The 71,353-nt window shown below is 35.9% G+C and overlaps 7 protein-coding genes across 8 annotated transcripts; 3 read left to right on the top strand and 4 right to left on the bottom strand.

The window, feature by feature from the left end:
* Positions 1–8,012: 8,012 nt before the first annotated feature.
* On the top strand, positions 8,013–15,471 carry LOC110938092 (long chain acyl-CoA synthetase 8). Its single transcript, XM_022180564.2, has 12 exons — positions 8,013–8,163; positions 9,062–9,631; positions 10,113–10,193; positions 10,283–10,543; positions 10,634–10,765; positions 11,277–11,450; positions 11,544–11,773; positions 13,221–13,338; positions 13,434–13,565; positions 13,640–13,774; positions 13,857–14,063; positions 15,093–15,471. The coding sequence occupies exons 2-12, from the start codon at positions 9,104–9,106 to the stop codon at positions 15,255–15,257; spliced, it is 2,163 nt and encodes a 720-aa protein (XP_022036256.1). The 5' UTR covers positions 8,013–8,163; positions 9,062–9,103; the 3' UTR covers positions 15,258–15,471.
* A 2,484-nt stretch (positions 15,472–17,955) lies between these two features.
* LOC110938093 lies at positions 17,956–22,480 on the top strand. 2 transcript variants are annotated; one of them, XM_022180565.2, is made up of 5 exons: positions 17,959–18,350; positions 19,741–19,941; positions 20,028–20,347; positions 20,884–20,962; positions 22,017–22,480. In XM_022180565.2, exons 1-5 carry the CDS (start codon positions 18,027–18,029, stop codon positions 22,191–22,193), a joined length of 1,101 nt encoding a protein of 366 aa, XP_022036257.1. In that variant the 5' UTR covers positions 17,959–18,026; the 3' UTR covers positions 22,194–22,480. The 2 variants fall into 2 exon arrangements, with proteins under 2 accessions (XP_022036258.1, XP_022036257.1); XM_022180566.2 differs by lacking the exon at positions 19,741–19,941 and having other exon boundaries at positions 17,956–18,350.
* A 5,227-nt stretch (positions 22,481–27,707) lies between these two features.
* Positions 27,708–32,670, top strand: LOC110938094. The gene is made up of 7 exons (XM_022180567.2): positions 27,708–28,160; positions 29,465–29,665; positions 29,737–29,782; positions 29,860–30,136; positions 30,696–30,774; positions 30,873–31,070; positions 32,285–32,670. Exons 1-6 carry the CDS (start codon positions 27,837–27,839, stop codon positions 31,047–31,049), a joined length of 1,104 nt encoding a protein of 367 aa, XP_022036259.1. The 5' UTR covers positions 27,708–27,836; the 3' UTR covers positions 31,050–31,070; positions 32,285–32,670.
* Positions 32,671–35,105: 2,435 nt separating this feature from the next.
* On the bottom strand, positions 35,106–41,800 carry LOC110938095 (protein ACTIVITY OF BC1 COMPLEX KINASE 7, chloroplastic). The gene is made up of 18 exons (XM_022180568.2): positions 41,518–41,800; positions 40,078–40,765; positions 39,854–39,997; positions 39,645–39,770; positions 39,474–39,561; positions 39,289–39,382; positions 39,112–39,205; positions 38,959–39,013; positions 38,782–38,873; positions 38,523–38,693; positions 38,356–38,412; positions 38,167–38,250; positions 37,521–37,605; positions 37,373–37,434; positions 36,298–36,372; positions 36,091–36,195; positions 35,494–35,635; positions 35,106–35,332 (listed from the first exon to the last, which is right to left on the bottom strand). The coding sequence occupies exons 2-18, from the start codon at positions 40,747–40,749 to the stop codon at positions 35,259–35,261; spliced, it is 2,220 nt and encodes a 739-aa protein (XP_022036260.1). The 5' UTR covers positions 40,750–40,765; positions 41,518–41,800; the 3' UTR covers positions 35,106–35,258.
* A 6,393-nt stretch (positions 41,801–48,193) lies between these two features.
* Positions 48,194–50,430, bottom strand: LOC110938097 (fasciclin-like arabinogalactan protein 2). Its single transcript, XM_022180569.2, has 2 exons — positions 49,828–50,430; positions 48,194–49,139 (listed from the first exon to the last, which is right to left on the bottom strand). Exons 1-2 carry the CDS (start codon positions 50,326–50,328, stop codon positions 48,486–48,488), a joined length of 1,155 nt encoding a protein of 384 aa, XP_022036261.1. The 5' UTR covers positions 50,329–50,430; the 3' UTR covers positions 48,194–48,485.
* A 7,359-nt stretch (positions 50,431–57,789) lies between these two features.
* On the bottom strand, positions 57,790–59,837 carry LOC110934209 (deoxyhypusine synthase). Its single transcript, XM_035988820.1, has 3 exons — positions 59,723–59,837; positions 58,609–58,714; positions 57,790–58,434 (listed from the first exon to the last, which is right to left on the bottom strand). Exons 1-3 carry the CDS (start codon positions 59,723–59,725, stop codon positions 58,154–58,156), a joined length of 390 nt encoding a protein of 129 aa, XP_035844713.1. The 5' UTR covers positions 59,726–59,837; the 3' UTR covers positions 57,790–58,153.
* Positions 59,838–61,614: 1,777 nt separating this feature from the next.
* LOC110938098 (multifunctional methyltransferase subunit TRM112 homolog A) lies at positions 61,615–62,257 on the bottom strand. The gene has a single exon (XM_022180570.2). It carries the CDS (start codon positions 62,112–62,114, stop codon positions 61,743–61,745), a length of 372 nt encoding a protein of 123 aa, XP_022036262.1. The 5' UTR covers positions 62,115–62,257; the 3' UTR covers positions 61,615–61,742.
* Positions 62,258–71,353: the final 9,096 nt, after the last annotated feature.

Here is a 71,353-nt window from a genome sequence, read left to right on the forward strand (position 1 = left end):
TTTAGTGACGTTTAGTATGTTAAACCCATTTGTACAATAAACTTACCCAAATCTTTATAAGTAATTGTATATTTTGTTTTATTAATAATATATAAAGCGATTATATAAATGTCCACCCTTTCCGCTTTCTCTATTTCTCATTAGGGTGTAAGGGGTGCTCCCCTCGTGGGGAGTAGTCATTTCTCAACCACGGTCAATCACAGTATGTCATGTCAACTGATCCCCTCTCTACTGCCCATTTTGCACTCAAACATAAAGGGTGCTCCCCTCGTGGGGAGTAGTCCATTTCTTTTTTTTTTTCTAAAAATTATGCATTAATAATTAAAACACATTTTAAACAAACCAAAATTACATTAAATTAAAAAAAATGACATTACATTAAATTAAACTAAATAAAATTAAACTAAATTAGAGAAAGACATTACACTAAAAACATACCCGAGTGGGGTTGAAATGGTGCACTCCGACCGCTCGAAAAACCTTGCCTCGTTTGCAAGACGCGTCCCCTCGAGTTCGAACCCGATCCTCGACTAGCCCAACCTTTTTTTGGCATCACCCTTGTTTGTTTATACATGGTCTGTGAATGTTTTTGAGTTGTGAGAAAATGAAATGTGAAAGTGGTATTAAATAAAGAAAACATTTTTTTAAAGTAAACGACTATATAGCCGTTAGACATTTACAACAGTCGAAAAAAGCATGCATTTTTCATCGATGACTACTCCTCGATTCAACAACTTCACCGCGTGTGTATAGGGGACGGCGGCGGTGTTCCTGAGCGGTGAAAGGGTCACCATGCACCGTCCCCGAGTGCACCCCGTTCACCCTTATATCAATAAATCACTACACATAGATACGTATTATACACTTTTCTATATTTATCTATTTAAAATTGATTTTGTATTAAAAACTGTATACGAGTACATACATTATTGTATTAAGGTTTACCTGGTAAACAAACCAAATGTCAAGCCTATAAAATGTTAGGGGTTAGTATTGGACCCGGGACAAGATCAGTTTCGATTGAGACTCTTAAGACACGTAATTTGAAAATATCAAATCTTTCGTAACATATCTGACTAAATATTGTTTTTTAAGTATAACGATGATGATTGTTTGCATGAATTTCTGTTTAGATTTTATTAATGGTTTTCACTTCAATATAATGTTTTCTTTTCTTTTGTGTTTTTTGTGACAGCGAAAGTTAAGTTTAAACATTTTTTTAAAACGATTACAAAATTTTTATACTCTGAAGTTTCAAGACTTTATTTCTTTGATTTTTTTCTGTCAAATGTTATATGGAGTGTCTTTACCGTAATTAACAAAAACGATATTGATCGAAATTAGATTCCTGTCGAATCAAATAGAGGATTTCAGTAGTTATTACTTCAAATTATATATTTATTATCGTTAATAAGTAAAGCAAATCAAACTCGTCCCGTTATTTTATCCCCACTGATCAAATGTATACTCAAAATGCTATATAAGAAATAACTTAATTATTATTGATAATATTAATCATAAATGAAAATATAAATTTTGGATTATATAAAATTTTATTTAAATACTCATTTAATTATTTATCTGTTTATAATTTAAATATTTTGATGAAAAATGGAAACAAAGACAAAATCCTTGTGATCTTTAAAAAAAAGTTTACGAAATTGACACAAAGATAAATCAGAATAATATATAACAATTATTTATATTTGTGTATTATTAGATATGTTATATATTAATAATAGTAGAAATAAATCTAATATACTAATTTAGCACTAATTTAATATATAAATAAATTAAATTAAATGAGAAAATGCCAAATCCTTTCTACGATTCAAATTTCACTGATGAATTCATAGACTTGGTTAGTAATGATTGAACATCATAATTATTGAAAAAAAAAAGTTGTGGACAAAACAAAAGGAGCAAGTGGAATTGTTGAGACACGTTGGGACCTACGAGACATACTTAAAAAGTAAGGGGAGTGAGGGCGGTCCGTTATGGCCGTCCCTTCACGCATTATATGATCACGAACACCGCCGCCACTCTCCTGATCACGCGTTATACTTGTAACGCGTTGAAACAATCACGCGTTGAAAGTTTACAAAATTCGAACATTGGGCTTGTTTTGGACCGTTGAATAACGGTAAACTTCAATAAAAAAAAACCCTTTAAACCCTTTATCTATTTATATCTCCATTTTAAATCATTTTATACACACCAAAACATAAACCCATTTCACACAATCTACATCTTTCTCAAATGGAGTTCCCTACAGATTCGACGTTTCCGATGTCTAGCGATAGCGATACCGAGTCGTCTTCCGACAATGAGACGCTAAAATATTTTGTGTCGGTGTATAACGAACTTGATACCGAGTCGTCCCGCCTAAAGAAGAAAATGGTAGACCGTGATCGTATACGTGCCAACGAAGTGTTAATGAACGATTATTTTGTGGAAAATCCACTCTACAATGCCGAAACATTTAGAGATCGGTTTCGTTTACCCAAAGAATTATTTTTAAAGATTATTGGAGACATCGAAGCAAGCAAGGAATGGTTTCAAGAACGTTAGATGCGAGGGGCAAACCAAGTTTCACGCCGATACAAAAATGCACGTCCGCCATTCGCCAACTAGCGACAGGTAATCCTCCCGATCAATATGATGAATACCTAGCTATGGCGGCCAGAACTTCACGTGAATGTTTGCATTTTTTTTTTGCAACGCGGTCATTAAGTTGTATGGTAAAGAGTTTTTACGTAAACCGACGAGCCACGACATCTCACGTATTTACGCCGCACATGAGGATCGATGGCATTTTCCCGGGATGCTCGGTAGCATCGATTGTACACATATCGAGTGGAAAAATTGTCCAAGAGAGTTGCGATGGGCGTATGTTAGGGGTGACATCAAAAGACCAACCATCATACTAGGAGCGGTGGCATCGAATGATTTATGGATTTGACATTCGTATTTCGGTGTTCCAGGTTCAAACAATGACATCAATGTGTTGCACACGTCGTCGTTGTTTCAAACCGTAACAGATGGTATCGCACCTTCCTCACCTTTCTATGTTAACGGACGACATTACAAACGAGGCTTTTTTCTTGTGGATGGTATCTACCCGTCATGGTCTGTTTTTGTGAAAGCTCCCTCATTTCCTGTCGAGGCTAAAGAAATCGTGTTCAAAAAATTGTAAGAATCAGCAAGAAAAGATGTTGAGAGGGCATTTGGTGTTTTAAAGGGTAGATGGGGTATACTACACCGACCGGTTCGTGCGATGAACAAGAAAGCAATACATAGCATAGTGTATGCAAGACGGACGTGCAATATCCCCGGATTGGGTGCCAGATCCTACTACATAAGTTCAAGTTCCACAAAATAGCCAACAAGAATTGCGTAATGAAGAAACTCACTTTCGGTTGAGATACGATTTAATCGAACTAGTAGGTTCTCTAGGTTTGGAGTTTCATGAGTCGGACGAGGAGTAGGTTTTTTTTTTAAATTGTAGTCTAAAATATTTCTAGTATGTTAAATTGAAGTAGTATGTTTTAATTTTAATGAAATTTATAATTTTAGTGTTTTATTGTTAATTTCTAATTTAAAATAAAAAATTAAAAAAATCTGTGAGTGATGGAATTCTATCACTAGTGATGACCACCGCCACTACAATTCTATCACTAGTGATAGAATAGTGGCTGATGACATGGCAGGAGTTGATTGGATATTGTGAGTGGTAGAATTCTATCACTAGTGACCACCCCCACTCCCCTAAAGGAGCATGATAACTATGATATCTAGGGTGTTTAAAAAAATTTGAATTCAAAACTGAATATGAAATATAAGAAAATCTGTATTAGAAATATCTGAATTTTGGATATCTGAAAACCGGATAATCTGAATTTTTGGATTCGGATATGAATTTCAAAATTTTAGGATAATCCTATTATCCGATACCCGAAAACTATTTTTTTATAAATACATATAGTATATGAGTATTATTTCATATATAAATAACTAACTTTTTTGTGCATTAGCATTTGTAACTTGTGCTTGGGGGATTTTTCAAAAAAAAAACTTGATTTTTTAGTTTTAACCCAAAAGGTTTTACCTTTTACAATTTTAACCCTACAAAATTTGTTTTTTTTTTTAACTTTGACTCAAAACTTTTCATTATTTGCAATTTAGCTTCACAACTTTTGTTAATTATACTTTTCGTCTTTGGTTTAACGTTTTTATGTTTCGTTACGTATAGTTCTAAATTTTTCGAGTTAATACAATGCAACGTACGAGTGTGGTTCAACTTTTTTATGTTTTGTTTCAAATTTTGCAAGTTAACAGGGCGCAACGTGCATGTGTGATTCAACGTTTTTATCTCTATTTTTCATGTTTGATAGGTTCGTCGCAACACACAGGTCCTAGGTCGAGTCAGTGTTGGTGGTCGATCACGGTTGTATGACATTAGTACCATTTGACACTGTTTTACGCCCCACCGCAACGCGGGGTGTGCTTTGGGGGTTCTCCAAAGAAAAAATGGTTATGCATATGGTTGTTGTAACCTTGTCTTTAGGGGTTTTCCAAAAATAATTGATTTTTTTATTTTTCACCCAAAAGTATTTCATAAATTACTTTTAAATCAAAACTATTTGTTTTTTTTTTCTTACTTTTAACTCAAAACTTTTTATCTTTTGCAATCTACCCTCACAACTTTTTTTACTTTCAACTTTGATCCTTTATAGTTTTCATTTCCCGCAAATTTTCCGCTTTATGTTTGGTTCTAAATTTTGTGACTTAACACATCGCAATGTGTGTCTTTGGTTTAACGTTTTTTCGTTTCGTTCTAAATTTTGCGAGTTAACACGACGCAACGTGCGTGTATGGGTGAACGTTTTTTACATCGTCTATTTTTTTCCGTTTGACAGGTTTAACATAACGTGCGGGTCCTAAGTCGACTTAGTTATAACTAAAGAATCCCCGCCGCAAATGCGGCGGGTCTCAATTCTAGTTATATTTATTTTGAAATACATTAAAAAGTAGTAAAAATAGTAAATAATCGGATTCTGATATGGATTTACGAATATTTTTAGTTTTCAATGTTGGAAATTAATTTTTTTAAAGTAAAGCCGTTGGACATTTACAACAGTCGAAAAAAGCATGCATTTTCTATCGGGAGTAGGGTGACTACTCCCCGATTCAACAACTTCACCACGTGTGTGTACGGCACGGTGACGGTGTTCCCAAGCGGTAAAAGGGTCACCGCACCATCCCCGGGTGCACCCCGTTCACTCTTCTATCAATAAATCACTACCCATAGATATGTATTATACACTTTCTATATTTAACTATTTAAAATTGATTTTGTATTAAAAACTTTATACTAGTACATGCATTATTATGCATTATTGTATTATAAGGTTTACCTAGTAAACAAACCAAATGTCAAACCTATACAAGGTTAGAGGTTAGTAGTATTAAGACACTTAATTTGAAAATATCAAATCTTTTGTAACATATTTGACTAAATATTATTTTTTATTTTTTAAGTATGCCTTCCTTGTCTGTTTAGATACAAAAAACAAACATATATAATTTCTGTTTCTGTTTAGATACAAAAACAAACATATATAATTTCTAGTCAACTTGCTTTCAAACATTGATTTATTTAATTTGTATGCGATCACGTTTGACAATTTTTTCTGGAATGGCTGACGAAGTTGTCGTGTCTTCCGCTTCGAGTTCCTCCAGCTTCTTCAAGAAAAAAAACTAGGCTACTATCGGTTGAAAATCGTCTTCGAAATCATTTGGCGGTAGGTAAATACCTAACTTTTTGTACGAATGATTAGCCATGAGAATGAATGTGAATATAAATTTTTTTTTTTTTTTGAAAAGTGAATATAAATTTTTTAGAGATAGAAAATGATAATAGATGGAAATGAAATGGGTAGGAGATGGTTATTTAAAGAGATTAAAATTTAATTTTTTTTTTTTAAGTAACGGTCATATGATTGTTGACAACGGTCAACATCTCCAAAAGTGAGCGGGTTCCGGAGCTGGCCAACACTAGCCGCCCAGCCTACTCGTAGAGGTGGCGGCGGCGTGCTGGCTCAGGTTCATACTCGGGGAGCCTTACCCGCTAGGGACCCCGTCCTAAAAATTTTGTTGTTTGGAATATAGCATTTAATTCATTAAGCTTGGAAGTTTCCATTTTGAATGTTTATTTATACTTTATTAAGTTGTACTGCGTACGTTTTCATTTTGAATTTTTTTGGATGTTTGATTATTAATATTTTATTTTGAACTTTTCTATAATGTGGCATCGTGTCTATTTTAAGTGTCTATTTTAAATTTGTATTTGAGTGTTATAAGTTATGATTTTAGCCTTTTGACATATTGATTTCTCTTTAAAATTTTGCAAATTAGTGTTTTTATGTTATTTAATTAGTTTGTGGTAGTTTTAAAATAAAAGTAAAATAATTTATTATCTAGGGTAAATTTAAATTAAATCAAATTTATTCGAAGTCATATATAAAATTTAAATTGAATACAGATTCAGAAAGAAAAAAAAAAGATCCGATTTAATAAACTAAAAAATTGAATATATAAACTTTATTTTTAAGTAAAACTTTAATTACAAACCCATTATTTTCGTAATTTTCCATATTCCTAAATATATTTCTTACGCTACGAATATTTTTTTATTAAATATAAAAAGAAAGTTCCACCACCCAATGCAATGAGTGAGTTACACGATAGGCTATAAAGTGCGTGCCCTGAGGTACTAGTGCCATTTGGGCCATGCATGTCCTATCACAATATTTTAATTTAAATAAATATATTTTCAAAAATTAAAAATAAATTTAATTCTAGAAGTTTTCAAGTTTATTATTTTTTAAATGAAACTAATCTAACCTTAAATGCATCTGTAATTCTGTATGTCTAATAACATTTAAACCATTCACGTTTTAAATATAAACCAAGAAATCTTATCACCGCATTACGAGAGACAAGAAAAAAATTAGGCAACGTTATTGACTTTTTTTTTCTTAATTGTAAATAACTTTATCTATTATATTAAAAAGATAATGTTAAATTAAACACTTTATCATCTTTAATTCAGATATAAAACACACTTTTCTACTTTATTCAGTGGCAGTGGCAGTGGCGGATCTAGGGGTTTTTTAGGGTTTCCAGGAATCCCTTTGTTTGAAAAAAAATTAGTGGAAGCCTTAGAAAAATGAAAAAAATTAGTGAAAGCCTTATACGATTTAGAAAAAAATAGTGAGAAGAATCAGTGAAAATTTTCCAAAAGAAACCCGATAGAAAAATCTTAAATCCGCCACTTTATTGTCTTTAATTCAAATATAATTACCTAAACGGTTAATTCATTTTATTCTGAATACAACAAGACACAAAGTGTTCGACTATACATATGTGTTTATCACATACATGATAGAACGATGTATCAACTCTTTATTTCTTCGGTTTTCACCGTCAGAATTTTTCATTCTCACGAATTTACCCTATGACACACTTAACAATCGTTTTGTCAGTCAATATCATCATCATCATACCCAGTAAATACTACAAATAGCAAAGCTAAGGTAGAGTCTGAGGAGGGTAGATGTAGACAACCTTACCTCTACCCCGTATGAATAGAGAGGCTGCTTCCAGTGAGACCCCCAGCTCAATTGTACTTTTGTATCAAGACTTGGACCTAAGGCACATAACACTCAAACCATCGGGACAGAGGCTGATTAGTGCATGTACCCACGTGTCTTTCAGCTATGAACGCTACCACATGATGCATGATTAACCATCAGCCGTTTTTAACGTTATTTTTACGAAATTAGTAAAATAACGTTAAAGTTTATACCATTTACTTTTGCCCCCGAACACTCACACATATAACATTATATGTGCACACTCCAAGCAGGGCAACTGTGTTAATCATTATAACAGTTAGTTATATAAAACGTAGTTAAAATTGATAAAAATAAAAGTAATAATAAAATAACTAAAAACAAGTTTCTCGAAAGGATCATACACATACTGTCCGTACTGATGATATTAAAACTTCTATTTATACACTAATCCGTTTCCCAGGCTATACTCCATGGTTTTCTCTGCCACAAAAAGAAACAACAACAATTTCATCCATTTCCAAAGGTCTGTAATCTGTTCTTCAATTCCTTTAATGCACACAACTAATCTGTTAATTAATCTCACTGATTTCATTCTTAATCATCAGAACTTTTGTTGATCTTCTGTAACGATCCGTTTGTGTAATATGATTCGTTAATCTAATTTTCTAGGGTTTATATTGATCACCGACTGAATTTATCGTTTTCAACGTGTTGCGTAAGGTTTACGTATGCAGTTGATTGATTATTCAGCTTATGTTTGATTTTGATCGGAGTAGTGAATGTTGCCGTTTGATTTTTGTGAAATTGATTGGTTGTTTAGGTCGGAGATGAACGTTTTGGCTTCTGGAATTCTAGATTTGTGATTGTGATGGTATTTGTATGTGATCACCGACCTAAATGTTCTCTAAATGCTTGTTTTGTGTTTAGTTCTTATATGAGTTGATTATGCACTTATTGAGGTAGCGAAATTTTCCTTTAATGGATGCATATAGGATTTGCTTGGATCATTGTGTGAATTTCATGATTGTTGTACTATATTTGGTTTTCATATGTGATAATATTAGTTGATTAGTAGTTATTTCTGTTAATTGAGTGCATCTAGGTAGTTAAAGGCTCAGGGCGCACTCAAGGCGCGGAAGGTGAGTCTGTCGCCTAGGCGTAAGGCGCACGCCTGAGACAAGCAAGGCGCATGTCTGGTCCAAGCCATTTTAGCTGTTTTAGACTTGTTTTTGGCTGGTTCAGGCTGTTTTATTTATCTGGTTAGTGCCTTGCGTTACGGTGCGCCTTGCCTGGGCCCCTAGGCGTCGCAACTTTGGCGTCTTTGACTACATAGGAGTCTCTATTGTATTTACTTTTCGATTTTAACAATATAAGTTGATTGGATCGTAATCTGAAATCTAGAACTATTGGTTTGTTTGTAGTCTTTCAGAGTAACACGGTATTGAAGATTTGGATTACATAGAATGGCTGACACAGAGGGAAGTGAGCAGATGGATGTTGGGGGATCCTTGTCCACCTTCATGAAAGACAAATCTTATGGTGCTGCAATTGCAGTTCTTTTCGCAGTTGCTGTACCACTGGTTCTTTCTTCAATGTTCGTAGGGAAGAAGAAGGTGAAACAAAGAGGCGTTCCAGTTGAAGTTGGCGGTGAACCAGGTTTTGGCATGCGTAATGTCAGATCAAAGAAATTAGTCGATGTCCCCTGGGAAGGGGCGACAACCATGGCTGCACTATTTGAACAATCATGTAAGAAACATTCACAACATCGGTTTCTTGGCACAAGAAAGTTGATCGAGAGAAGCTTTATTGATGGTAGTGGTGGGAGAAAATTTGAGAAACTACACCTCGGTGAGTATGAATGGGAGACATTTGGACAAGTATTTGAGCGCGTTTGCAACTTTGCATCTGGACTTATTCAGCTTGGTCATGATCCCGATACTCGTATAGCTATTTTTTCTGATACACGAGCAGAATGGTTAATTGCATTTGAGGTAGATGATGTATTATTGTTATAATATATAAGACTATATATAGGATTCATTTCCTATGAGAACTCCTCCGAGTTGTGAGAACCGCGAGAACTCTTACTTCCCGTGTGAGTTTTTCAACCAAATTTTGCACAAATGTAGATTAACATCTAACTAAGACGTATGTAAAAAAATCAAAAAAAAGTTGAGGCGGCATTCATTCGACATGCAAGTTTGATTTACACCGGTGTAAATGGCTGCTGACGTCATCAGCTTCAGAACGTTACGGCGGTGTAAATTTGTTTTACACCGACGTCAGAAGTCGTATACGATATGTATTTTTTTGGGGGGAAAAGTTGCATAAAAAATATTTTCGTCAAAAAAAAAAAAAAAAAACTTAGGATAAAAAAGTTCTCAAGTTCTCACAACTCAAGCTAGTTCTCATTTTAACCCTTCCCTATATATATATATATATAAATACCAATTACAAGTCTGTTGCTTTCAGGGATGCTTCCGTCAGAATATCACTGTAGTGACCATATATGCATCTTTGGGTGATGATGCCTTGATTCACTCTCTTAACGAGGTGGGAACACCGAACACGCATCAGTATTTTATGTTTTTGGTTTTATTGTACCTTGTATACGTAATTCTGATGGAATGATTTTTCTACAGACGAAAGTATCGACCCTGATCTGTGATTCCAAGCTACTGAAAAAAGTGGCTTCAGTTAGTTCGAGCTTGGAAACTGTGACAAATGTCATTTACTTTGAAAGTGATAACACGGAAGCTTTAAGTAAGATAGGTGATTGGCAAATTTCTTCTTTTTCTGAAGTTGAGAAAATGGGACGGAATAGTCCGGTTAAAGCTAGACTACCTATTAAGAAAGACATTGCAGTCATCATGTATACAAGTGGCAGCACAGGCCTACCAAAGGTTTAATAACATGGCGTTGTTTTCTCTTTATTCAATAAAAGGGTTTTGATAATTCACTCTCTTATATTCTGTTTTGTTGACTTTTTCTAGGGGGTGATGATGACTCATGGGAATGTAGTAGCAACTGCTGCTGCTGTTATGACTGTTATCCCAGGAATTGGGACTAATGATGTCTACATGGCGTATTTACCATTGGCTCATATATTTGAATTGGCTGCTGAGGTAACAACATCATGCATAAATGCTTTGAATTTATATATACAATGTAAGATGACAACCTTCTGGGGTAGCCCAGTTGGCCAGCCTCACCCACCCTCTCCCTAGAGGTCCCGGGTTCGAATCTTGGTGTCTGCATCCCACGGCCAAGCTCTTCGCTCTCGGTTGGGTAGTCACCCCCAGGCAGCTATGGGGCTAAGCTAGCTTGTGGAGTGTGATCACTCCAGCGGTTGGGAGGACCGTGGAATATCATCCCCCCCCCCCCCCCCCCTACAATGTAAGATGACACTGTCATGCCGGTGGTTTTTGAAAATGCAGCAAAAAATGATTTGTTGCCGTTTGAACGGGTCACTTGGCGTCGAGTGATGATAATATGTAACTTGGTCTATAAGATTGATAATAAAGTGAAAGTTTAGTTTCTACAATTAGGAAAAACTGGAAGACAAATTTTGTTTTGTGTGTTTTGCTGTATTATGAAAACTACGTTCTTATGACTTTAATGCAATGTGTTGTGTAGACTGTGATGATAACTGCAGGTAGTTCAATTGGTTATGGGTCGGCATTGACTTTAACAGACACTTCTAATAAGATAAAAAAAGGAACCATGGGTGACGCTACGGCTTTAAAACCAACTTTAATGGCATCGGTTCCAGCTATTTTAGATCGTGTTCGAGACGGAGTTGTAAAAAAGGTATGTCTTAAACTTGTGAAACATGTACATGTAAATTGTATTTCCATTTCCCCACTTTTCTTAGTGTTTTATATCATTCCAATGTATTATTAGGTTGAGGAAAAAGGAGGTTTGACCACTAAACTTTTTAATATTGCCTACCAAAGACGGTTGTTAGCAGTTAATGGAAGTTGGCTAGGGGCATGGGGGTTAGAAAAGCTATTGTGGGATGCCATTGTTTTTAAGAAAATACAGTCTGTGCTCGGGGGAAAAATGCGCTTTATGCTATGTGGTGGTGCCCCTTTAGCTGCTGATACACAACGATTTATTAATGTCTGCATCGGGTAAACATTTTCTTTATCTAAATTGACAATATTTAGAATTAGTGTCTAATAGGAATGGAATAACTTTTAATTTGAGTTTTTATATTTTAGAGTAAAATGCCATTTTCGTCCCTGAGGTTTGGCCAGATTTGCGACTTTCGTCTAAAGGCTTGTTTTTCCGCATCTGGCTCCAAAAGGTTTGAAATCTTGACATTTTTATCCGGCTTGTGAACTCCATCTATTTTTCCCCGTTAAGTCAGGGGTATTTTCGTCTTTTTTGTTAACTTAAAGGGCAATTCGGTCTTTTTCACTTTATGTACAAGCATTTAGCATAATGTACAAGTATTCAAAAGACCGAATTGCCTATTAAGTTAACAACAAAGACGAAAATACCCCTACCTTAAATGGATGGAGTTAAAGAGCCGGATGAAAAAGGCAAGATTTCAAACCTTTTGGATCCAAATGAGAAAAAATAAACCTTTGGATGGAATTCACAAAACTGGCCAAACCTTAGGGACAAAAATGACCTTTTACTCTATATTTTATATGAAGACTAGGGGTGCAAACGAGCCGAGCTACTCGTGAGCTACTCGAGCTCGAACGGGCCGAGCTTAAACGAGCTCGAGCCCGGGCCTAAAAACAAGCTCATTTAGTAAACGAGCCCGAGCTTCGCTTATCGAGCTCGAGTCGCAAGCCTAAACGAGCTTTCTGTTTATATATTTTTGAGTAAACTTCCGGTTTGCTCCCTATGGTCTGGTCGTTTTAACGGTTTTCCCCAGTCCTTTAAAAATAGGCATTTTACTCCCTGATCTATGAAGTTTATCTCTATTTCACTCCCTCCCCTAACGCCATCCAATTCAACTGTTAAATCCTGAGCACATGCCCCTCACATGAGGGGCATTTTAGTCTTTTCCCATCCCAGATCTGAACCAGGATTTAACAGTTGAATTGGATGGCGTTAGGGGCGTGGAGTGAAATAGAGATAAGCTTCATAGATCAGGGATTAAAACGACTATTTTTAAAGGATTGGGGCAAAACCGTTAAAACGACCAAATCACAGGGAGCAAAACAGAAGTTTACTCTATATTTTTTATTAATATATTAAACATATATTTATATAACAATAATTACCATTTATATAAATATAAAAAAATAACTAAATTATATGTACAATAATAATTATAATTAATATAACTTAATTAATAAATACTAAACGAGTCGAGCTTGAAAAATTACCTTCGAGCCGAGCTCGAGCTTTCATTTGTTAAACAAGCTCGAGCCTGGTCGAGCTCGGGCTCGGCTCGTTTGCACACTATAGTTCTATCTGTAGTTTATAAATTATCTAATAATAAAGTTTGTTGGATTCTTTATGAATAAATTATACAATAAAAACATAACAACCGCCGATTAAAACCTCAATTAGGATTATAATTGTAGCTAGTTTGGAAAAAAAAAAACTACTTTTCAGGGCTCCAATTGGTCAAGGATATGGGCTGACCGAAACCTGTGCTGGAGCTGCTTTCTCTGAGGCAGATGATAATTCTGTTGGGCGTGTTGGTCCACCTCTTCCTTGTGTCTATATTAAGGTACTATATAGTAACAATAAAAAGCAAATGAATATATTTTATACAATCATGGGTTCTTTTTTATTTTAGTTTTTAAATTTTAAATTGTATTGCAGCTTGTTTCATGGGATGAAGGCGGGTATCTAACATCTGACAAACCAATGCCACGTGGCGAAGTTGTAGTTGGTGGGTATAGTGTAACTGCCGGTTACTTCAACAATGAGGAAAAAACAAAAGAGGTTTTCAAGGTTTGTATTTCATGATTTTCTTACATTACTCATGTCGACTCTAGGTTTTATTCATATCGACATTTTGATTGCAGGTTGACGAAAGTGGTATGCGTTGGTTTTACACCGGGGACATCGGTAGGTTTCACCCCGATGGATGCCTTGAAATAATTGATAGGAAAAAAGATATTGTAAAACTCCAACACGGAGAGTACATTTCCTTGGGAAAGGTATGTTTTAAACTAATTATCTGGTTATTATTTCTCTTTGTTATTATTTATTTATATTTATTTAGGGGTAAAATAATTACAGGTTGAGGCTGCACTTGCATCAAGCAAGTATGTCGAAAATGTAATGTTACACGCAGACCCCTTCCACAGCTACTGTGTTGCCTTAGTAGTCCCTCCACATCAAGTTCTTGAGCAGTGGGCGCAAAATGCGGGTATCAGTTATAAAGATTTTGCTGATCTGTGTGATAAAAAGGAATCTGTCTCTGAGGTTCTGCAATCTCTTAACAAGGTTTGTTAAAAGTTACAGTTTTAACCCTAAACTTTTTTTTTACATGTTCATACTACCCCCCTCGTTTATTTTTTTTAATCGCACGAACATGGGCGAAGGATAGTTGGGGCGGGAGGGGGCGGCCGACCCCCCGAACTTTTCGCTCAGTAGTGAAGAGTATGTAGTTCCCGTATAGAAATTTTTGGGTATATACGTTTTCGACCCCCTGTTTTATAGAAATTTTTTGGTATATACGTTTCCGACCCCCCGGTTGGAAATCTCAAACTTCGCCACTGCGCACGAATGGTAGGTACCGCCAACAACTATTATCATTTCCCCTTTTTGAAATGTGTTAATTTGGTAATCCGACACGTGAGCTCGGCTCGTTTAGCCTAACAAAATTCCAAGCTCGAGCCTTTCGAGTTCTATATCCATAGCTCAAGCTTGGCTCGTTTATTATCTAGTAATTGTTTTATTTATATATGCATGTATAATTGTTTTTTATTTATATTTATGATTAAATTTTTATAAATACATCATATTTAGTTATCTTTATTCTAATTTTATATATTTATAAAAAATAATATACTCATTTAGCTCTCGAGCCGAGCTGGAGCTTGGTATATGAGGCTCCAGCTTGTTTATTGAACCGGCTTATGTTTAGGCTCAAGTTCTTTTAAGAGTTAATTACATAGTTAGTCCTTGTGGTTTGCACAAAATAACATACTTAGGTACTAATAGTTTAAAATCATCTACTAGGGTATTAACTTTTCATTTTGTAACGTTTGGAGGTATTAACTTCTAGGGTATTAACATAGTTAGTCCCTGTGGTTTGCATAAAATAGCATACTTAGGTACTAATAGTTTAACAAACAATTAACGTTAATACATCCAAACGTTACAAAATGAAAAGTTAATACCATAGAAGAACTCATGAGTTTCTCAGCTTGTTTCCACCCCTAAAAGAACTCATCCACATAATTTTCATGGAAAATATTCTCGGCTTCTTCTTTTATGTGATTGATGTCCATAAACAAATTCGTATTGCAGGTAGCAAAAGATGCAAAGTTGGACAAGTTTGAAATTCCTGCAAAGATTAAGCTGATGCCAGAACCATGGACTCCTGAATCAGGATTAGTAACTGCTGCTCTGAAGTTGAAGAGGGAACAACTGAAGGCCAAATTTAAGGATGATTTGCAAATGCTATATGGTTAAAACCGAACAATAGATCGTACCGCCAAGATTATGTGTTTGCTTGCTAGCTTTTTCTCACTTATAATTCGTTTTTCTGATAGTCGTCTTGACAGCCTTTTGTTTTTATTAGGCGATTATTTAATCTACGTTCTCTTCGAGTATTCCAAAACTTGTGCTATTCGTAAAAGTATAGGCGGAGAACATGATGAAAATTCACTTTTTCAATACTTTCTCACTCTATGTGTTGCATACTATCGTTCATTATTGTGCATGCAGCTTGACAAGTCTTACCGATTGACATAATCTCAAAATTTGGTTGAATAATGAAGTAGTTAAATTAAAGCTTAGGGTGATCGGGGCACTCGCGGGGAGCGGGTGCGGTGACCCAAGTCCCCGCTCGGGAACACCGGCGCCATCAAGGCGGGGACTGAATTCGGGGAGGGGGGTCGGGGAGAGTTCACCGCGAGAGAGAGAGGGGGTGATTGGTTGTTAATATGGGTCCATTCTTTTTCCACCAATCATATTTTTTTCTTATTTTTTAATAAAAAAATAATTGTGTGAGTGGAGTGATGCCATCAAATTGAGGTGTGAGAGGAGTTTAAGAGGGGAGTTGACGTGGCATAACCTGATTGGGTGTGTAAGAGAGGGGACTCCCCTCTTAGGGGAGCGCCCCTCTCACCCTTACAAATGTGACACAAAACACTTGAAATATCTAATAACATGAACAATCAGTACTTCTAACAACGTTGGATTTGAATGTACGACAAATTCTAACGATTTATATATACAACAAATTCAAATACACAGAAAATGGAAAAACAATAATAATTTACTAGTTTTATCCGATGTGAACCAAACCAACCGGTACCGGTTATCAATAAGTGTTTCAAAATAAACATACCCCATGCCCCGTGTAATCTCAAAAAGTGTTTCAAAATAATACATTCTGCCATGACTCGAAAACTCGACATGAACCTAACACAAAATTCGTGAATTTGGGTTTAGTCTAAATAGATTCGGGCCAGTTTCAGATTGAACCCGCGAACCCGTTTAACTAAACAGGTCGGGTCCGGGTCAACTAACCCATTTATATTATATTTTATTTTTTACAATATATTTTATTTCATATTATAAATTGGGTGGATATTTTATCTCATAATTATAACTTAAAAGAGAAATTAACATAACATTTTAAAATCAAAATGTAATTGTATTATAGGTAGAGGATCCTGTAAAAAGTCCTACTTTTGTGAGAAGTGTAAGAAATAATTTGGGGATGACAAGTGTCCTTTATCTTAATTAATTCAAAAGGGTACATTAGTAATTTACCTTTTCTTATCAATTAATTGTGTGTAACGGTTTTGGAGTTAATTTAGGAGATACATATCTTTTTGGTTTATACATGATCTCATATATACTTATCGTAATTCTCATCATAAAATCGACGCCATTATTTAATTGATGAACATAAGGATTTTGATCACTGCAATTCTCAAGTTTTATTTAATTCTTGGAATACACACAACGGATCGTGGTGATGCAAGTATACTCGTGAGGTTTTATAATATTAAAGGGTTATATACATAAAGCTTCGATCTTGAATTGGTGTTTTAATGTTTTTTGTATTCCAGATAAAACACCATGACTTGAATCATAGCCATGGTGTTTTAAAATCTGGGAATATTTTGTATTGATTGTCCAGATGTTAAAACACCATGGATGTGATCACAATACAATGTTTTCTGGATTCCAGATAAAACACCATGACTTGAATCATAGTCAATTTATCCAGTTGTTTTAAAACACCACGCCATGAATCTGATTATACAATGTCTCCATATAAAACACCATGACTTGAATCATAGATGTTTAAAACACCACACCATGAACAATTCTCCGGATAAAACACCATGACTTGAATCATAGTCATGGTGTTTTAAAATCTGGGAATGTTTTGTATTGATAAAACACCACGCCATGAACAATGTCTCCAGATAAAACACCATGACTTGAATCATAGATGTTTAAAACACCACGCCATGAACAATGTCTCCAGATAAAACACCATGACTTGAATCATAGTCAATTTATCCAGTTGTTTTAAAACACCACGCCATGAATCTGATTATAGATCTCTTTATGATAACATATGAAGAATATGCAACCAAAGACTTCCTACAATTAAGGTGAATCATTAATTTCGATATTTAAGGAAAAAGGAGTGAATGTAGGTGTTTTTGGTTGTATAGGTTACGGTTACCATATTTTAAACATTGAAAAAGACACTATTGCCCTTCAATTTTACATAAGGTCCCTCTAATTAAAACACAATTTACATTTTTATACCCTATTGATCTCAACCATTAGATTAAATATCCAATGGTTTAAAACACTTCTTACCCTTCTTACATTTTAAACACTTTTTACCATATCCCTACCCTTGTATTATATACATTTTTTAGTAAATTTTTAATTTTAATATGCTAATTTGAGAAAAAAATTAAAAAATTAAAAATTCGAGTTAAACGGGTCGTGTTCGGGTCAACCCGTGAATATTCAGGTCGTGTTTGGATTCATATGTATAACATGATTTTTGAGTTCGAGCCATGTTCAGGTTTATCTAACATATCTGGGTTCGGGTCGGGTTGAACCCGTCTAGCACCCTAGCCCATGTAAAGAGTTGTGAAAACCTCCAACCCGGGCCCAACTCTCAACACAAGTTTGAAAACTGCATGTTCTAATTAACCAAACCAAACCAACTCAACTCCACCTTCAAATCAACCATCAACAATGGAGGTTTCCGACGAAGACTACAATCTCGAATTCCGATCGATGAAAGATGACGCGTGGTACACCTGCGCCGTCGTTCTCGACCACGGCAACGACCGCCTCCGTGTGAAGCTCGAAGGCTACAGTCAAAGCTACTTCGACGAAGTTTTCTCCATCGCTGATTTCTCGTCTCACTGTGAAATCGAACAATTTGTTCAGAGATTCCGTCCGTTCTCCAACCCGGTCCAGGATTACGAGTGTTCCAGAATCGTTCAAGGCGTGATCGTCTGTGCAGCCTACAGACGCCACGAAGAAGTTCGATATTTTGACGCCATTGTTGATGCTGTATGTGTTTTATCCTAAATTTAGGGCTTGTTTATAACATTAGTGTTTGATCTTAGATTAATTATCCGTCAATTGCTTATTAGTGTTTGTAATTTAGACCATAGGAACCCTATGTTTTACTGATTATTATGTTATTCAACAGTTAAATGTGTTTTGCATTAGTTTATCTGCTAGTTAAGTTATCGAGTTATCTTTCGAGTTTGTTCATAATTTGTGCCTTATAACAATGAAATATATTTTGCATTAGTCTGTCTGCTAGTTAGGTTTTGTTGAAATTTAAAGTTATAAACTAAACTTAGGAGCATTTATTTTATGAGTATATGTAGTAGGATTAGACAAAATTAGATTAGATTAGTTATAATTACGTACAAAAACGATCTGCTTGTAGTACGCGCATATAATGTATATATGTGGGCGCTCTGGGGGCAAAAGCGAAAGTGCACTAATTTTAACGTTATTTTACTAATTTCGTGAAAATAACGTTAAAAGAAGGGATGGTTAATCATGCATCATGTGGTGGCATTGATAGCCGAAACTGGGGTACGTGCACTAATCGGCCTTTGTCTCAATTGTTGAGTGTTATGTGCCTTATGTCCAAGGCTTGATGCAAAACTGCTATCGAGTCGAGGGTCTCACTGGAAGCAACCTCTTTATTCCTACGAGGTAGAGGTAAGGTTGTCTACATCTTACCCTCCTCAGACCCTACCTTAGCTTTGCCATTGGTGGGATTTTCTGAGTATGATGATGATGATGATGATAATTATGTACGAAACTGGTCACAAGGCAGAAACCAAAAGTCAAGCTTGACAAAAGTTAACGGTTGTAATAGATAATTATTGACGGTTGCGTTTACACCAAATGACGTGGTGTAATCTCCTTGTTCACACCTGTTCACAGACTATAAACAGGCTTAAAATTGTAAAGATTTGTGGATTTGTCTGCTTTGACTTTTCACTGCAAACCAGAATCTGTGTTATTGATCCCATTTCTTGTTCATAATCTAACATAAGTGAATGATTAATCCGTGTTTAATTGTTCTTGACTGCCAACAAGGTTATCGATTATCCGTCCGCTTTCGTTCGTAATTTAATGCCATTGAACATGAAATGTATCATGCATTAGTTTATTTGGAGATTATCGACACTTCCCTATTAGACCAACCATTTTATTATTTTATATTCGTTTTAAAATTACGGTTTCGTCCTTAATTTAAAATAAAATTATGTTTTTGCCCCACTTCAAAATAAAATTATGTTTTTGTCCCTTGCTTAAAATCACGATTTTGCCCTCAGTTCAAAATTAAGGAAGGAATTGTTATCTGCTATTTAGGTAATCTGATTATGCTTTGGCTTTGGCTTTTGTTCATAATTTTTTTTCTACTTAATAATAGGTGCGTTATAAAGAGCATACAGCCGAGGAGTGTTTATGTAGTTATTTACTATGCTGGCAGCATGGCCCTAGTGAGGGAAATGTAACAAAAGCAACTATTGAGGACGTTTGTCTTCTTTCGCATGGTGATATTAATCCTAAAATTGTTGAATTCACAAACCTTATGAAACAACAACTTAAAGGGTCCTCTGTTCGACCGCAGGCAAGGTTTTCAGTTAATGTCATTGTGTTGTGTTTTTCTTAGTTTGCGACTTTTGATATTCATATGTAATTAAAGTGTATTTATAGGTGTTTGGCAGTGCGGGACGTTGTTCTCATGCCGGATCCCCTGAGTTAAGTGATCATGACATAGATATGGGAGGTGCGAAAACAACCGATCGTCATCATTATATCGTGCTGGAAAACTTGGAGAAAGATCTATGTCCGTTGTTAATGATGGATTTTATACAAGAACATACGTCAATCACAGCACAAACGTATGTTTTTCCAAGTTTGTTGCTAGAAACAAATGCACGAGGAGCAATCATGGTAGATAGCATTACGAAGTTAAAGAGGATTTATGATTTTATAAACAATCCAAATCACTTAATTACATCTTTCTCTGGAAGGTAAGCAATTCAACATCATTGTTGTATAATTGTATTGCTATCGTGCAAATTGACATTGATAGTTAAGGGCTTTTGTATATCTTTTGGAAAAATTACAAGTTTTGTCCTTTATCTTTATAACACTTTTCAGGCGGTGTCCTTTTTAACGACTGTTGACAGGCGGTGTCCTTTACTAGGTATTTTGTTGCAAGTTTAGTCCTTTACACCCAACCCAGTTAGAAAACCCTGTTAATTGTTGGGTGTAAAGGACTAAACTTGCAACAAAATACCTAGTAAAGGACACCGCCTGTCAACAATTAACAGGGTTTTTTAACTGGGTTGGGTGTAAAGGACTAAACTTGCAACAAAATACCTAGTAAAGGACACCGTCTGTCAACATTCGTTAAAAAGGACACCGCCTGAAAAGTGGTATAAAGATAAAGGACAAAACTTGTAATTTTTCCATATCTTTTTTGTTATGTTAAGATGATATTATTGTGGTGCCTTAGGTTTATTAATTACCAGCTTTTTATTCAAGTTATTTTTATTTCTTGTAGGCCGTGGGTAATGGCTGAAAATATTCTTAGAAGTGGAACATTCAACACAAACCTGCTGAGCTTGCAGCCTAACTATGAGGTAAATGCGTAGGGTTTCCATGTGCACAGGTGGTCGAAACGGGCCCAGCCCGAAATTGGTTCCTTAAAGACCGCTTATGGTTATATGTCCGGCAGTGTGGGTTGGTCATCGATGAGGACTAATTTCAGTTTCTAGAATCTGTTAATAATTGGATCAGTTAAGGCCTGGCCCATTTATAGAACTGTAAAGGCCCACTGGTACAGTCCAATGTGAAGGCCCATTAGCATAGTTACCTGATTTATTCGAACATGCCAATTGCCAAATGACATTTTTGTCCCTTCTATAGTCATTTTAGGGAAAAGAGTAAATTACGTTTTTGGCCCCCGTGGTTATATCACTTTTACTATATTAGTCTAAAATAAGAATTTTTAACATATCTGCCCCCATGGTCTATAACTATAACCATTTTGGCCCCTAAGTCTAGAGATATGGGGGCCAAAATGGTTAGTTATAGAAGCCATGGGGGCCAAAATGGTTAGTTATAGAGACCATGGGGGCAGATATGTTAAAAAATCTTATTTTGGGCTAATATAGTAAAAGTGATATAACCACAGGGGCCAAAAACGTAATTTAGTCTAGGGAAAAATAAGAACTGTTTTGACTTTTGACTCATACTGTATTTAGAACGCTTAAGAAGACGATAATTCTAGACACTATGAACTAACAACATTTTATGCTTATTATTGATTATGAGTCAAAATAAAATTTAGGACTATTTCCTCAAACGAGCCGTTATATGGCGGTTGCGAGGGGCAAAGTTGTCATTTAGCATTGTTAGATAAGTCAAAAGTCAAAACACACCAAAGGAGAAAATCGTTTCTTGGAAAAAGTCAAAGTAGCCATTTTGGACATCATTGGATCGGATTTTTCTAAACTGGTCTTCAAAGTGAAATTGGGTTTCTTCACTTGTTTTCCAGAACTGATTTTGGGCTAGATAGACCCTGGGCCGGGTTGGGCCCGTGGATCATGTGCATCTCTATTTCAAACACAACATTTCCAGTATTTTCTGTTAGTTATTTGTTAATCTTTGACCTCCTTGCATTTCTAATTCCAGAACTGGAATACGGAGAATGTGCTGAAGGTTGTTCGCGTTGGAACAGAAGAATCCAGAAAATCTAAACAGCTAAAAGATTTATATTTGAAATTTCGCAATCATTTAAATGTGCTTGTGCAGAGGCTGGATACGGAGGAGAAGAAGGAACCAGGCGCGTTCAGTTTCTGCAAATTGTAAAAACTGAACGCATGGCCCGTAGTAGGATGTCAAAGGTGTTAAATAGAGTTAGTTACACAGATGGTCCCTATGGTAAGACCATATTGCAGTTTTGGTCCCCCCAAGTTTTTGGAAATTACACGCACAGTTTCCGCTATTAACTTACGGGTGGACACATTTGCAACATGAACAATTTTAGGGCCTGAGCCAGTTGTAACTAGGTTTTGGTTCTAGACTTAGGGTTGTTTGTTTCAACTCTTAATGTGTTCTTCAGCACTTAATGGTTCAGACTGTTCGTTTCGCGAGTAGAGTAGATGTCGGAATGGTTCTGTTGAAACACAGAATCACCGTCGGGATGATTGGACCGCTTTCTCAATGAGGGTGAGGAATCACACCTTGTTCTTTCTCTTGAACCTAGATCTGCAATGGAGAAGACAAGAAAGTGGAGCTGTAGAGATGACCGGTAGGGGAAAGAATCTCTTGTTTCCAGTAACAAAAGTGTGGCGGCTCCATATCTTGTGCCATAATAATGAGGTGAACACCTCTTTATATAGGAGACATGGGCCTCCCCTAACCTCAATGGGCCAGGCCCGGTTAAGGGTTATCTCTACAAGCCTACAACCTAGTGTAATGTAAACTACAATGCGCTAGGCTTCGCGGGTTAGTACGCAATAATAATAAATATTATAATAAAAGGCGATAAATAATGGATATGTCCGGTCGTTCGGGTTGGGTCTAATACCATACCCCATCAGGTTCAGACATTTGCCTCTGAATGGTTAAGACATCTTATCTGAATTGGTCAGGCATTTGCCTCCTTGCCTCTCAACGATTTAACATTATACTGGCTCTTAATGGTTCAAACCTCTTACTGTTTCAACACTTACCCATTCAGAAACTGTCAAACAACCCCTTAATCACTTAGAAGCATATGTGAGATAATACAAGATCTCTATGTTAATTGTGTTTTGCCTAACACAAAGTTTGAAGTCAACTTTGTTTCTTTTTACAAGATTTGGATGTCCTCTTTTCTCATAAATAAATAAAAATTTATTAATCAAAGAAAATATCATTCGTGCAGTTGAAGCAGTTTACAAACGGTGTGCAATGCAGGTTCGCTTTGGTTCCTTTTGTGAATTACGAATCCGGTAACAAAGCTCTAATCTTTGTGGTAGCATGATCGTTCTAGATTTGGTTTTATTCTGATGTAGTTGAAGGCAAAATAAGCAGCTAGATTATAGTAGTTTATTTTGGTTTTTAAGTTAACAGTTAAAGTGTGGTATTACAAAATGATCATAGTTGATCATCAATCCTTCAACCAATTATGTTTAGGGATGGCACATGAACCAAAAACCGGTGGGAATAGCCGAAACATTCGGGATGGGTATGAGATGGTTTCTAAAAAATTTCGGGTTTGAGGCGGGTATGCTATTAGATGATACCTACCCGATTACCAGCATCATAGCCGAATATATTAATATATTGTAATATATAGAACGTACTTGAAATTATTAAAACTATATAATTGATAGAATTCAGGTTGAATATTCTGTATATCAAGTAGGGGTGCTTAAGTGGTCGGGTTCTCAGGTTGGCGGGTTCACCCCGACCTGAAAAATTTACACGACCTGAATCCAAAAAATATGTTAGATACACGAACCTGAACACAACTTGATTTTTTGCGGGTTAATCCGAACCTAACTCGTTAAACCCGAACATCTAACTTTTAAAGTAATCTGGTCTTAAGTTCTAAAACTATTAACCCGTTTAACCCGAACATCTAACTATTTTAAAGTAATCTGGTCTTAAGTTCTAAAACTATACTTAAGATAGAATATAACATCATAAATTATAAATTACCGCAAAACACGTTCTTCGAAAATTCAATTTAACCCGGTACGAAAAGATAATAAATTGTCTATAAAAAATTAAAAAGGAAACTGAAACTCTTCGATAAACCGGTACTAAATGATAATAAATTGTCTATAAAAAGGAAATTTAAACAAAACATCAACTGGTCCATAGCTGCTCATTTTCATTCTTCACATTCCATTTCTTCTTCATGAGCTCACTATATTGAAAAATAACATATTCAATAATTTTTTGATTTAGAAAATAGCATTATTATAATAACAAAAATAAACAAAGAGACGATTACATACTAATGACAGGTAGACATGCAATAAGTTGCGCTGCTACCCTGTTCTGAATAGCATCCATTGCTTCTTTTTCTTTTGTTTGCAATCCTAATTCAGTAAAAAAATACATTAAGTTCAACATTAAAAACCTGGTGTTCAACACGCTAAGACTATGGGGTATGGAACTTGGGTTGGGGCGTGGGTTGGCTAAAAACGCCCAAGCCACCACCCCGGGTGGGTGGGCTTGGGTTGGGGCGTGGCCCAAGGGACGGGAGTTTTAAGCCGGGCGTGGGGCGGGTCTAGCAAGGTGACATGGCGGGCTCTCAATGGTCAAACCAAACTAGCCGTTGGCCAACGGCTATGTTAAAAAAAAATTATTTTTTCACTATAAAACTCACATTTTTCTTCCATTTTTTACCACATTCAACCACAATACTCTCCACATCTTCTATACTCATCTCTATTCTCATTCTACAAAACCGAAAATGCATCCTCATAATCGTGGTTATGACCCGAACAACCCGTTTGCATTCCAAGAAAATAATCCTAGCCCACCACCCAATCGGCCAATGCCTCGTCCATTTTTAATACATTCCCCTATGCCCGATATGGCGAGTTATGCATCGTATATCGGGAATCGTTTGTTTACTAACTTCCCACACACCGACGATTCAATACCTAGCCAATGAACCTTTCACAAACACCCATCAACCTTTCACCAACCTCCATGAACCTTTCCCAAAACGAAACCGTCCCTGAAACTCAACCACCCAACGATGGTCCTTCCGCATCCCAACCCATAAAAAAAGTCATAAGAAAAAAAAACGAGGTGGAGAAAGCACTTGAAACCGCCAAACGAAAACAACAAAGATGGGTCGTTAATGAAGAACTTGCATTGGCGAGGACTTGGCTTCAACAATCTCAACATCCAACTTTAGATATTTTTAAATATTTTGTAGCCATTATTTTAATATTTTTGGTTATTTTTTATATAACTTTGTAATATATTAAATTTTGTTTTTATTAAAATAGGAAATTCTCAACATCGAAACCATTTGTGGGAAGCGATTAGTAAGGCATTCCATCAAGAAATGGGAAGCGAGGCTTATCGTGAAAACGATAGCGTATCCTCGAAGTGGAGCAAGATAAGCGGTCAACTTACAAAATATAGTGGTTTTTTAAATAAAGCAAAGCAAAACCCAAAAAGTGGTAAAACTGAAGCCGACATTGTGACAAATGCATTGGTTGCATTCAAATCAAATGTGGGGAGCGATTCCGTTTCATGCATTGTTGGGAGATTTGTAAGTTTCATCCAAAGTGGACGAATATCCCCAGTGGTAGCGAAACTAACACGTCTTCCAAAAGGTCAAGGGCCTCGTCCCAAGTCCAATCTGATGCACGAGATCAAGAGTTTGAGGACCTTTTGGATGATTCGCCAAACCGGCCTGAGTATGGAAGAGATGCCCAAAAAGGGGCGCTCAAAAATCAAGATCGGGTACGACATCGCCTTCAGTTGGGAGTCCGGCTCGCGTAGGGGAATATACAGTGATCAGTTGGATGACATTGCATGCAAGTTAGATACATTCAACGTATTCCAACAACAAAGGGCCGAAATTCGAAAGAGCAAAGACGCTAGAGATGCCCTTAAACAAAAACGAGATGATTTGAAATTCCTATCCCAGCCCATTGATCACATAGAGGGTGAAGAGTTGGAACTAATCTTGGAGATGAGAGAAGAGATAAAGAAAAAATATAAGCGTTATGAATTTTTTTATGTAATTTTCTTTATTTAAAAATATTAAAAAAATTAAATTTGTTGTTTTTTAAAATATTCAAATAGCCCAGCGGTTTGGGCTGGCCACGCCCTAAACCCGCGCCTCACCATACCGTCTTCAATGTGGATCAGCCCAACGAAGCCTCCCAAGCCACATGTCAACCTATACCCCAAACCCCGTCTCACCTTACCCCACGGTCTAACATGAGATATTAATGCAATATTGTTGTTTATGCAAACTCTTTTATTGTTATGTGTATATGTTAGATTGTTAAAAAGTATAGGAAAATAGTGATTTAGTTTTTTTTCCTAAATCGAATAAATCCAAATTCGACTCAAATTTGAATAAGCATATTCAAATTTTAGACGAATTCAAATAAAACTTTCAAAACTTCAAATATGAGTAACACGATTCGAATAACCCTAAAATTATAACTTATTTTCACCCAGCAACATTTATTTTAAAAAAGTTAACACTATTCATATCTACTTACATTTTTAGAAAACCAGGTAGCGTTTCGTATGAATGAATAGAAGGTGGAATGGAATGGATCATTCCGATGGAATGAAAAGAATTATGTTTGGTTATTATGTGGTAATGGAATGGAGCATTCCACAAGGAATGTAAACCTTCCAAATATAACAATTTTTATTCCTTTATAATGTGGTGTTTTTTTTTTCCATTCCTTCAAGGAATAGAACAAATATATTATTATTATTATTATTATTATTATTATTATTATTATTATTTTATTAATTTTTTACCATTATTGTTATTATTATCATTTTTAATAACCCACCACTGTCATTCACCTCCGCCGCCAACCATGGGCGACACCACTACCGACACAACCGTCCTTGTGACTATTGTCGCCGCCACCCACCGCCACTGACACCCACTTTCGCCGCCACCGTCACCACCCCAGCCGTCACCCACCGCTGCCCTTGTTCTCTCCTACCGTCGACACCTCCGCCACCGTTGTCACCCGCCACCACCCGCGCCCCCGTTGTCACCCGCCATCACCCCCGCCACAGCCGCCACCCACCCCTACCTCCGCTGTCACCCGCCACCCACCACCAACCACCACTGTCGACGTCACCCACCACCATTGTCGTCGTCGTTACCTACCTCCGCCCTAACCACCACCCCACCTCCGTTGCCACCACCTCCGACCACCACTCCAAACGCCACCTATCACCATCCACCACCACCGACTGCCGTCACTCACCACCAATTTTATTCCTTCATCTATTCTTTCTACCAAACAACACAAAGTAATGATTCATTTCATTCTCACATGGTAACCAAACAAGACATGGAATGGTAATGATACATTCTATTACCTCGTTCATTCCATTACCTCGTTTATTCCATTCCCTCGTCCGTTCTATTACGCCATACCAAACAAACCCCTAGTTTTATGCCCTGGGATCGTTTAAAAAAAAAAACCAATATATAATTTTTCGTAATTTTTAGAGGTGGCGTATTCGTAATTTAAAATAAGAGTAAAATCATATTTTATCCTGGCCAATAAATGAGTGACAAGCAACACTCTAGCACTATTCATGGCAGGAAATTGCAGTGTATATAAATATAAAATTCCGTTCGAAAAATATCTGGATACAAAAACTAGTTTATTTATATTTATATTTGCACCAAAACGACGTCACCTGGACCAAGTATTTAAAGGGCATTCGAATTCACCCATTCACCAAATCCCGAAACCACTGCCTGAAACCAAAACGACGTCAATGGCGGTTTCCATCACCGACTACAACCTGGAGTACCGGTGCTCGACAGACGACGCGTGGTACACCTGCGCCGTCGTTCTCGACGACGTCAACCGCAACCTCCGTGTCAAGTTCCGCGATTTTGTTCAAAGTTTCTACGACGAAGTTTTCTCCGTCGCTAACTTCTCGACTCACAGTGAAATCGAACAGTTTCTCCTTAGATTCCGTCCGGTTTCAAAGCCTGTTGAGGATTATGAGTGTTCTGGAATCATTCAAGGCATGCTTGTTTGTGCCATTTACAGAAACAAGGATGAAGCTCTGTATTTTGACGCTGTTGTTGACGCTGTATGTATTTTGTCTCTAACTTAGGGTTATTTTATAAAATTATCATAGGAATATAGATTATATGCGTCATTTACTTTTTAGTGTCCTAATTTTAGACCAGAGGAACCTTATGTTTAACTAATTTTCAACAGTGAAATGTATTTTGCATTAGTTTGTTTGCTAGTTAGGTTATCGATTATCCTTCTGCTTTTGTTCCTAGTTTTATGCCATGAAACAATAATAAAATGTATTATCTGCTATTTTGGTAATATGATTATGATTATGCTTAGGATTTTGTTCATACTTTATAATATACATATATATACATAAAGCACACAGGGGCCCACCACTAGTTTGTTTTTGGACCGGAAAAACAAGATATATTGGATTTAAATAACCCTAACTTTCACCAACCGGACAATATCATTCCCAACTTTCGATTTGTACCTCTGGCACTCCCAAACTAACTAAACCCTGACCCAGTTAGCTGATGTCAGATGTCACGTCATAAAAAATGTCATGTCAACTACCACATCAGCTGACACATCATCAAAAATGCCACGTCACCTGCCACATCAGCAAAAAAAACTAACTGGTTAGGGTTCTGTTGGTTTGGGAGTGCTAAAGGAAAATAAGTTGGGAGTGGTGTGGTACAAATCGAAAGTTGGGAATGTTATTGGCCAATTGATGAAAATTGGGATTATTTAAATCCAATATCCCAAAAACAAGTCCTACAATAGCAAAAACATGCTGATGCGTCATGCGTCAATACTGAGGATGCAGTGGCGGATCCAGGAATATTTTTCACCGGGTTCCTTTTGGTAGATTCTCACTAATTTTTTCCAAATCATATAAGGTTTCTACTATTTTTTTCCATTTTTTTCAAACCAAGGGGTTCCCAAGATGCTCAAGTGGCCTAGTGGTGGAGTGACTTGGGTTCTCCAATGGAGACCCAAGTTCAATTCCCATTAGTGCCACTTTGGTGGCCACCGACACCCGCTTTAAAGCCGGACCGAGGACACTCGAGGTCTCGGGTTTGAAACATGTTTCTTACCCCTCTTTGATGGCTATGGGTATTTGCCGCCAGGGATCCTTGTCGGGTGGTGAACTGGGAAGGGAGATCCCTTCTGCGGTCAGGGGTACCGTGCAACTACCCTTTTTTTTAGTTTATTTTGAAGGATTATAATATGGTTAAATAGATTAATTTAACTTTAAAAGCTATTTCTTAATAAATTTCAAGAAATAGAGGATATGAGTTTGCTTTCAGTATTAGATCAATTAAACTTATATGTTGATAATAGAAATCTTCATATAATCTTCTGCAGGTGCGTTATAAAGCGCATAAACCGGAGGAGTGTTTATGCAGTTATCTGCTATGCTGGCAGCATGGACCGGGCAATGGAAATGTAACAAAGTCAACTATCGAGGACATTTGTCTTATTACCGATGGTGCTATTCATCCCAAACTTATTGAGTTCGCAAACCTTATGAAACAACAACTTAAAGGGGCTTCCGTTCAGTCTCAGGTAAGGTTTTCAGTTAATGTCATTGTGTTGCGATTTCTGGTGTTTATATGTAACCGGTTGTGGATTTGTAGGTGTTTGGCAGTGCGGGGCATAGTTCTCATGTCGGATCCTCTGCAGGTGTCGTAATATTATATAAACTGTTTTGTATAATAGCGATTTCAGAACTTGTTTTTAATTTGTGTTTTCATTGACAGAGTTGAGTGATCATGATATCGATATGGGCGGTGTGAAAACAACTGGTCGTCATCATTATATTATGTTGGAAAATCTCGAGAAAGATCTGTGTCCGTTGTTAATGATGGATTTTATACATGAACATACATCAATCACAGCCGAATCGTATGTTTTCCCAAGTTTGTTAGCTGAAACGTATGCACGAGGAGCAATTATGGTAGATAGCACTACAAAGTTGAAGAGGATTTATGATTTTATAAACAATCCAAATCACATCATTACATCTTTCTCTGGAAGGTAAGAAACTCAGCATTATTGTTGTATAAGATAGATTACAAGTCGAATTTATTAATGAGTAAATTACAAAAATCGTCCTTTATGTATGTGACTTATTGCAAATTGTGTCCTTTGTCTTCAATAATTACAGAAAACGTACTTGATGTTTGCAAACCCTTGCAAGTTATGTCCTTTAACCCTAACTCAGTTAATTTTTTGTGGTTAAATCTGACCAAATGAACCCCACATGATGGTATTTTGGTCATTTTACTCTCATGTGAGGTCCATTTGTTCAGATTTAACCACAAAAATACCCTCATGTGGGGTCCATTTGGTCATATTTAACCACAAAATTTAACTGAGTTAGGGCTAAAGGATATAACTTGCAAGGGTTTGCAAACATCAAGTACGTTTTCTGTAATTATTGAAGACAAAGGACACAGTTTGCAATAAGTGACATACATAAAGGACGATTTTTGTAATTTAATGCTATCTTGTGGATTGACATTAATTGTTAAAGAGTCTTTGTGTATTTTTTTTGTTAAAGATGATGTTATTAAAGTTATTTTATTTGATATAGGCCGTGGGTTCTTGCTGAAGATGATCTTAGAACCGGAACATTCAACGCAAACCTGCATAGCTTGCAGCCTAAGTATGAGGTAAAAGTTTTAATCGTTAATTCGGGTTTCCAATATTTTCTTTAAAAGTATTTATATAATTATATTTATGTTTGACCTCCTTGCGTTTCTAATCCCAGAACTATGGTACAAAGAATGAGTTGAAAGTTGTTCGGTTAGGAACAGAAGAGTACAGAGAATGTAAACAGCAAAAAGATTTATTTTTGGAATTTCGCGGTCATGTAAATGGGCTCGTGAAGAGGTTGGGCATGGAGGAGAAGAAGAATCGGGACCTGTTCAGCTTCTGCAAATTGTGAAAGTGCGGTTTCTAGTGGCAGGTAAGCGATAATAAAGCTCTGGGTTAGGCATGTCATAAGTTAGGTTTAAACATGTCTCGTGTCGTGTTTGGGTCGACCCGTTTAACGTTCATTTGTGAATATGGGTAATACTGTAATAACTAGTGATTTGGTAACAATTTAAACAATTAAGAGTAAATTACAAAATTCGTCCTTTATGTATCTCACTTATTGCAAATTGTGTTCTTTGTCTTCAATAATTATAGAAAACGTACTCGATGTTTGCAAACCCTTGCAAGATATGTCCTTTAGCCCTAACTTAGTTAATTTTTGTGGCTAAATCTGACCAAATGGACCCCACATGACGGTATTTTTGTGGTTAAATCTGACCAGATGGACCTCGCATGAGAGTAAAATGACCAAAATACCCTCATGTGGGGTCCATTTGGTCAGATTTAACCACAAAAAATTAACTGAGTTAGGGCTAAAGGACATAACTTGCAAGGGTTTGCAAACATCGAGTACGTTTTCTGTAATTATTGAAGATAAAGGACACAGTTTACAATAAGTGACATACATAAAGGACGATTTTTGTAATTTACTCAACAATTAATAACTCTGAATTAAATGAAATTGTGTTGTAATTGATGTCCTTTAAATTGTTTTTGTTTCTTTATCTCTTATTCCCAATTAACAAATTTGGGTTTACATATTTAGCTCAAGATTAAAAAGGTGAATGGAAAGGATTAGAGAATGAATAGTTAGAACTAATAAAATAAAATTAATGGAAGTGAAGAGTTGATGAAGGGGTTTAAAGGGAAAATTAGTTTCACTTTTAGAAGTTAATTGTTAGAGGATAACATAAAAATCAAAATATTTAACTTTAAATTTTAATACTTTCATCTCTAAAATCTAACATGAACTTTAAAAAAAAAAACCTTAAAGAGGTTAATAGGTTGACCCGTTTATTAAACGAGTTGTTTTGGGTTAACCCGTTAATTAAACGGGTCATTTCGGGTTGACCTGTTTGATGAACGGGTTAAGTTAGCCGACCGAAAACATGTTTTTTTTTGTGCCGTGTTTGGGTCGTATTAGGAATTGCCATCCGTTGATGAATAGGAGATCTTTATTTTTACGGTGTTATGCCCAACACAAAGTCTGTAAGTCTAATTAGTTTCATTTTACAAGCCTCAAATGTCCTTTTTTGTTCTCATATATATATATATGTAAATCAAAGAAAATATTTTATTTTGCAGGTGTTGTAAAGGTACCAGCATGGTGTTGTGTTTTTGTGAATAGTTGAAGCTTGAGATAGTAGTTTAAACGGGTGCAGGTCAGGTTCACGTCGGTTCTTTTTGAGAGTTATGAATCTCATAGTAAAGCTACAAATTATATCGCTCTAGATTTTTGGTGTTTTTAACCCTCAGAAAACCTAGTGATAAGTTGCTAAGTAACACAACCATACAAGTCGTCGGACCTTTACTTTTAATTTTGCCCGCCTATAATTAACTAGTGGGATTCCTACGTGATAGCAATGGGAATTCGGTCAGTAGTGGTTTGTTATGCTGGCTAATTTGACCGGTATCAGTTCTACAATGGATCCTTTTTGTAATAGAAGCTCACTTGAAAAGGCATTGCAATAGATAACCCAGTTAAGGGGGTGTTTGGTGTTGCGTTTTTAAAATAGATAGATTATGCGTTTTCAAAAAGCATGCAAATATCACTTTTTAAAGAGATCCCAAGTGCCTACACGCGCAAGCACTAGAAACAACGGTGCGCCAAGATCTTCTCGAGATGCATTTTAATGAAACTTTCAGTCCCTGAAATGCCACAATTTGGGTCCTTTGGCTACCCCACGATAGCCTTAAACCAAGTGCAAACCCATTAACTTGTGTGCACATAGCAACAACGCCTTTTATTTAGTGGTACCAAGGTGTTGAATGAGGTTTTGCCTTTCCAAGTGGTACCAAAGTGTCGAATAAGGTTATTTATGTTTTTTCTTTGATCTAGCGGTACCAAACTCTCAAATTTTAGATAATTAACACTAATAATTTTCGATTAGTAATACAAGATTTATTTTCAAATTTAGTCTGACATGTAACACATTATTTGAAGAACGTTTCACAAGTTTTAAATTCAATTTGCTTATTGTTTTTGCTTACAATCATTAAATAAAACGTTATGTGTTTTTTATCCTTATTAAAATATAAATTAGCATAACAAATAATAAAATAAGTAAACTTCCATTTTGCTTCATGTGGCTTAGTCGTTTTAACGGTTGTGTCCCAAGCATTTAACAACGGACATTTTCCTTCTTGATCTATGAAGCTCATCATCATTTCACTCCTCGCCTCAAACGACATCCATCTCCACTCCACTGTTAAATAATTGTCACGTGCCCCTCACATGAGGGGCATTTTAGTCTTTTCCTTCTTCCCTTATTAATAATTATATGTATATATTTATTTAAAGTGTGTTCACATTTGCGGTAAAAAGTGAAGTGGTGGTCGATAGGTGATGGTGGTGGTGAGTGGTGTCTGAAGGTGGTGGTTAGTGGGGTGGTGGGCAGGTGGTGGTTTGCGCTGGTCGGCAAGAAATGGTGGTGCGGGATGGTGGCTGTTGGTGAGGTTGTTCATGGTGAGGCTGCTGGTGGTGAGTTCTGGTTAGGGAGGAAAGAGAGAGCATGTAGAGAGAGAAAATAGAGAGAGGAGAGATTATTATATATAATAATAAAATATCTTTTTAGGTTGGATGGGAAAAGACTAAAATGCCCCTCATGTGGGGGGGGGGGGGGCACGTGATTGATTTTAACATTGCAAATGGATGCCGTTTGAGGCGGGGAGTGATGAGCTTCAAAGATCAAGGAGGAAAATGTCCGTTTTTAAATAATTGAGACAACCCATTAGAACGACCAAACTACCAGGAGCAACACGAATATATGTTTTAGTGATGAAACCTTTTTAAATAACTTCCTAGGCCCTAGGAGTCTCCTGTTGAACTTGACTAAGACCATCTCCAATAATACATTTGTTTGGGTTGTTTTTTGGCATTTTTCCACCTCATCAGTTTGTCATTATTGTGGGTGTCATTTTTACCCTTTGTATTTGAGATGCATACTTCACGAAGAATGCATATTTGAGAAGCTTTTTGTCAGGTGGTGGGGCCAAAGGGTGGGGGTTGGATGATAAATTAAAAAAAAAAACCTTTAAATATATAAACCTCTAAATATTTCTTATATTTTTTTTTATTAAAGTAAAAAACTGATAACTAAAAATAAACTAAAATATTTAATTTTTAAATTTTAAATTTTTTAAATTTTTATCCATCAAAATAATTTAAAGGATTCTTTAAATATTTTATTGAAAGAAAAAGATAGGTAATTAAAATTAAATGTAAAAGGTGGTGATGATGTGGCAATGTTTTTAAGTGTTTTTGTGTTTTCTTATTGGGTGGGTTTTTGATGTTTTTGAATGGTGAGTATTTTTCTGATGTGGAGCTGATTGGACATGTTTTTAAGTGTTTTTAGGTGTTGTTATTGGAGATGCTCTAATCACAAGTAAGATGTTGGTATTTATTCTTGAATTTTCTATGCCCAAAAAGAGATACTTTTTCTTTACATAAATCACTTGTTAAGCATAAATTTAAAGCCTATGTTTCAGGGTTTTAATTTTTAATACCAACTTTATAAAAACATCCTATTGTCATATTCCACCTCAAATTTTTCATCTCTTCGACATCAAATCGACAACTTTGACGGTTCAATTGTTTAATCGGTCAGCTTGATATTGAAAACCAGTCGGCAAGCAAAGCGAGGAGGCAAGTAGATGTGGTTTTCACCGTTTTACTGATTTTGTTTGGTTCGCCTAAACGTGTCTAGTCCATTGTGTTGTAAGTAAACCAGTGATACCGATTGCTCCTGATTTAACCGGTCTGATTTTTGAAACACTAGCAGAGGCCCTACTCACCTATAGCTGTTACCATGTATACACAAGTAAACTCATAAATGTAATTAAAAAAAGGTTTACTTTGTAAGGAAGTACGTGTGACATATGCATATATGAAGTTTAGACATGCATATTTCAAGCCAAAGTCTCCTTTGTTCATGATTTTTTTTGTTTGTCCAAGAGCTATGATATATATTGCATTTGAGGTTTAATTTCTTTTCTATACATTTTTGTGTATACAAAACAATACATATATGTTACAAATAAATAAAAAATGTTTCTAAAATCATATCATCTTTTCAAATTTATCAAGCTTCTTCACCCTTTGCATGGACCTAACCAGCAGTGCTATGAATATACCTGCATTCATTCAAAATCGTTAATATAAATCACAAAGAAACATAAATTTAACCGATAAGAGTCTGATCCCGTTGGTTAGCAGGTATTTGCGAGGTCCCGTGAGTTTCACAGTTGTCAAATAATTACTAATAAAATAAAATTCATCAAGATGATGCGCATACCTGCACCAACAAATGACCCATTCGCTATAAGCTGACTGCCTTGTGAGCTAAACGTGACACCAATATTTACGAGAGTGCCCCCTACAACTGTGTACATGGTTGCCATTTGCAATATTGTTGCCTTCCGAGCTGCTCTCTCAGACTTAGCCATATATACAAAAATACAAAATTATTACCAAATATATATACAGGGTAGGGATAGTGTACATTAATTCAGAAGTGTGAGAAGTGTATTATAACACTATATATAACACTATATAACACCATACAAACACCGTATAACACTATGTAACACCATATAACACCATATAACACCATATAACACTATGTAACACTATATAACAATATATAACACTATACATCTATCATAGAGATGCTATCAGACAAACTATACTGTTATATTTGTTATATAGTGTTACATAGTGTTATATGGTGTTACATATTGTTATACGGTGTTTATATAGTGTTATATATAGTGTTATAATACACTTCTCACACTTCTGGATTAATGTACAGGATCCTCTACCTATATATACAAAAAGAAAAAAAGAATTTTGTTGCAAAATGATATGCGAAATAAATAACTATCATAACTACCTCGAGAACCCGGACACGAAGTTTAATGTCTCCTACTTCTAGCTGTTTAACAAACTCTTCAATTTTTTGAACTCGGTAAGGCATTGAAATGGTGGTTGATCTTGCCTGAAAACAAGTTAGATACATTCTTTTAGTATTATGATATCATAATAAATTCTGTATTCCTTTTTATAAATTGAGTATTGGATGAGGCCACGTAGACGTTACATCATCTGCTTGTTTTCGTATTTCAGCAACAAGTTGTGTTCCGCTGGGTCGTTGTTGTTTAAGATCTAACAGCTCCTGTAAGTGATTTGAGAGAGTTAAGATTCTCACATTAAGGAGACTCATAATTATATAAGTCAAAGTGGTGCTGCTAAAAAGGCTTTTAAGCATTTTGTTTTTTTTTTTTATTAAAAAGGCGTCTACATGTATTTATATGCTAAAGCTCCGAAAAAAAAAATTAACAAATTAATTTTTAACATGTTAAATTGAATTTTTAAGATATATTTAAAATGTTAAATGCATGGTTCCCTAGCTCCCCACTTTGTTAGTGTTCTTCATTGAACCCAACCCTATATATATATAGAGTAAGGTTAACATACAAAAAGCCTTATCATACATCACGTAGGAGACAATGGTAACCGTTGGATCAGGGGTATAATCACGCATGGGACCACATAATCACGCATGGGACCACATAATCACGCATGGGACTATAATCACGCACGTTCTATGATAATAACGCACGTTATATTTTTTTGTCATCTATGTTAATGTAGGTTAAGCCTTGAAGTACATTATACTTTCTCTCTCTCTCTCTCTCTATATATATATATATATATATATAGAGAGAGAGAGAGAGAGAACCACCCCGAGTTGTAAGAACCGCGAGAACTACACCCCACGGAGCGCCGTTCGCCATGATTTTTTTTTACAAGTAGATGTGTGTATTATAAACACAGCCGTAAAAAATCATGGCGAACGGCGCTCCGTGGGGTGTAGTTTTTTACACCACAAGTTTGGTGTTTTTTAATTTTTTTTCTTTTTTCTTTTTTTTTCACCAAACTTGTGGTGTAAAAAACTACACCCCACGGAGCGCCGTTCGCCATGATTTTTTACGGCTGTGTTTATAATATACACATCTACTTGTAAAAAAAAAATCATGGCGAACGGCGCTCCGTGGGGTGTAGTTCTCACGGTTCTTACAACTCGAGGTGGTTCTCATTCTAGCGGCTCCCTATATATATATATATATATATATATTTGTGCTTAGTTGGCATGCGCGAGACTTGTGACTGACCTGTGCATAAGGTGCAGCAATTTTGACAAATGAAAAATCTGGATCCAGTGAGTAGCCAATTCCTGGAAGGAGACAAATGAACTCGTAAAATACACGATACATACAGTCATATATACATGCATGCATAGATACATAATTTCGAGCTCACCTTCAAGAGTCGAAAACGCCCTAATTACAAATGTGAAGGTGGACGGGAACCGGAAAGGCTGATCGGTTGCTATAGAGAATAAATCCTGCATGCAGATCATGATTTTCTCAGAAAAAAGTCAAAATAAATCCAAATATTATCTGGTATAAAGAAAAAAGAGTAAAATGTCATTTTTGTCCCTAAGGTTTGTCCAGTTTTGCGACTTACGTCCAATGGTTTGTTTTTCCGCATCTGGATCCAAAAGGTTTGTTTTCATCCGCATCATTGACTCCATCCATTTTAATTCGTTAAGTCAAGGGTATTTTCGTCTTTTCTGTTAACTTAAAGGGCGATTCGGTCTTTTCACTTTATGTACAAGCATTTAGCATAATGTACATGAATACAAGTAATAACTAAGCTGAAAATACCCTTAAGTTAACAAAAAAGACGAAAATACCCCTGCCTTAACGAAGAAAAATGGATGGAGTTAACTAGCCGGATAAAAATGGCAAGATTTCAAACCTTTTGGATCCAGATGCGGAAAAACAAACCTTCGGACAAAAGTCGCAAAACTGACCAAACCTCAGGGACGAAAATGGCATTTTACTCGAGAAAAAATTAAAACCTCAAAAATGCCTTTGAGTGTGTCAAATACCAAGAAGCATACCTCTCCTATTGCAGCCAAAGTTTGCTCCTGATCCGGTGACTGGTTTAGCAAATTATCCAAAAAGTACTGAATAGATCTCCTTACCTATCATTAAAATGTACAATCAAGTATAATGTGCAGAATTTAAAAAAAAAAAAAAAAAAAATCTAAGATATAACAATTAATATGGAGAATTAAAGTTTTACGTACTGGTGACAAGTCTCCAGTAGGTTGAAGCGCTTCAAGGCTTATCAAACTGTTCATAACCTGCACACCAACATATATCAAATTCAACTAATCTAAATAAGAAATATAGTTTATCATATAGTTATTTTTTTAGTTATTGTAATGTAAAATATCGTTACAAAATTCTAAACCTTTTTTGCATCATTTTCATAAACTGCATAGAAGAGATCCATCAATCTTTCTCTTGTGAATGATTTAATCTCCCCCATCATACCAAAATCATAGTAGATTAGTGATTCATCCACATCAATAGCAAGATTTCCAGGATGAGGATCAGCATGGAAGAAACCGGTTTTCAGTATCTGTATAGTATTCACAAATAATTGTAAATTCATTAAAAAGAGATTATCAAAATTCAAAACGATGAATAAACGGATGTAGGATCTAAACCTGAATCAAGTATGATTCAATGGCGCGTGAAGAGATTCGTGATCGACTGTAACTCCTTTCTTTTATCGCATCTACATTATTTATCTTAACGCCTGTTTAACATAAATTTCAAACACATAAGGATTTTAAATTAACAGATTTCATAATTTTTAAAAGTGACAGAGTTCAGATTGAAACCTGGAACGTACTCCAGTGTCAGCACCTTCATTGCGGTATAATCCCAGAATACTTGCTGCATGGTATCAAATTAAATTAAAAAAACCCAAGTTTATTTTAAAATTTTGACAAGAAATGACCAAAAATAAATGAAGAATCAAAGAAGAAACATACAGGCACTCGGACCCACTTAACATTACGAAAATCTCGGCGAAATCTATCCGCATTTTTTCCTTCATTTATATAATCAATCTCCTGGTACAAGATCCTGCAAAGAAGATGGAAACACGAAAGTAAATAAAAATAAGCTATTTTTATGATCGTGTATATTGATAAATGATGGATACGTACTTTGCACATTCATCGTATATACCGATCCAGTCCCTTGTGGGCCCACCAAGACTTTCACTTCTTTGAAAATACTCTGCAACTAGCTTTAAATTTCCTGGATGAAAAGAGTGTATGATTTGAGTCTTTGTAAAATGTAAAAACCACAAATGATAATACTAATGATGATATGTCGGAAGTACACTCACGTAAATCAATGTCGAAAAGTTTCTTCAAACCAGGTCTTTGAACTTTAACAACTACTGTCTCGCCATTATGTAGTATTGCACGATGCACCTAAACAATATCACGATGATAGACACATGAAACTTCAACTAACTTAACTAGATTTAAAACGGAGTTATAGAGATAGGCTTCACCTGACCGAGACTAGCAGCTGCAATTGGTCGTTCTTCAAACTCCCTGTAGAGTACATTAACTGGTGCACCCAATTCTTTTTCAATAAAACCTTTTGCTTTTTCTGGTGAAAAGGCTGGTACTCTGTCCTGAATCATATGATTATCATAATGAACAATAAAAATATTAGAATCCATATTTGATCTTACATCATGTTGTAGAGATCACTAACCTGTAATTTGGCGAGTTCGTCAACAAATTCGCGTGGGAATAAATCTGATCTCGTTGAAGATAACTGCCCAAGTTTGATAAAAGTCGGGCCAAGTTGAAGCACACATTCTCTTAACCATGAAGCCGTTTTCCTTCTTCTGTTTTTCTAAATATGCATACATAAGTTATTAAACAGATAGCAGAAACCAAATATATTATTCAGACATTGAAATTCAAACTTCAAACCTGTTTTTCTTCGGTGAAGCCACCGGGATATGCCCACTTTGCATTGTCAAACAGAACACGAACACGCAAAGAAAGAACGAAAGACCACACATCTATTGACCTTTGAACTGAATTGTAATTTTCATTTGCCCAGCTAAAACCTTCATCGGATGGCAAGACCCGTAAGTCTTCAGAAGGTGGTAATCCTTTGAGTTCTTTAACTTTGACCGATTTGACTACTGGTGGTGTGATTTCTCTCTTAACAAGACCGGTTCCGTTAACACTTTGTGCTGATCCATTCATCATTCCAGCTCTTTGTTTGGATACAGGCTTGCTGTTCACTACCTCACTGGTGGGAACCATGGTGATCGGTTTACCTTGCCTTCCCAACTTCACGGGTTGACCGTTGGTACCCAAATTCACCGGTTTTCCATTGGCACCCAACTTCACAGATTGACCATTTGTATCAAGCTTTGAAGGTCGACCGTTGGTACCAAATTTCACCGGTTCTGTCTGCTGCATCTCGGCATGTAACCTCTGGAACCTCTCGGTTTTAGGAAAAGTACATTCATGCTTATCTAACTTCTGGATAGAAACGGATCTTGAGAAGCTGAGATTGTCTGCTGTTCTCACTTGATTTACCAATTGTACATCACGGCAATAGCAGCTGTGAGAAGCCAGTATTGCCGCCATTTAAGAAATAAAACACCTGAAGTTTTACACAACTGTGAGACAAAGAGAAACGCGCACACATGGAAATAGCGCACCAAGATATCAAAATCACACACAACACATATTTGATTGCTAATTTACTCCAAAAAAACTGTATAAGCTGCATTACAATTCAGTTCAAAATGATTCAGATCCAATTCACTGATGAATGGTATGCACAACCAAGCTTAAGAACATAACATAACGCACTCGTACCGTTCGCAGTATCTCAATAAACACATAAATATTACACAAAAGAAGCCCTAACTTGCATAGCTAGCTCGAATTAAAGCAACGTAAACAATTTGATATCAACGTCATCAATCATCAGTTCATCACTAACCTTGACCTTTCCAGAATTCAAACAACAGTCTCAGAAAACAGAAATTCACATGTATAATGTATTAATAAGCTACAGAAAACACATGTTGTCCAGATTTTGGTAGAATCTAACCCTAATTTACATATCTAACTCAAATTAAAGCAACATATTCAACACACAACAATCCGATACCTACTTCATCCCTAACCTCCACCTTTCCGATACAAATTAAAAATATTCAAACAACAGTAGAAGAAAACTGAAATTCACAAGTGTTAACTGACGAATTTAACCTAAAAAAGCAATAATAAGCTACAGTAACACATACTGCTCTTAAGTGTCCAGTATTTCGTAAAATCTAACTCTATAAATCTGAAATTGCAATCGAAATTAACTGAAACTGAACCTAAAACGATGATGATACTTACAGAACAAATTACGGACGGAGATTCAGATAGAGATCGCGAAGGTTCCGGATCAGTTACTGGATGGAAGTATGTATAGAGATTGAAGAAGCGAATCGAGCAATGGCGTGTAGAAGCGTTAATTGTGTTGCTTGTAGTCAAGTTTAGAGGCAGAATATCGACAAATGATGATGGTGAATGTTGTTGAAGAGTGTAGGGTGTTCGTTTAACGATCACACGAACAATATTATTTCAGGTGAGCGTTGATTGGTGCATTTTCCTGCATGATTGATTGGTTCTTCGTCGCATTACGTGTCTTTCTCAGTCCCATAGCTCATGCTTGTATTGTTGGGAACTTGGGTTGACTTTTGACCAACACCAGAGCTGACAATTCTGACACGAATATGATAACACGAGACGAACCTACATGAAGTTAACAGGTTTCGTGTCTAAACAGATCGACACGATAATACCTTTTTTATTTTTCGTGTCTAAACAGGTTAAAACCCGTTAACCTGTTAAGAACCCGTTAATGACATGCTAAGGTATGTGGACTTGTGGAGTCAGAGTACGTCGGGTGGTATTAGGTATACTCTAAGTTTTCACTAAACAGGTTTCTGAATGGATAATATCAGATATGGAATAATAGGTCGTGTTCGTGTCTTAACAGATTGTGTATGTGTCTTAACAGGTCATTTCGTGTAACCTGTTTATTAACAGGTTCGTGTTCGTGTTTGAAAAATCTGACACGATAAGATTTCGTGTCGTGTTCGTGTTTACATGTTTCGTGTTCGTGTCTTATGGTGACCAGAGTACTTTCAACGATTTTCGAGTCGAGGTGAGTTGATGCGTATGTTTCCAACATCGAGCTCAAATCGACTCTGGTTTGGCTCGAGTTTAGTTCGTGAACAACCCTAGGTCACATGTTTAAACTTAAAGCTAGTCGGATCAGTGGCGGATCCAGGGGGTTCTTTGGTAATGGAAAATGTTAGTAGAAACCTTGAATGATTTCGAAAAAATTAGTGAGAATATACCAAAAGGACCCCCCTGGAAAAAAAAATACTGGATCCGCCACTGAGTCGGATGATTCATATCAGCTGGTGTTACTGATAGTGTCTGATTTTTTTTTTTTTTTTTTTTTTTTTTTGTGAAAACCCTAGCTCTCACGTTGAAACTCAAAACCAATCAGTTGATTTGTGTCGGTTGGTGTTAGCAGTTTGGATACGAGCTAATAATCCAGGCACAAGTCAACTAATTGGTTTTAGATGAACAATGTATGACTTGAGGAAACCGTCAATGTTTATCTTTCTTTTTTGTTGGCCGGTCGGTTTTTTGGATTGTATTGAGCAATTATGGGATATTATTCGATGATTATGAAGGTTTAGAAATTGTCATGAAGCATATGTAGGATCCAGTAAAGATGAAGCTCGGATATAGAAAATCTTATATGATTGCTAGATGATTTTTTTATTTCCACTTATGTAATTTTTTTTAAAGGAAAGTAGTTGATTTTTTGTCTTAGTTAAAATGACTCGTTTTTGTTATAACGGTTAAATGTTTTTGTCAGTGAAATCGACCTAATTTGGTCTTGTCTTGAAGTTCATCAAATTTAGTTCATTTGGTAAAAAGTTGTTTCAAACTTCTAAGTGTTTGTTCAATTATAGAACAAGAGCACCATTAAGATGACAAGTTGCATAAGTAGTCCCAAATCATAAATTTTGATGGCCCAAATGAGAATAAAATAGAAACATAGGAGTGATAATGGAAAATGGTGTGTTTGGGTTTTTTTTAAATAACAATTATTTTACACCTAGCCTAAATACCATCTTATTTGTCATGTGTTGCTTTCAAGGATTTGAAGACACAACACTTTTGTGAGTTAAAAGTACCATACCACTATACCACTAGCTAGATCATGTTTGAGTTATACTAGGAAATGCGTAGCATTTGCAGCAAACCTTTGAGGTCCTCCACTGTCTACCGTCTATCGCTTTCTCTTATCTCATATAAACGCCCTTATTCATCTGTATTTGGAGTTCATGCATCGAAGCAAAAGAGTCAAAGTAGAAGAGCAGGGCCGTTTTCGAAATTCTTGAAAAAAATTTGGGCCCAGGGCGAGAAAAAAATCGGGCCCCTAGAATATAACGCCAATAACTCATGTGTAAAAAGTCTATAGACTATAATGCGGCAATAATTGTTATGAACCCAAAGACAAAACAAATACTATGTATAGATATGAAAATGTCTCTTATATAGGTTCAACCAGCTCTTTCTATTAACATCAAATATTAAGAAGTAACATTTAAAAAAAATAATAAGTTATAATTTAATCATATCAAGAAAATTTGTAATTTATAATAGATTTAATGCGTATAATAGAATTGCTTTTTGTCATGGATCAAATCATATGATTATTTATGTGGTTGAGGCCCACAACATCTTATGTTGGATTTGGGCAAGAGTCATATAAGAAGGCTTGTTTTATATTTATCATTTCACTATTTACTATATTCTTATTAGTTTATTCATTCATTCAGTATATATATAATAAAATTTTAATAAAAATATGTATTCGGGCCCTCGGGAAGACTAGGCCCTGGGCCGTCGCCCACCCCGCACTCCCTCAAAGACAGCCCTGTAGAAGAGAGACAAGTGCATGACAGAAGTCGAGCCATTTCGTGATTTATGCTATTGACCGTTGATTCGTTGGTAATTACTGAGAGATCATCGGGCCTTTAAAAGATTTCCTCTTATGTTACTTGGTATTCTTTTCATCTGGTTTGGTGTTATGATTTGCAATGATTTTTTGATGCATCCGTCTTTTTGTGTTATAGGTTTGTAGATGTAACTAATTAACATATGATTAAACGTTGTCAAAAGATAAAAATTAAACAAGTGTTCCCTCGATCCATATGACCCAATTCATTCTATCCGGTCTATTATTTGCCTTTTAAAGAAAAGTTATGGATCCAAAACTAGTTGATGTATTTATATGTCAAGAGACATTTGGTCCAATGGTATTGGTGAATTCATCTTAATCTTAATCAAATGAGGAGAGTTCAAATCCCATTGTAAGTATTTATTTAAGTACATATTAGATGTTGTGACCCCGGATTATCTAAAAAAGGCCCCATTTAAAACATTAATCGGTTGTTTGTTTAGTTCTTAATTGGGTTTTTAATGGTTCAGCTTTCTTAATGGTTTAGCACTTAATAATTCAGGTTGTTTGTTTCGTGAGCAGATGTTTGAATGGTTTAAACATTTGTCTCTAAATGATTAAGCATTATACTGAGTCTGAATGGTTAAAACCTCTGATATAAATTGGTCAAACATTTGTCTCTGAAAGGTTAACCATTATACTGTCTCTTAATGGTTCAAACCTCTTACTGGTTCAGGACTTAATGGTTCAGACCTCTTAGTGGTTCAACACTTAACCATTTAGAAGTTGTCAAATTTTTGCATAAAACTAAAACTAAAACAAAGCAAAAAAAATATTGATTTAAAATAGCCCGGCAGGGGGGTCTTTTTTTAAAGTTGTTATGTGTGCACTTTTGTCCGAGGAACATGTTTGTACATCTTCATCTGGGGCTTCCACATGGCATGCCATGTGACAACATGATGTGGTCATATGGCCTATAAGTAACCAAACAATTTCATGCAAGACATCAACATGGTACTAAATACTATATTCTTATCATCATTTTCAGGTGATCTGAATACGTATTAAACATGACATGTTCTTCAAATAAAAACAGCTTATCAAAACACACCATGTTCTTTTATGGTTATCCTAATTATGGAAACTATACACAAAGCTCTAGCTTTTCAACTTCAAGTACACCATGTTATGTTGCTTCCATTTGTATTTCTTTTTGGTGTTTTAAGAAACTTTAAAAGTTGTTGTGCTGTGCAGGTTTGTCGAAGTGTTGATCATCCTTTGTGTTTCTTCTTGTTCGTGTTATTCATCTAAAGCCCACATATCGTTAACGATTGGGGGTCATTGTTTTATTTTTTTAGTTCGTAGATATATTTATAGTTTATTATCACAATTAATAAATTTATATTTAGAGTAAATTACAAGTTTTGTTCTTTATCTATATATCCAATTTCAGGCGATGTCCTTTGGCGTTAAAATTGATAAGTTTTATACTTAATGTTTCAAAATTGTGCATATTACGTCCATTGAGCCTAAGCCATTTAAATTTTCTTGTTAAATATGGTCATGTGGACCCCATATAAGGGTATTATTGCCTTTTCACGTCTTAATATATAAATAAACTGTTTTCTATAAAATATATAAAATCCATTCACACATTCCCACCCACACTAACCTTTCTCTCTTTAAAAACCAAGACAACCCTTTCTTTATCTCTCTCTCTAAAAACCCACCATCCACCACCGCCTCAACCACCATCCGACACCACAACCACCATCCACCACTCTCTCGTCGTCACCAACCCCACCATCATCAACTGCATCTCAACCATCCACCACTCTCAGTCTCCAAATAAAAATCTAGGGGGGAGACTGAGATAGAGATATAAACAGAGAGAGACAGTTGGATAGAGAGAGGGTGGGTTGTGGTGGCCGATTTGGGGTTAGGATTCCGATTGTGGTCTGAAATTGGGGTTGGGGTTTCGATTGCGGTCTGAAATTGGGGGTTAGGTGGTGGTGGTTGAGAATCGAAAGAGGGGTTTAATAAAGAGGGGGAAAGAAGGTGGGTTGTGGTGGCCGGTGAAGGCAGGGTCGGATGGGTGTGTCGAAGAAGGCTGAGATGGTGGTCAGTGGTGGCGGTGAAGGTTGAGGTGGGGTGGTAGTGGGTTGATGGAGGTGGTAGGTGAAGTTCGAGTGTGTGATAAAGACAGAGTGTGTGGTAGATACATATAGGAAACTCTAATTTCCCAACATTTTTTTATTTAAAAACAAATCACAAATGTACTATACATGTTTTTAATGGTTTTGAGCAAAATAAAAAATACAAGAAGCGCCAACCATTTTTTTAAATAAACAAGTTTTTGTGTAACATATGTAACAGTAATGTGTAATATACAGGGCTGTAAATGAACCGAACGTTCAACGAACAGTTCGTGAACTGTTCGGCGGGAAGTTTGTTTATGTTCATTCGTTTAATAAACGAACGAACATGAACAAGAAATATTAGTTAAATGAACGAACATGAACAGAGGTCTCGTTCGTTCGATTGTGTTCGTGAACGTTCGGTAAGGTGTTCGTGAATGTGTTCATGAACATTCGTTGATTTGCGTTCGTTTATGTTCGTATGTTTGTGTTTCAATTGAAAATCTTTGTACTTTCTTATATTTTATTTGTACTTTTTATATTATTGAACTTTTATTTATTTTATTTCCCTAACAATTAAACCAGGAAACTCACTTTCACCTTGTTTATGCTTCATTTTCCTTTCATTTCTCATTTTAACATCCACGAATACAATCGACCTCCGTTCCACAATAAGGGGTTCAAGTTCGAGTGCTACTCTATGGGTCGTCTATTTTTATCCTTCGTCGCGTTCGCCAAATTTATTTGTGTTCGTTTGTGTTTGTGTTCGTGAACCGCTCGCGAACACGCTCATTTCCTTAATGAACGAACACGAACATAAAATCTCGTTCGGTAAGTGTTCATGAACCGTTCGTGAACACATTTATTTCCTTAACGAACAAACACGAACAAGGCCTTGTTCGTGTTCGTTCGGTTCGTTTACAGCCCTAGTAATTTATATTACAGTCGCGTTGCGCAAAACTTGTTTGTTTTTTTAAATATCCTCTCGGCGCTTTTTTTTGTTTATTGTTCAAAACTCTTAAAAACATGTATATTACAAAAGGGTATTTTAGTTCTTTTACCTATTTATTTAAAAATATTTTATTAAATAAAACCAAAGTAAGTTTAAAAATGAATATAACATAAATAAAATCTCTCTCTATTTTATAACATGCGTAATTTACTCGCGTACGCATCGCACGCTATTGTATGTTAACATTCCCGTGTATTTATACATATGGATATAATTTAAAAGCATATCTTAGTTTTTTTTATATTCGGTTAACATTCGGTTATGGGACACCCTTAACCATAACTGTAACCGGTTAATCGGTTATAAACTTAACCATAACCGTTGATTAAACTTCTATTCACATCACACTCCATTCACATCATTCTTTCTCTTTTTTGAAAATGGTTATTGGATTTTATCACTCCCAACTATTGGGTATTGGTCGCTGTCACTCTCAACTATCACTTTGACTCCCACCACTCCCAACTTAACACTTTGTGTGTTCTATCACTCCACATGTGAACATTTCTTAGTGTTTGACTTGTGTTATTGGTGATATTAGGCTGACTCTTTGTGAATTACTAATAACTGCAGGTCAATCTGCTCCTAAAAGATAAAAAGGGAGCCAAAATTCACTTAACCGGAGTGACACAACACACAAAGTCTTAAGTTAAAAGTGATAGGAGTCAAAGTGATAGTAGAAAATGGCAACGGTCAATATCCACTAATTAAAAATGATAAAATTCAATAAGCCTTTTCAAAACACCCTTGAAAGGACGGTGCTCCACTCACTACTCAGTACCAAGTGGACACCTCGTCATCCCCAACCCGTCACGATGGTATACATATCTAGTTTAACACAAAAGATACAGTTAAACTATGCAACAATTTGCTTTCACTTATTATATTTCATTTAAAATTTAAAAAGTGAGTGCATTTATGAACTTTAGATAGTTGAATTTCTGTATAAAATATACACTCAAAACAATTACAAAACAGTATTATTACAACAAAAATAATCATTTAAAAAAATATTGGTATATTCAAAACAATAAAAGTGGATTATGTTCTACGTACGCGGACCTACCTTGTAACAAGGGGTAACCTCTGTTGTATTTGACGTTCTGATTGTAGCGTTACCCTTTTCTTTTAAACGTTGCTCCTATAAGGATTTTCTAGATCCGTCACTATGTACGCACTATGTTCACAAGAACGCAACAACAACAAACAACACCATAACAGCCGATGCCACCACCTTTCCACCGGAATTCGCCTTCTGATCCGCCGCATCATCGTCACCATAATCATCCGACGAGTCTGGTCCCGGCGCTTCCGCATCGTCACCTTTCCCGTCACCTTTCTTCGCGGCCACCGTCGCCTTAAACAACTCCCGCGGCATCAAAACCTTATCAATCCGATAAATCGCCACCGGCTCATCATCAACTACCGTCCCTGAAATCTCCGCCGTAACAACTTTCGTCTTCAACTTCACATCCTCGCCGTCATTTTGCACCGTGAAATCGTACTTATTCGCGCCTTCGGTCGCTAACGTGTTCATCAAGCCGTTGCTGGATCTCAACATCCCCATGGAGTTGTATGTTGGAACACCGTGGTACAACAGTAACGCCGTCTTACCTTCCGCCGTTAGGTTTTTGTATTTTGGCGTGAACTCCTTTACGGCGTCGTCACTCGGACAAAACACCGTTACTCCACCGTCAACGCTGCTCAAAAACGTTCCGATCGCACCGGAAGTTGTTAACAGATTGTAAAACGATTTGCAACCCTCGCGTTGTAGCAACGACGTTAAGTTAAGATCCGGTGCCGACGTTGGTGCCATCGCCTCGGGCGAGTTCAAAACCTGATATAATATTATACTAGGTTATAAACTTGTGTATTCAGATGTTAGATAAATGAAAAATTAAATTATTACTATTGAAGATTTTTTTTTATAAAACAATACTTCTAGATAGTATGAAATTGGAGAAACTTGTAGCATGCTGATATTAAGGTGTTACATTTGTGTCTTTCTCTTAAATTGATGAGAAATAAGTGGTATAAAATTTAGAAGTAATATAGTTTGCTGCTAAAAAAAGATTATATAAAATTGATATTACAAATAAGTTGCTATATTTAAAGGGGTGATAATATAAGCGGAAAAGAGTTTGAGTCAAACGTGACGTAACTAGTTATTTATTTGTTAGGATTTGTGTTTCGTAGGTATTTATAGATGATGATGACTAATGGAATGATTATACCATAAGAGTAAAGATCCCGTACAAACAGACTTATCATACAAAACGTACAAATGGCGTGAAAAAGTAAAAAACGCAGTGGTATTTTGGTAATTATTTACTCGTAATTACCCTACAATATCAAAATTACCCTACAAGATCATTTGTAGAGTAATTTTGATAATTACCTTACGAGTAAAATAATTATGAAAATGTCACCGCGTTTTTTTACTTTTCCATATTATTCGTACGTTTTATACGATAAACATATTTGTATTTGATCTTTTGTCTATACCATAAACCAGTTTTAATTACCTGGCTGATCTGGATGACAGAAATGTTGTAGGGCATTTCAAGAACCGATTTAACAAAAACGACGTCGGTTTGAGAGGGATTATCTTCAGGGGTGAACCGAACTTTACCACCTTTAGCGTCGGTGATGTGAACGAATCCGGTGGTGCCAGGGGCTTCGCCGGTGGCTTGGTACATGGTGGCGGTGGAGGTGGAGCCTTTGGTGATCTCGTGGAGCTTTTTGGCGCCATAATAGTCTGCAAAGACGTGAAGTGAGAGGACATTTTTGATGGTTTCGAGTGAGAGGCCTTTGGCGGTTAAGTCGGACATGGCGGCATTGTCGACGGCGCAGACAGTGATGGTTTGCCGACGGTTGATCTCTCCGGCGAGGTGGGTTAGGGTTAGATAGTGGTTGAAGGTTGAGAATTCTGGGTTCTTTTGGAGGATACGGGTGATGTTGTGACCATTGGTGGTGGTGGTGATGGTTAAGAGGAGGAGGAGAGAGATCGCCGCCGGTGGATGCATTTCGCCGGAGATACGCCGGTGGCCGGAGGGTGGTGGGTATGTTTAAACTTGAAAGTGTGTGTATATATACAAAAAAACTAAGGATTAATCATTTATTTATTCTGTTGGTTGATGATTTTCATTTTATTTATTTATTCTGTTGGTTGATAATTTTCATTTTTAAGTAACATTAATTAAGTTGCCTTTTGTCATTTTATACAAAAAGTATTTTTGTTATATATAAATATATATATATATATGTATATCTTTTTAACGGCCAAGTAAATCACCGGATAAGTATCCTGAGATGCCCTCAATTCGAGCAAATGCATCACCCCCCTCAATAACGGTCAGAGTTGGATGCATACCCGACCCACCAAGCCACCAGTTCCGAGGGAAACCCACCCGCCCGAAGTGTCACTGCGGTAAAACTCGGTTCGGCTTGGTTTCGAACTGGCGACCTCCATAGGATATAGCTCTAAACTTCATTGCCATCATCAATGTTCTTCGAAGTGGTGTTAATGGAAGTTGAACTTGAGAGTTGAAACCTAAAGGAGAGAAATCAAGTAACTAACCACTAGACCAACTTATCAGGACATATGAAAATATATTTTGTTTTTCAAAATGTACTTATAATTAATCTGTTATCTATAATCATTCACATAGATTTAAAATTTAACTCATCAAGCAATTTGGGATTGTTTAAAAATAGTTCAATTGAATACAACTTGCTATAAACTAGCTTTTATACTTTTTTTTTAAAACGAGTTATGTAAGTTTTGAGTCGAAGCGCGTTTACTTATTGTCAAACAAGTTGAGTAAGCATTACAGAAAAGCCCAACATTTAGAGAAGAAAAAACTCAGTAGTATTTTTTTCTTTAATATTGTATTGTTATCATTTTATCCAATTGCTCGAGAAATATAAAATCGCTTAATCCACGTAAGCTTTAACTTGTTAAGATGAGATGAGCTGAGCTGAGCAGGGTAAGCTCAAGCTATATCTAAGTCGAGTTTAAACTCCAAGCTCATTAAGATTAGGCGAATTAAGCTAAGTTTAAGCTCAAATTTTAGAATGTTGATACTTGATATTAGTCGAGTTAAGTCTAATTAGACCGATTTGAATTATTTAAATTCAAACCTGAACTCAAACTCAAGCCGACTTGACTCGCCCATTCATTAATCAACACTACTCCAATTACATGTATTTATCTTTTATTAATTTTATTAGATCAATAATTCATACATGAGTTAAATTATGTGGTAATATCCACCGGAAAGAGTATCATGGGACTCAATAATTGCACTTAAAAAAACATTCGATCATTATCACATTGTCCATATCAAAACCACCTCCATTTGTTCTTTCTTTTTACAAACACGTCCCTTCACTTATATAAATCACACAATGATTCAATATTCAATAGCACATTTACAAAACACAACCTATAGTTTCCATAACTCGTGAACGAGAAATGGCTTCTTCGTTATCTTTTCTAACGGGTTTTTTTTTTATTTACAAACATCAATTTATGGTCTACACTTCTTAACCTTTTTAGTATTTTTTGTATAAGTTGTAAATATATTTTATATTTCCATCTTCTAATACATGTATGTGATTGTGTGTCTAATGTTCTATGTAATTTTAAATGCATCGTTTGAAATGTGTTTTTATTATAATTTTTTTAAAAATTGAATTGTACACAACATATATTTTATATTAAATACATTTCGGTTTATTATATCGCAACATATTCTCAATTATATAAAACCTTATACATGGAAAGCTATAACACAAAAAAAAGTTAATTAAATTAACAAAAAAGAAGATAATGATACTAAAAATGGCCATTTAAAAATGGTGTAGAAAGTAAAATTATTTTTTTATTCAGATAAAAGAGTTTGTCTTGATTCTCTATTATTTTCTCTGGTTCCTTAGGCTATAGGGTATGGGGATCGTGATTGGGACATGATTTGCCACCTAGGAACATGAATGGAAGGCTACATCACCCCCTTGATTGATCCACCATGGTTTGCATGGATTAAACCATGGCAACTATGGTCCTCCTTTCCATTTTTCAACAAATCATTTCCTTTTTGTTTAGACAAAGATAATAAATAAGGGGCTAATGGTTTGGGTCATGACCACACCCGTAGGGTAGTGGTTTTGGATGGTGGATTAAAGATGAGTTACATGGCACTAACATGGAGGGTCATGGTGGTCATGAGGGTCATGACCACACCCTATAGCCTTATATACGTTACTAAAGACCCGCTCGTACATTGTCTTCCATAAAAACCATAATGATACGAAAATAATACTTAAACCCATCTTTTTAAATGACTTGCTAGAACCTTAGGTTTTCAAGCACCAAATTATCAGCTTGTATACGTTACTAAAGACCCGCTCGTTTCTTGTTAACGGGGGCGCATGATAGAAGGGGCCGGGGGGCCTGCCCCCACCCGAACTTTTCGCTCAATATTGTCTGGTATGTAGTTTTCGTATATAATTCTTTAGGTATATATGTTTTTTACGCCCGGTTTTATAATTTTTTTAAGTATGTACGTTTTTGACCCCCACGGTCGGAAATCTCAAGTTTCGCCAGTGCTTGTTAAAATAGTTAAAAAGATATTTAGTGGTCTAATGATAAAAATGGGATACGACTTCCGTTTTTAAATATATATTAGTTGAGGGTCAAATTTGAAAGTTTATAGGTACATGAATAAACACATGGGGTGTCGGTGGACTTATGCTACCGTGGTCAGCCGTATAAAGATGCCAATTACAACTGTGATCAATAAGATTGTACCCATAAAATGTCAAATTTGAGGCATGTTTTCCAACTAAAACAATTATATGTGAATTAAATCTTGCAACCAAGTTGTGTTTTGTATTTATTTCAATTTAAGTTGGGTATAACTCAACCTAAAGAAATTAATATAATAAATTTAAGAGTCAATTACTATTTTGGTCCATGTGACCATTTCAGTTCAAAAATTAACTTTTTAACATATCAGACTATAAGATTACATTTTATAATGGTTTTGGCCTCTAAAACAAACTCTTTTAGGTAGTGTTTGGTATGCAGGAATGAGAGGTGGAATAGAATGAGTGATTACAAGGGAATGAAGAAAAGAGTGTTTGGTTGGTCAATGGAATGGAATCACCCATTCTAAAAGGCATTCCATTCCCTCAAAATCATTCCTTCCACCCCCCATTTTTTTTTCCATTCCATCCCCTCTTGCACCATTCATCACTTGTTTTCAACGGGGATGTAATGCAATGATTCTGCTAGTGGTCGGGCTTCCAATGCTTACACAGGGTGATAAACAACGTTGATACGAACCCAAACCAACTGCTTTGTCTTGAGTCGTCGGGAAAACTTTTCCTCAGGGGAAGGTGAGTAGTATTAGTCTGAGTCCATTGTGGTTCGTGAATGTTTCGAATCATCATAGAAGACGTGTCGGGTTCTGCTAGAAGAGTATAAGGATTTTGTTGGTTTGTTTCCAAGTAGGGTTTAGAATGTTTGAAGTATTCTTGGTTCAATATCAACTCATCGCGGATGATATAAGAAAAGCATTGTTGGACACCCTCTCCTGCTGACACATCAGCTTTTCTTATGTCACTTAGGTTTCTCCTTTTATAGAAAGTATAGATAGATAGATATAGATGTTCACATCATCGGTTGTTTCAATCGATAACATAACTTGTTTTCATATCATGGATCCATAACCAACGCTACAAATGTGACAAACAACACTACAAAAGGGGAGATGGATCTGAAATACCGAGTATAAAGTTAACTGAATATAAAGAAATTGAACTAAAGTAGAGTATATAGTCTAAATATAGAGTAAAGTGAAATAACAAAGTAAAGTGTGCATGGTCTAATTATGGAAGAGTGAAACAAGTCGTTTAATACTTAAAAATTATGAATATATAAAACTCACTAAATTAAACTAATAATATTTATCCATAAGATATTAAACTAATAATATTTAGTAGGAGGGTTATCTATAATATAAGATATTAAACTAAATAATATTTAGTAGGAGGGTGAGGGTTATCTATAATTAATTAACAGAGATTAAACTAAAATAATAATTATATATAAGAGATGACCTAATATAATGACAAGTGTCCCAAAAATGGTTTCTTTTGTTATATAGTACTAGGTGGACACCCGTCCGATGGACGCAGGTACATCGTAAACATTGAATGTAAACCTACGTTTATACGTGAAATATGATGTGAAATTATTTAATAAATTCACATTCACATTATACTTAAGAATACATTAAACGCGTTTTCCATGATTAACTTTAGACACAAGAGAAGCATAACGAACCCACAGACACTGTTCCAAACCAATATATTCCAAAACAACACTGTTCCAAACATAATGTAAAGACAATATGTCACCAATGCAGACTTTCCTTAAAACAAGTCTTATTTTTTGTTAAATTCATCATGAAAAACCATATAAATTAAAAATATGAACACAAAACAATGTTTAAAATTTGGATGGCAAAACAAACACATATGCCTTTAGAAACATTCTCCTGTAAAACCGCAGCATTTTCCAAAGCCGTTAGATAAAATTGCATGAAAAACAAAATCGATAAATTTAAGGAAAATGGGTTTGAAAGATGATAACCCAACAGTAGAGGATCGCATTCTACAGCTTCGATAAATGCAGGGATGTTCTCAAACAAAATCGATAAATTTAGACCCAATACACTCATTACCCACATACAACCGAGTAGGCTGGGCGTAAGGGAATTGGACCCACCGATAGATTGACGGGCAACATTGATGAACCTCTTTGAGGAAGGCTGTGCGGTCGACCGTGTTGAAAGCATTGGAGAATTCCACATTAAGCAAGGCCAAGGAACCATTTGCATGAAAGGAGTTGAGAAACATGTTCGCACTGTGAAGCACCTTTGCCCCATTTTGCATCCCCACCCCAAACTGAAAGTCTCCTAAGTATTGGGCCATGTTTTTCCCGACCTTTTCCATCGCCACCTTGGAAACCAACTTTCGCCAGATACCCCCCCACAGCAATAAGCTAAATTCCATCATCGGGCTTAATAAGGGGGTAAGGGGGCGAGGCAACAAACTCAGCCAACACCTTAGGGCAGGATCCCCTAAGCCATAAGTTGACAACTTCAATACCATCTAACAGGTGTTGGGACCGCATTCCGTCCCTGCCACAGGACGTCCCTTTAAGAAAGGATCGGATACATTTAAGCACACACTCCCCATCAACAGCAAGACTGAGTTAGGCCAGGGGGTTGGAAGGCAAGGACGGGGCTGCACTATTTGTATTATTTCTAAACTATTTGTACTCATTATATTGAAGATGCTAATATGTTGATAACAAATATGTAGTTTTCCAGAATAAAACGTGTAAATAATTTTATGTTTGTACCTATAGTGTTATTTTAAGTTGCTAATTGTAAGATAAGCATTGTTACAAAATAACCATTTTTTACTCATAATATTGTACACCTTTTAACCCAATTACTTTTCATTTGAACTAGTTATTTTCCGCCCGCGCGTTGCGGCGGGACCCAATGACTACAAAAGGCGTGTTAGCAACGGCAAACAGATACCTAATATCAAAACATAAATAAAATGACGTGGTAAGGATAATCACTCCGTCATAAAAAACAATTTTAAATAACCTAATATATAATAATAGAACCCACACGTCCTACACGTTGGAAATTCGGTTGTTTTCAGTTCAGTTATTACGGTGCTAACACATTAAAATATGGATGAGCTCAGTACCGGTAACGGCAGCGAAAGTACCGATCCGAAAAATCATCGAAATTAGGTACCGGCACCGAAAATGCTCGGTACAATACGATATGGTATTTGAAGGTAAAAATCAATAAATACAGGTATGGTGCTAGACCGATGTCGAACCGAAAGTAACGATTTTGAAAACGCCAAAAGGTGGGTACCAAATTGGTACCGAAAATGATTTGGTATAGCAAATTTGGTACCGATACGATGCCGATTCGTTTACAGGATTTGATACGATTTGCTCATCATTATTCTAAATATGCAAGTTAGTTTTACATGTTACAATTCATTCATTACAGAAAAAGACAAAAAATAAAGCAAAATAAGTGGTTGTGTATAAAAAACCTCATTCAACCGAAAGACAGTTTACTTACTGTGTGTATGAAAAGTAATCTAAACGGTGCAATTACTTGCATTGCTGCGTTGCTACAGGATTTGATGAGCTCGGTACCAACCGGTACCAAAAATACCGTTACCGAAATCCTCAAAAGTGGGTACCGGTACCGAATATACCTAGTATGGTACGGTACGGTTCAGTACCGGTCGGTAGTGGTATGGTACCTGTATTTGAGGGTAAAAACCGGTGAATGCCTATGCAGAACCGGTACCGAAAATACACCGATTTGGTAAATATGAGACCGGTGCCTATACCCGATACCATTTGCTGATCTCTTAATGATGTATTCCATTCTAATTTTAATTTAAAAAAATAAATTATAAAGCATTGTTCCCATTACCGAAATCCCCAAAAGTGGGTGCCGGTACCGAATATACCTAGTATGGTACGGTTCAGTACTGGTCGGTACTGGTACGGCACCGGTATTTGAGGGTAAAAACCGGTGAATAACTGTGCAGAACCGATACCGAAAATACACCGATTTGGTAAATTTAAGACCAGTACCTATACCTGATACCATTTGCTAATCTCTTAATGATGTATTCCATTCTAAATTAATATATAATAAAAAAGAAAGTGAAGCACTGTTCATTCAGTTTCTTTTTTATCATATATTAACTTAACTGATTTTTCAAACACAAATCGTTAATTTTTTTGACTTTTTTTTTTTGAACAAAGGACACTGTATTTCTGTATCATTTTTATTGAAAACGGAGTTATATTCAAATTGGTATCGTAAACTATATTGAGTACAGTTACCATAATGAACCGAGAGAAATCAAATTCCTGTCACATCACCCGGGAATCTCACTAGTTAGTTAAATTTTAGCACTGTATTATGAATTCGACATCCAAAATAGATTTTTGTATTTATCTTCAGCAATTTCTGCACATTTTTTTGTTCTTCATTGTATGTATCCTGTAGTTTTGTGCCCAAATTTTATTTGGAGGCCCAATGTAATATATCCCAAAAGGTTGGTAATTACACCTACCTAATAAAGCCTAAACCACCCAAATCTTTGGTAATGGTTTGTTTTGATCTCAACTTTTGCACAACTGGTCCAGGTTTACAATTATTTGAAACTGTTATCAGCAGTTTCTTTTATAGTTTGACCTAAAAACCACCAATACTAGAACATAAACACTCATACTTGTAGTCAGATTTACAGTTTGGTTTGACCTTTGACACATAATTATTCCTTTGGAGAAATATGCTGAAAATTAATCTCAACTGATTCTCCCTAATCACCAAAACAAAATATGAGCATAATGAACTTCCGAGAAATATTACTGACGATTTCTTATTGAACTTAATCAACGAGTGAAGAATCATAAAGAAAAACAAGTTCAAACTAATTCCAACTGAAAACCGTTTCTAATGGATTGAGCCGGTCATGTCCGAGACTAAATAGTTTGTTCATATAATCTTTAACTTTCTATTTTTGAGCCATTGCGTATCCGCTTGAATTTGCAACAATTAAAAATGCTATGACCTGCTGCACTAAAACAACTTACAAACCCCACACCATTGTATGACATTGTAAAAGAACAGATTGTATAAAACATGATTAATAAGAAACATTTGGTTGAAGATCATCAACTAAAATATATCATCAGATAAGAGCCAAAAACAATGCTATTTACAAGAAGACATCAATCAATGAAAAAACCTGTGTATTTACCTTAACAGATTTAGCGGAAGCACGTATTTTGCCCCATGAGACAGCTTCATCAGGACGAGCACCGGAATCACTACCATCAAATTCTTGGGCAGTGTAATTGATGAAGACTGCATAATCAGCACCATTACGCATCATATTTGCATTGCATATGTGATGTTTTGGCAACCCCCCTCCTAGAATTATCATCCCTGTCTTCCTAGGGTTTGCATGCACAGCTTCACCGTTCATCGCCCTGATATCTGTTTAAAAAGTTATTAAGTAATGACAATAACTACTATTTTTATTATTCAAGCTTCTGAGGTTCCGTGAGCAAATATCTTGAAATGAATATTATTCAAAACTATATTAATTAAATAAAATACATTTCGTGTTAAGTTTGATCTAAGAAAGTCAAAATGAGAAAATCTGCACACCTTGTACTATGTCGACAACAAGACCGGGATTGCGAAAGGAATGGAAATATAACATGTCACCAAGAGACCCATCTGTCAAGCCAGGGCAAAAGACGGGAATATCGTTCTACAAATAACAATTAATCTAAGTTTGAATGTCAATTATTGTCAAACAAATTAATTTCAGTTTTAAATGAGTATGCATTTGATTTGATTTGAGAGGCAAGATCATTATTTACATCAAAAAAATATAACAGACCTAATAAAGGTAAAAATAATAATCAGTGTTAGCTTGGAAAAATATATGACAGTTATAACTATGCTAAATAAAAAGTTAAGAGGCCGGTTAACGTACAATATTCCTTAACGTACGAGCGTACGCACGTTGTGAAACTCAAAACCCTAATCACGCAAGTGAAAAACATAATCACGCATGTTGACATCAACTCGGAACACTACTTCGCAAAATCGGAACCTACTTTATAAACCATAGTTATTAAAGGCGCATAGGCCTCGCCTTAGACCTAGGCGCAAAGCGCAAAAAAAAGCGAGGGCCTGAAAAAAATAAAGCTCATAATGAAAAAAATATATTATGTATATATATGAAAAAGAATACTGGTCTTCAAATAAAATAAACAAAATCTATTATATAACAATTTATATCATCTATTTAGTACCAAAAGTCATAAAATATTAGTGTATTAGTGTAGAATAATAGTTTTCCCTAGATAATAGTAGAAATCTGGCGAGAATCTTGTCGGAATGTAGAGAGTTTGGCCGGAAACTCTCCGGAATCTAGGAATCTCGCCGGAATGTGTGCCTGAACCATCACCTGGAGAATTAAAGCGCAATTTCCTCAACTTAAAGCCTGAAAAATGGGCCTAGGCGCAAGGGGCGATGGCTTTTAACAACTATGTTATAAACTCGAAATCTCTTTTGCAAACTCGGAATCTCTTTCGCAAACTCGGAACCTTCATTCAACATGCGTAATTATGTTTCAACATGCTTAAAAGATCATAAACTCGGAATCTACTTCACAAACTCGGAACCCTCATTCATTCACAAACTCGGAATCTTTATCCTTCCAACATGTGTATTATGTTCATGGTCATAAATAAAGAATTGAAAGACTAACCATATGATGTTGAACTAGATACGTCTCTAACACCAGATGAAATGAGGTTTGACGTGAAGCCTAGGAAGACTTTGCATTTGACAGACTCTCTATAAGTCGGGTTCTTCTCCTCGTCGCTGTTACTTGTTCGTGAGAAAGCCTCCAGTCTAGCTTCAGTCATCAAGTTGAAACTATTAAAATCAAACATGACAACAAATATGCATTAATATATATAGACAGAGAGAACATAAAAGCTTTTCCTTTGCAAAAGCTAGCCTCATTCAGAACAGCTTTACTGGTGGCATCCATTGATGTCTAGTTTTTGTTCCTTTTTAAACCGGAAAGGTGTCGAGTTCTAAATTAGAAACTAAGGGAGCTAAACGGGTCGTGTTCGTGGGTTGGCGGGTTCAACCTGACCCGAACCCAAAAATCTTCTCACACGAACACGACCTGAATATTTGCGGGTTGCCCGAAATTTTTTTATTTTTAAATTATTTTCACAAATTAATATACTAAAGTTAAAATTTACTACAAAAAACACAAATGTATATAATACAATTACATTAAAATTATATAATCTTAAGACAAGTTAAAATTATGGAATAAAACACACAATATTTAATTTATGACCAAAAAAACATATTATAAAAAAAATATAATATACAGTAATATATATGGGTTAAACGGTTCAACCTGCCAACCCGAACGGGTTGACCCATTTGGATAAACATGTTCGCGGGTTCAACCTGAAACTGACTCGAACCTGTTTAGACTAAACCCAAACCCGCAAATTTCGTGTCAGAATTTCACACCCCTATTGGAAACTTCAAATGTAAAAGTACTAGAGAAAGAAAAACAGCTAGCAGATGATATCATGATAAGACATTTCTAAAAAAGAAATAGTTAAAGCGAGATTATTGATAACGCATATGATAGCAGCAACCATCGTGCTGATATTTTAAACCCTGCCCTCATGCGTTCTGGATCGTAAGATTGAGTTTCCTCATCCTACTGAGGAAGCCAGGGCCTAGATCATGCAGGTGTGTACTGAATCTATCCTCGTGTTAATATGCATCATTAATTGATATTATCGGTTCATGTTTGTTAAATTCTATATTGTCGACCTTTGTGTTTCTCTTTGAAGATTCATTGCCGGAAATGAATATGTCGTCATCTTTGCAGAGCTGGCTCGCTCTACTAATGACTTCACTGGGGTACAAAACTACAAATGAAAGCTGTATGTGTGCGGAAGCTAGCATGCTCGCTCTTCAACGTGATGCGACTGAGGTACTATGATATGGAATTAAAACTTAGGGTAACTGTACTACTAGAAAATGATTGTTAAATCTTAATTAGTATAGGATATATCATTTTTACTTTTCTCTTTAAGTAACATGTATCTAGAGTGTGTTCATGGTGCAGTTTTGACGAAAATTCAAGGCAAACGTGTGGCGTGGAAATCAGCTCGATTGTGAACTACCCGAGCCCTCTGTTCTCGCTTCGCCAAAAGTCTCACTATCAGGCCCTCAGGCGCATTTTTCAGGCAAAGTTCCGATGAAATTTCGGCCAAAAACTGTCTGAACAGGTCTTAAATAATTATACCCACCCTAAACAAGCATCGAATCAACCTAAACTTGCCCTAAAAAGCTTAAAACTCGTCTAAAACCCCTAAAAGTTGCATTTTTTAAACTCTACGCATCACCGGAAAAAACCCTTGCTTTTTTCAGCGTGTTGCACCAAGGCCCAAGGCTCACCCTTTGTACGCCTTCGACAACCATGGCTGAGTCCGAGACAGGGTAAGTTTCTAGTTAGCCCTCTCGTTTGCCTCGTTAAATTAAAAACCAAATTTTAATAAATAAAAATCATAACCCAAAATTATGACTTATAACTTAAATTTTATATTCTAAAATCCAAATTGAAACAAGAGTGCCTCTTGATATTAATTCATTCATTCATAATTCAAAACACATTAACAAAATCCCCAACATAAAACCCTGCCTTAAAAAAAAACATCCAACCACATATTACATAAACCAAAACCTCACACCTCATCTTCATGAAGCAACATATTCGGTATCCCCTTATTAACCGGAAACCGGCGACCGGTCTCCGGGCAAACAAGCGCACCCTCTTCAAGATGAACCTCAAGAAGCGCGTGATGAAACTTCCTCAAAAACTCATCGGATTCAACCACTGTCTGCTCGGGTACCTCGTCGGGTAGTTCAGCGTACCCCATGATCTTGGAAGCGTCCGCTAGAGCTTTCCAGTCGATCTTTGAGAACATGTTTTTGAGGAAATCGGGGTTGAAATCGACTGGCTTTTCGATGATCTTTTCTGGCTCGATTCGGAGTGGGAAGCTGTTGGTTACTCCCTTGATGTTTGATGCGAGCATGTTGTGGGTTAGTAGCCTCATCGTTGGTTCTACTGTGGTGGACTTGTGGCGTTTTTGGGTGGCGGTGGCGGTGGCGGTGGCGGCGGCGGCGATGAGAGAAAGAGCTGTGGTTTGAGGGTTTGATAAAAAAAGTCTGTGTATTATGGGATCAGGGTTTTTGTTTTTGTAGTATTTTGTGATTAAATAAGGGTCCTAATATAATGATTAAATTTTCATTTTAGTCCTTAAGTTTGTTTAAATTTGTTATTTTAGTCTAAATAGTTTTTTTTGTCTCTGGTTCCTGACATTTACATTTTGTTGCCATTTTGATCATTTTGTCTAACTCCATCCAAAAACCCAGTTTATAACTGAGGTATTTTGGGGATTTCCGTAAAAAATGTTTTCAGTTGCCATTTTGATCCAATTCCAAAAAATCTAAAAAATCAAAAAAATCCAAAAAATTCAAAAAAATCTAAAAATAAAAAAAAATCTAAAAAATCATAAAAATTCTAAAAAATTCTAAAAATTTTAAAAATCATAAAAATTCCAAAAAATCAAAAAAATTCTAAAAAATCCAAAAATCATTAAATGTTTCGGCACGAACCGTTTCGACCCGTACCGTATCGAACCGAACCGTTTCCACGCGAACCGTTTCAAACCCGTACCGTTTCGAACCAAACCGTTTCGACCCGTATCGAATCGAACCGTATCGACGCGAATCGTTTCGAACCCGTACCGTTTCGAACCGAACTGTTTCGATCCGTACCGTATCAAACCAAACTGTTTCGACGCGAACCGTTTCGAACCCGTACCGTATCGAACCGTACAGTTTCGACGCGAACCGTTTCGACCCGTACTGTATCGAACCGAACCGCTTCGACGCGAACCGTTTCAAGCCGAACCATTTCGACACGAACCGTTTCGACCCGTACCGTTTCGAACCCGAACCGTTTCGAGCCGAAAAAACCGTTTCGACGCGAAGCGTTTCGAACCGTACCGTTTCGACGCGAAGCGTTTCGAACCGTACCGTTTCGACGCGAACCGTTACGAACCGAACCGTTTCGACGCGGTACGGTTCGATACGGTACGGGTCGAAACGGTATAGTTCGAAACGGTTCGCGTCGAAACGGTACGGTTCGATACGGTACGGGTTCGAAACGGTCCGCGTCGAAACGGTTCGGTTCGATACGGTACGGGTCGAAACGGTTCGGTTCGAAACGATACGAGTCGAAACGGTTCGTGCCGAAACATTTAATGATTTTTGGATTTTTTTGAATTTTTTTGATTTTTTAGAATTTCTATGATTTTTTTGGTTTTTAGATTTTTTTGAATTTTTTAGAATTTTTATGATTTTTTAGAGTTTTTTGGATTTTTTTTTATTTTTTGGAATTGGATCAAAATGGCAACTGAAAACATTTTTTAAGGAAATCCCCAAAATACCCCTGTTACAAACTGGGTTTTTGGATGGAGTTAGACAAAATGATCCAAATGGCAACAAAATGTATAAGTCAGAGACCTAGAGGCAAAAAAAAAACTATTTGGACTAAAATGGCAAATTTAGACAAAACTCAGGGACTAAAATGGCAATTTACTCAATATTAATACATGGCAAAAACTTATTTACACATGGTGTATACGGGCCGTATACAGTTATACGGCCCGTATGGAATGAAAAAAAACTGACAAAGTCTGAAGGCACAGACTTTGTTAGTTTTATTTTATTATATACGGGTCGTATAACTGTATACGGTCCGTATACACCATGTGTAAAGAATTTGCCTGGTCGTATACAATGGATACGAATATTGTATACGGGCCGTATAACTGTATACGGCCTGTATGAAAAGAAAATTAGATTTTACCCAAAGTATTTAATGGATTTAAGGTGTCAATCACACGAGACATTTTACAGTCGTTAGGTGGTCAAATCTTTCTAAAAGTAGAAAAAAATAAAACTTTAACAAGTAACAAATATTGAAAAACAAAAAAACGTGTCGTATGACTGTAATAAAAAGGAAGGGTGAGGCATTTGATGAGAGTTGTAAGGAGAAGCGTTTTAATCACTTGTTTTCAACGGGGATGTAATGCAATGATTCTGCTAGTGGCCGGGCTTCCAATGCTTACACAGGGTGATAAACAACGCTAATACGAACCCAAACCAACTGCTTTGTCTTGAGTCGTCGGGAAAACTTTTCCTCAGGGGAGGGTGAGTAGTATTAGTCTGAGTCCATTGTGGTTCGTGAATGTTTCGAATCATCATAGAAGACGTGTCAGGTTCTGCTAGAAGAGTATAAGGATTTTGTTGGTTTGTTTCCAAGTAGGGTTTAGAATGTTTGAAGTATTCTTGGTTCAATACCAACTCATCACGGGTGCTATAAGAAAAGCATTGTTGGACACCCTCTCCTGCTGACACATCAGATTTTCTTATGTCACTTGGGTTTCTCCTTTTATAGAAAGTATAGATAGATAGACATAGATGTTCACATCATCGGTTGTTTCAATCGATAACATAACTTGTTTTCATATCATGGATCCATAACCAACGCTACAAATGTGACAAACAACACTACAAAAGGGGAGATGGATCTGAAATACCGAGTATAAAGTTAACTGAATATAAAGAATTTGAACTAAAGTAGAGTATATAGTCTAAATATAAGTAAAGTGAAATAACAAAGTAAAGTGTGCATGGTCTAATTATGGAAGAGTGAAACAAGTCGTTTAATATTTAAAAATTATGAATATATAAAACTCACTAAATTAAACTAATAATATTTATCCATAAGATATTAAACTAATAATATTTAGTAGGAGGGTTATCTATAATATAAGATGTTAAACTAAATAATATTTAGTAGGAGGGTGAGGGTTATCTATAATTAATTAACAGAGATTAAACTAAAATAATAATTATATATAAGAGATGACCTAATACAATGACAAGTGTCCCAAAAATGGTTTTCTTTTATTATATAGTACTAGGTGGACACCCGTCCGATGGACGCTGGTACATCGTAAACATTGAATGTAAACCTACGTTTATACGTGAAATATGATGTGAAATTATTTAATAAATTCACATTCACATTATACTTAAGAATACATTAAACGCGTTTTCCATGATTAACTTTAGACACAAGAGAAGCATAACGAACCCACAGACACTGTTCCAAACCAATATATTCCAAAACAACACTGTTCCAAACATAATGTAAAGACAATATGTCACCAAATTGGTTTGTAATAAAGGATTCAATCAGGAACCAAACCATATGTTTTGAATGGGTCTGAGGTATTGATCCAAAACTGATTTGAAACAGGCGTTTTATAATGAGAAACCGTTTTTTATAAGACCATGCGTAGTGGACGTGTTTTTAAAAAAGCCCCCAAACACGCTTGATTACGCCAAGGCCCCACCCATTGGGCGTTATTTTAAAAAAAAGGCTCCGAAGCGTGTTTTAAATCACGCCAAAATGGAAAATTGTTGGCCAATCACATGCATCCCTCTTTTTCTTCGTCAATCCCCTTTTTTTGGTTAGTTTTTTATTTAATTCTTTACACCCGTTTTTAACATAATACCCACATCACCACTACACCCATTTTAGAAAAACGCCCAATAATGCCCTTTGCTGACTGGACTGCCACATGGCGGAAAACGCCCAAGGATGGGGTCTTTATTCACCCTTACCACTACGCATGGTCTAACAAAAATCGGTCTTAACCTGACCCAAACTGGTTGAACTAGCAAGGGTTTTTTTTTTCAACTAAAATTGGTTTTGAACCAAAACCGGTGTGACCCAAATTGGTGTAACATGAACCGGTTTTAAGAAATAAAATGATTTTGTGCATCTTTATCTAATACATGTTATGATTTCATAAAAAACGTATATGTAATAACATGTATGTGATGTATTGCTTTTGCATTACTATTAGGGTTGTAAATGAATCGAACGAACACAAAAAAAGGCTTTATTCGTGTTCGTTCATTAAGGAATGAGGCTATTTATGAACTGTTCACAAACGCTTATTGAATGAGATTTCTTATTCATGCTCGTTTACGTGTTCATAAACTATTTCACGAACGCTTACCAAACGATAAATGCAAATGAAGTCAAACATATGTTCATGGACATAAATGAACGCAATCAATGTTTATGAACACAAATGAATACACACGAACCATTTTAAAATAAAATCTGCATTTTTCATCACAAAGATTACGAAAAGTCCACCAAAAACATAGTTGACACAATTATCTGAGTCACAATCAACACAAAATTACAAAGTTTGTCAAGCTTTAACACGAACTGGAATTGAAGTAGTCAAATGAAGGATGTTGTGGGAGACATATAGTATAACTAGGGTTTCAAAATTTTAAAAACTAAAAACAATAACACAAAAATACAACATATGAAATCTTTAAATGAGCGAACACAAATGAACATAACACATCACCGAACGCTTTACGAACATAAACAAAGGAACGCAATCTCTGTTCATGTTTGTTCGTTTCCATTCATTTATTAAACGAATATAAACGGTGTGATATAAACGAATATAATGTCTTCGTTATTTGATTCGAGCTCCTCACCAGAATCCGATAGTTTTAAGCTTCGTTGAACAAAACGATTTATGATATATGCAAAAGAAGTTAATTTGATACGAGACAAGTTTTGTTTTTGTGCTCCTTTTTAAATTGTGATATTTGTCTTGCTCAAGAGTTTTTGATATTCCATTGAGGAGGTGACACATGTGTGCAAGAGTTTCATAGGTTAGGGGTATTTGCGTCCATTTAGCGAGGAGCCCGAATCAAATAAAGAAGACAAAAATACAACATATGCGCGTGGTAGTTTAGGATTTACCACGTGGTAGAATGAAGAGCGTGGAATTGTTGAATATTGTGGCGAGGAGCCCGAATCAAATAACGAAGACATTAGTGATGAAGAGAACGCAAAACCAATATCTAATCGAGTAAAGACAAATAAGTTCAAACCTTCGAGCTGATTTGGTAGAACATATTTCGACACTTCCTAGATTCGACTCCAATAAAGATAAAAATGATTGATTTTTTTTTGGTGATGTAATGTATTTTTTTATTGTAGTTATTTAATATAAATTTGTTTTTAAAATTATTTTGTTAATTATACGATTACTATAAATAACAAAAAAAATGAAATTTAGGTGTCACATGGCACCTCAACGCCGCCTAGCCACGCCCCTTCCACACCCAACTTTTTTGGGTGTGGACTGGTGAAGCCCATATCCTGTCACGTGTCGAGCAAGGCACCCAACCCAAGCCCCTAACACTAGGGGTGTCCAAGATCAGATAATCCGGTTTTCGGATATCCGAAAATCGGATATCCGAAAATTTCGGATATTGAATATTGACATCCGAATCCGAAATTTCGGATATCCGATTTTCAGATATCCGAAATTTTGGATTCGGATATCGAAACGGATATCCGAACTTAGTGAAAGCTAACATTTAACAGACGACCAAATCTAGAATATTAAAAAATATTATATAACAAATACAAATCTGTTAATAAATAATAACAAGTAACCATCACTAGTGCTTTAGTGGTGGCCACGGGTATTTAAGTTCCACTTATGGTGGGCCCGGTGAGTTTTCCCCTCAAGGTCTCAAGTTCGAGTCTTGGTGATAGGGGTTTCTCATTGAAGGGTTTAAATTGGGGATCTATTGTGCGAGGGGGCTCTCTAGCGCGGACCCGGTTAAAACAACGTATGCTAGACCTCCCGACATTCGCGAATAATTCACACCTTTAAAAAAAAATAATAACAAGTATTTGCAATAAATTAGATGTACAACAAATCTACAAATCTAGAATATTAAAACAGATATTATATGCCAATTGATGAAAGCATATCTAGAAAACTTAGAATATGAACCATATTAATCAACAAATCACCTTAAAAATATAACCAAAGTCTTCGATCTAACCATTTAATTAACAATTGGTGTTAGATTTTTAATTTTATGGTGGGCTTAATTGAACAAAGGAATTGATAATAACTTACAGTTGGACCTGGCAAACGGGTGGGGTCATGAGTCAAAACGGGTTCGGGTCAAAACAGGTCATTTATAAAAGGGTTGTTTTGGTTCGGGTCGAAACGGGTCCGGGTCAGAACGGGTTTCGGGTCCGGGACCGGGTCAGAACGGGTTTCGGGTCGGATGAGCCCTTTTTTTGTGTGGTTCCCGAAGTTTTTTTTTGCGCCTGCTGTTCCCAATGCTTTTAAAAAAAAGCTAGTAAACAAACACATATTTTTGTAAAGAACAAACACAGACGATTGAGAAGACTTGTTCGTTTAAGTGTTCATGTACATAGCACTTAAATGAACGAATACAAAGCGTCAACGCCGATTTATATTCGTTTACAACCTTAATAATGGTCACCTGTACTCCTAAATACAAAGGCCATATACACATTCAGTTGCATTGTCCAAAATTATAGGAAATGAAACCAAGATTAGCAATGAAATCATAATGATTTGTGGAAATTTACGACAGTTTATATAAATTCATTTCAGACAGATTGTAAATCTATACTATATTATAATGCATGAGGGAAGGATTTCCAAAAGTTAAGAATTTCTTCTCCCATTATCTATACTATATTATAATGCATGAGACAATGGCATTTTAAGATACCTAAAAAATAAGAAATTCTCCCCCCTTTTATTTATAGAAATACCCCTAAAATGAGGGTAGTTTGGTCTTTTAAACATTATTTATTTTTTAATCCCTAAACTTATTACACTTAAATCCCTGAGTTTTGACAAAATTATAGATAATTAGTTACATTTTTTCCTCCCACAAGAAACTTATAATTCTTTTACGTATTCTAGCCATATCTTATAAACTATAACATTTTAAAAAAATCCAAAAGTACCGTGACGACCTACTCATTTTTGTCGACGTTTCGATAGTTGTCTTGGTCAGTATTGACGTACATATTAAAATGTACAAGTAGATTATGCATTGGTGTACAAGTGATTAAAGCAATCCAAATAGAAACTATTAGAAGTAAATAGAAACGAGAATATGGTCATTTAAAGCGTATTGTACAAGCATATTTATATTTAGGGCATGTTTGGCTAAGCTTATTAGAGTTAAAAATGACTTTTGGTAAAAGGACTTTTGGGAAAAGGATTTTTTGAAAAGGAGTTTTTAAAAAAAAAAAGTGTTTGGATTAGCTTATGAGGTGAGAAAAGCCAATAAGTCAATAAGTTGTTTTTTAAAAAGTGTTTGACTTAGCTTATATGATATAAGGGGGTAAATAACAGGTATATTGGTAATTTGAAGCTTGAAAAGTTATAAGCTGGCCAAGAAGTCACAATATTATGACTTCTTAAAAACTCCTTTTCATTCATCTCAAAAAGCCATTTTCAAAAGCACTTTTCAATTTACGAAACACTAAAATCACTTATTGGCTTTTTGATTAAGCCAATAAGTCAATAAGTTACTTTGAAAAGCTTAGCCAAACATGCCCTTAATGCACCAATGTTGAAAACCATCTTAAACAAACAACCCTGAAATCTTGTTGGGCGGGATTTCAAATTTTGAACACTCATGATTTTCGGATTCTAAACCCTTCTTAACTCTTCTCCACCAAGCCACCTCCTCTCACCTCTGCTCCATGCATTCCGCCACTGGTGATTATACCCGTGCTTCTTCCCTTTTTTTCTTCATTGATCACCGTCTTCATAGTTAATCTATCGGGTGACAATGGTTTCCTGTGCTCCAAATAGCCGAGACAACAACGACGACTGTAACAATATGAGAACAGATCTACAGTGACGGTAACGGTGGTGTATTCCGACGGATATTCTAGGGTTCCGGTGACATCATGTATATTTCGATGAGTTTTTGGGCCATCCTCATTTTGAAGCATGTCTTCGTTTTCCTTTAGATCGAACCTGGTAGTGACGTTTGAACTGTTTCGATTGTTCTAGCTTCTCCAACAAGCTTCCAGGAACCCAAGACAACCTCCGACGAAGACGATTCAAGACACCGAAAACTACTACGGTGACAATGACCGTTCTCAATTCTCTGTAATGTCATTTCCGATGCTTCTACTTCTACTGGTTTGTTTGTTACATTCGATCTTTTTATTTTGAAATTAAATAATTAACGAATCAGAGGCTAGGTTCTAGATTGCCTTTTGGTTTAGCGCTTGATTTGAGGTATTGTTATTGATTACTGATTTTTTTAATGAGTTTTGTTGTATGTGTAGATTTATTGATGCTACATTCGAGTGTCCTTTAAATGGGATCAAAACAAGGTTTCGGGTTCATGGTTATCCGCAGCTTTAATGGTAGGTATTTTAGATATTCTTGGGTTTGAGATTATGATAGTTTTTTTACGTTAGATCCTCCTAACACTCCAACATTGACTACAAGATTCAGCACATTAGTCTTCTTTTGTTCATGTTGTAGTATTACTTCTAAAAGCTATTAGCAATACTGGTAGAGCTCATAGACTTTGTTGAAATTAACAGGGACAAGGTCTTGCTTTCTGCAAGACGTGCAGACCTGCTAGGCAACTGTGAACTACTACTTCTATCACTTTCATTCGTTTGTTTCTATTCGCTTGTTGAGGTAATGAATGCAATCCTTCATTTTTGTTCTGTATTATGCAGGTGATAAAGGTTTAATGCATCACATCTTTATTCTTCCACTATATATTGTTATATTCTGAATTTCCGATTATGAATTTTAGTTGTATTTCAGGGGAGAGTTGGTGGGTCAACAGTCATAATTGATACATGGGAACCACTAGAGGACGGCTTACTTCCGTAAGTAAGACGTATAAAAGTGAATGGTTTCCGATGTTGTATGAGAGTGGCGAATATTTGGCATTTCATGAAAATATGATTATTTTTTAATTTATTTATGTTTTGTGGTTCTACAGTTTAGAAACCACAAGGAATTTTTCAAGGATCATTACAACTTTTTCTAAGAAGGAACTGAATACATCAGGTTTGTCTTCTCCAGATTTTATTTTGCTTCAATGATCTTTGATTTAAGTCGTTATATGTTGAGTTTCAAATCTTTTCTAGGGTTAATTTGTTAATGTTGTGTGTTTTCTAGGGTTATCGTTTTTTTTTTCAATTTCAGGAGAAGAAATTAAATATATATCAATTTTTGTGTCGTTTAAATCTTGTTGCTAGGGATCTATTGAATTATTTATTTGCGCTACTGGTGTTTCCTTGAGAGTATCATGAGTTTGATTGCGCCAAATATATTGTTTTGGAACACAC

This window comes from Helianthus annuus, chromosome 4 (genome assembly GCF_002127325.2).
Source record: "Helianthus annuus cultivar XRQ/B chromosome 4, HanXRQr2.0-SUNRISE, whole genome shotgun sequence".
NCBI classification, from domain to species: domain Eukaryota; kingdom Viridiplantae; phylum Streptophyta; class Magnoliopsida; order Asterales; family Asteraceae; genus Helianthus; species Helianthus annuus.

Excerpts from the sequence above, each read along its gene's own strand:
- LOC110934209 (XM_035988820.1), bottom strand. Across the intron at positions 58,435-58,608 it reads TGTTGTCGACATAGTACAAG|ATATCAGGGCGATGAACGGT; the intron begins GTGTGCAGATTT and ends CTTTTTAAACAG.
- LOC110938092 (XM_022180564.2), top strand. The coding sequence starts at position 9,104 with ATGGCTGACACAGAGGGAAGTGAGCAGATGGATGTTGGGGGATCCTTG. Across the intron at positions 11,451-11,543 it reads GAGACGGAGTTGTAAAAAAG|GTTGAGGAAAAAGGAGGTTT; the intron begins GTATGTCTTAAA and ends ATGTATTATTAG. Across the intron at positions 11,774-13,220 it reads TTTATTAATGTCTGCATCGG|GGCTCCAATTGGTCAAGGAT; the intron begins GTAAACATTTTC and ends ACTACTTTTCAG.
- LOC110938097 (XM_022180569.2), bottom strand. The coding sequence starts at position 50,328 with ATGCATCCACCGGCGGCGATCTCTCTCCTCCTCCTCTTAACCATCACC. Across the intron at positions 49,140-49,827 it reads CTGTCATCCAGATCAGCCAG|GTTTTGAACTCGCCCGAGGC; the intron begins GTAATTAAAACT and ends ATATTATATCAG.
- LOC110938094 (XM_022180567.2), top strand. The coding sequence starts at position 27,837 with ATGGCGGTTTCCATCACCGACTACAACCTGGAGTACCGGTGCTCGACA. Across the intron at positions 29,783-29,859 it reads TCATGTCGGATCCTCTGCAG|AGTTGAGTGATCATGATATC; the intron begins GTGTCGTAATAT and ends TTTCATTGACAG. Across the intron at positions 30,775-30,872 it reads GCTTGCAGCCTAAGTATGAG|AACTATGGTACAAAGAATGA; the intron begins GTAAAAGTTTTA and ends TTCTAATCCCAG.
- LOC110938098 (XM_022180570.2), bottom strand. The coding sequence starts at position 62,114 with ATGAGGCTACTAACCCACAACATGCTCGCATCAAACATCAAGGGAGTA.
- LOC110938095 (XM_022180568.2), bottom strand. The coding sequence starts at position 40,749 with ATGGCGGCAATACTGGCTTCTCACAGCTGCTATTGCCGTGATGTACAA. Across the intron at positions 39,771-39,853 it reads ACGAACTCGCCAAATTACAG|GACAGAGTACCAGCCTTTTC; the intron begins GTTAGTGATCTC and ends CATATGATTCAG. Across the intron at positions 39,014-39,111 it reads TTAAGTGGGTCCGAGTGCCT|CAAGTATTCTGGGATTATAC; the intron begins GTATGTTTCTTC and ends GATACCATGCAG.
- LOC110938093 (XM_022180565.2), top strand. The coding sequence starts at position 18,027 with ATGGAGGTTTCCGACGAAGACTACAATCTCGAATTCCGATCGATGAAA. Across the intron at positions 19,942-20,027 it reads GGTCCTCTGTTCGACCGCAG|GTGTTTGGCAGTGCGGGACG; the intron begins GCAAGGTTTTCA and ends GTGTATTTATAG. Across the intron at positions 20,348-20,883 it reads ATTACATCTTTCTCTGGAAG|GCCGTGGGTAATGGCTGAAA; the intron begins GTAAGCAATTCA and ends TATTTCTTGTAG.